Source organism: Aegilops tauschii, unplaced genomic scaffold, assembly GCF_002575655.3.
Source record: "Aegilops tauschii subsp. strangulata cultivar AL8/78 unplaced genomic scaffold, Aet v6.0 ptg000442l_obj, whole genome shotgun sequence".
Taxonomy (NCBI): Eukaryota; Viridiplantae; Streptophyta; class Magnoliopsida; order Poales; family Poaceae; genus Aegilops; species Aegilops tauschii.
The window spans coordinates 24,319-96,407 of record NW_027332683.1 but is presented as its reverse complement, the minus strand read 5'-3'; the positions used below and the strand labels follow the sequence as shown (position 1 = coordinate 96,407).

Genomic DNA, 72,089 nt, shown 5'->3' with positions numbered 1-72,089 from the left:
GTCATATTGGAACTAATGGGGCATGTCCTATATGTCGTCAAGATGCGGAAGATTCCGCCACCTACTGTTTGATTGTTGCAATGCCAAGCACCTCTGGGAACGCCTAGGCATTGTGGGAATGATTGAGGAAGCAAAGTTGATTGATCGCTCAGGGTTAGTTATATTGGAACATCTACTCCTTGCACCAGATTTACCCTTGTCACTGAAACCAAATATTACTGTCAAACAAAGCTCTTATGGTGGCCAGCTGGTACTTATGGTGGATAAGACGTGAACTCACTCATGATAGTGTAGGAGATATGCCCTAGAGGCAGTAATAACAGTTATTTTGTATCTCCAAAGTTTGTAATGAATGTTTAGCTTCCATGCCATAACTGCAATGATTCCCGAGTCTGCAATATCCACGAGGCTCGGAGGGAAACTCATGTGCACGTGTGGTATACTAAACGGTAAAATGTATTCCTAGTCTTGCCTCTAAGACTGGCTCATGTATTGCATGATGATCCTGTTTTCCTGATCATGGGCATGTCTATGCTGGCAATTCTGAGGGCGCGATGTTGGTAGAACACTTGTGTTGAATCGACCCAAATTGATGTTAAGCTATGAGATACCTTCGTCACAAGTTTATGGTTAATATCATTGAGATAGTTAATGTTTGCATAATTCCTTAGACCATGAGAGTATCAAGTTCCTTCGTGCTTGCTTCGTGAACTTTGGGGTTTGTTAAACGTCATCCGTAACTGGGTGGCTATTACGGCAGCTTTCGGGTTCACGGAAAAGTATAGGAAGTAACAAGATAGCTCAAGATTGGGATTTGCTCCTCCGACGATGGAGAGATATACTCGGGCCCTCTCGGTGTAACGGTATCCATCATCGTCTGGCCAGACACATTGTGATTTGATCACTGGGATGCCGGAACACGGAAACGAGAAAAGAGAACAAAACCGGTAACGAGGTAACTTGCATGGTGGACAAATTGTTCGTCCATGGGCATGCAATAAATCTCACCTCGGGTGTTTGTGACATATCGCGAAGCAACAGGAATAGCTCACTGCAACTGGAGGTTCACTCGAATATTCATTCGTGTGGGTATAGGGGTCAATATGGGTGTCCACGGCTCCGATGTTGATCATTGATCGGAAGGGGTTCCAGGTCATGTCTATACTTCACCGAACCTATAGGGTCACACGCTTAAGGGTCATCTATCTGCTGAATACTAGACAGGGAGTCTGAGAGAAAATCACCGAAAAAGTTTCGGACACCGAAAACTTTCGGACAGCGGAATCGTACCGCAGAGAGAGGTCATCGGATAAGTTTCGATGATACCGAAAAGTTGTTTCGGGATACACCATTAAGTCAAATTGGTTTCGGCACTTGCCTGATAATTCTTGGAGGATGCCAGAATCATTCTGGAAGCTTTTTGGAATTTTCTGAGATAAAAACCGGAAATGTTCCGGAGCTGCCGGAGCCACTTCAGATGCGTTTCGCAGATAAAAATCACTAAAACCGGAATTGTTTCGGAACGCGTTGAAAATCATTTTAGTGGGTACTGGAAATGTTCTTAGCCCACATAAATATTTTCAGTTCGATCAGACGCTGAAAAATGTCGTCGTGAATAGTGAAAATCAGCTTTATGGTTACTTTATGGAAAGCCACCTTTTGGGGCTTTGCTCCAAAAGATCTTGGGGATGACATGGATGGATAGGACCCATTTTTTGGGCCCCTCATGGGGGTGTGGCCGGCCACATGGGGTATCCCCCCTTGGGGACCCTTTTGTTCATTGGTTTCACTTCTAGGTCCTTGTGGAAGGACTTCATTCATGTGCATTTTGGGGTTTTGTGTGAAACTACCCTACCCCTTGGGATTTCCTATAAATAGAGGTGGAGGGGCAGCCCTCCACACTCATCCCTTGCTCTCATACACATGCCATGCATTATCTGGCTTCTTCTCTCCCTCCCACGAAAAGAGTTTCGTAGAGCCGTAAGCCTGTCTGGGTTCCGGCAGGAACTAGTTCTGGACGGCGAAGCCCTGCCGGATAGCTGACACCGTATGTGTGCAACCCCGTAGAGAGATTGTAGTTTCGATCTTTTGCCCGAGGGGCTGTTCGAGTGTCCTCCCGAAGGGCTGTCCGAGTCTCCGTCCGAGTTTCGAGGGTCCTCCCGAAGGGCTGTCCGCGACATTGTCCGGGGGACTGTCCGACCGCCTCCCGAAGGGCTGTCAGGAGAGGGAGTACATCCTCGCGGTTGGGAGGTTGTAAATCCTAGCTGCGGGGATCTGCACCGACGATCTACACCGACTCTTCTTCCGCTGCGCTTCGAGTCGGTACGGATCAGATCAAACCTTGTATGCAGTCTCCATAGTGGTCCTGGGCGTGCTCGCTATACCGAAAATTTTCGTTTTCTGTCGCGTTCCCTTACAGTGGCATCAAGAGCCGTGCTATGCGTAGATGCAGGTTATGATCTAGAATACATGGAGATGTATGGGTATTGCATAATATAATTTTGGAGTAGATGAGATCTATTGCTGAAAATTATTTATGCGGGTGACAGATGAAATCTGTTACCCGACGTTCTTGCTGCTTCCCTAGAATTTGCGTTTGCTCAATCTCGAGACAGCATGGTGGAATTTGACAAAGTTCTGGCAATCCGTGATCCTGATTGATCATGGAAGTGCTATCAGTTCTTTGGGTTCTGCCATAGTCAAAAGAAAGATGAAATTCGCAGATGAAAGGGCATTGCAGATATGATCTGCACGGGGGTCATGCGTATGACGAAGTTTAGTATGGGGCTCGAGATTTAATTATCTCGTGTTTCATACACCCCGAGATGTTAATCTAGCAACTTGAATAATCATACTTGATGATAAAACGTTGGCAGCTGCGGTTTAAGTCAAAACCTTAGAAGCCACGTAAAATAAAATTTTGCATAAACCGATTAGAGGCGTCTAACTTGGTTTTGCAGGATGTGCATGTGATGTGGTATAGCAATGCTCATATTCTATTTGATTATGTATGAGATGACTATATGATGTAACTAACATGACCTGCGTGTCATGATTCTGCATGATGGCTGGAGCCATATGATTGCACTTTAATGACCTGCGTGTCAACCTTAAGTAATGCACTTATTTTATTAGCTATAGAGATAGCAATATTATCTGGTGCATCGACAAGGTGGTGGCAATCTTCGCGAAGGTGAACACCGACGCAAATGCCGAAGACGAAGAATTGAAAGACTTCTCCGTCAGAAAGAGGCTATACCATATCATGCTATTATGAATTGCCTGAGATGTTTATCCCTCTTGATGCACCCTTCTTGATTGCGCGGTAGTCGCTTTTATTAGGGTGATCTCTCACTTCAAATATCAAGTAGTTAGTGTTCTCCCAAGTGCAGCACCGTCACAACATCTATCCTTTCGGGGTGCGCCATGGATGCATGGGTACGAACGATTGGAGAAATGTAAGGCGGGTGAGGTTAGACCTCGCAGCAAGATCACTTGGTTGTCTTGACGTTCATGGCAGGATCGTCCTGAGCTCGGAACACACGCATCGAAAGATGAACAAGAGTCACATAGAGATGTGATCGGCAAGTTGGCCTACCAATTGAAATCCTTGTCATGAGATGATGATTCTATGACGTTGAATTGATATTTGGATCTTGAATCACTCAAAATCAATTTTGAGAGATATTGATTTGAGTGAGAGCACACTTTAGAATAAAAATGTTTATTCACTAGTGCAAATTTCATTATAAACAAAAGTCTAAGTGAAACTTGTGTTTTCCGTTGTAGATCAAATGGCTCGCAACACCGCGTTCAACTTAGGCCCGATGTTAGAGAAAGAGAAGTTAGCTACGACTGGAAACAACTATGCGGACTGGGTCCGTAACCTGAGGATTGTCCTCAGGAGCGCTAAGAAATTGTACGTGCTTGAAACTGCTCTTCCAGCTAAACCGGCGGCAGATGCACCGGTAGATGAACAAAATGTCTGGGCCACTAAGGATGATGATCACAACTTAGTGCAGTGCCTCATGCTAGCTTGCATGACTCCAGGGCTTCAAAAACGTTTTGAATTCCATAAAGCCCGTGATATGATCCGGGAATTGGATGCTCTGTACAAAGAAACCGCAAAGTCTGAGCGATATGATATCATGAAGGCTTTGATGGATTGCAAGATGGCTGAGGGTAGTTCAGTTGGTGAACACGTGGTCAAAATGATTGGCTATTCTGAAAGGCTTAAAGCCCTAGAATTTCCACTTCCACCTGGCCATATGATGGACATGTTGCTTTCTTCACTCCCCCCGTCTTACGACGGTTTTGTCATGAACTACAACATGACAGGGATGGAGAAGACACCGGAAGAGGTGCTCGCCATGCTGAAAACTACAGAAGGAGGACTGCGGAAAAATCGCAAGCAAGTGTTGCTTGTGAATAAAACCGCCAGTTTCAAAAAGAAGAAAGGCAAGCCAAAGAAGGGCAAGGGCGCCGGTAAGACCGGCTCCCAAAGCAACTCTAAGGGCGGAGCCAAGAATGAAACTGAGTGCTTCTACTGCAAGGGCACAGGACACTGGAAGAGAAACTGCAAGAAGTATCTGGAAGATAAGAAGACCGGGAAAACCGGAAAAGGTATAATTGTTATACAGGTTAATGTCATTGACGTTTTGCTTGCTAGCGAAAATTCTAAGTCTTGGGTATTTGATACCGGATCGGTTGCTCACATTTGCAACTCGATACAGGGGCTTCAGAAGGTGCGCAAGCTGGCAAAGAATGAAGTCGTAATGCGCGTCGGGAATGGCACTGGGATCGCCGCTCAAGCCGTCGGCATTATGCCTCTAAGTCTCCCTTCAGGATTTATCTTAGAACTAAGTAACTGTTATTTTGTTCCACTGTTGTGTAGAAACATTATCTCCGGATCATGTTTAGTACACGATGGGTATTCGTACAAGTCTGAGAACAATGGTTGTTCACTTTATTGTAAGGATATGTTTTATGGATTTGCACCCATTGTTGGGGGCCTTTTCATACTAAATCTTGAATGTGAAAATGATGTCTTTAACGTGAATGCCAAACGCCTTAAGAAGGCTGATACCACCACCACTTACTTGTGGCACTGTCGGCTTGGCCACATCGGAAAGAAACGTATGCAAAGACTCCAGAGAGATGGAGTTTTACCGTCCTTTGATTTTGAATCATTTGACACATGCGAAGCTTGTCTGATGGGGAAAATGACCAAGACGCCGTTCACGGGTCATCCTGAACGGGCGGGTGAATTATTGGAAATAATACATAGTGATGTATGTGGTCCAATGAGCACAGCCGCACGGGGTGGGTATTTCTACTTCGTGACTTTTACTGATGATTTAAGTTGGTATGGCTATATCTACTTAATGAAGCATAAGTCGGAAACCTTTGAAAAGTTCAAAGAATTTCAGAATGAGGTAGAAAATCATCGTAACAAAAAGATTAAGTTTCTGCGGTCTGATCGCGGAGGCGAATATCTTAGTCATGAGTTTGGCCAACATCTGAGTGACCGTGGAATCGTTTCACAGCTTACGCCTCCCGGAACTCCACAGAGAAACGGAGTATCGGAAAGACGTAACCGAACCCTGTTGGACATGGTAAGGTCGATGATGTCTCTTACAGATCTGCCGATATCTTTTTGGGGTCATGCACTAGAAACTGCCGCTCACACACTAAACAGAGCACCGTCTAAGTCTGTTAAGACGACACCACATCAGATGTGGAATGGAAAGAAACCCAGTTTGTCGCATCTTAAAATTTGGGGATGTGAGGTACATGTAAAACGTTTACAACCTTCCAAACTCGATCCCAGATCAGACAAGTGTAACTTTGTAGGTTATCCAAAAGAAACAATTGGGTATTCCTTCTACCTACCCTCTGAGCACAAAGTGTTTGTAGCTAAAAGCGGAGTCTTTCTTGAGAAAGAATTTCTCGCCAAAGAATTAAGTGGGAGGACAGTACAACTTGATGAGATTAGTGAATCTTCGGTGACTGTTGATCTGGCTAAGGAACCGGAAGAAATTCCGCTCATTATCCCTGCAACTGAGCCGGAAGTTGTCGCATATGATGCGGAGACTTCAGACAATGTTGTAACTGAACCGCGCAGATCAGGTAGGGCTATCCAGCCACCTGAATGGTTTCATAATGAAATCTTCATTCTTGAAGACGATGAACCTGCGCACTACAAGGAAGCGATGGCGGGGCCCAGCTCAAAGGAATGGCACAAGGCCATGAAATCCGAAATGGAATCCATGTACGAAAACCAAGTTTGGAACTTGGAAGAACTTCCTGAAGGCGTAAAGCCGATTGGTTGTAAATGGATTTTCAAAAGGAAGACAGACGCGGATGGTAACATTACTATCCACAAAGCTAGACTTGTCGCGAAAGGGTTCACACAAGTTCCAGGAGTGGGCTACGACGAGACTTTCTCGCCGGTAGCTATGCTTAGGTCTGTTCGGATATTACTAGCAATTGCTGCTTATTTCGATTATGAAATATGGCAGATGGATGTCAAAACGGCTTTCCTAAATGGAAACCTCAAAGAGGATGTATACATGATACAGCCAGAAGGTTTTGTCGTTCATAAGGATGCTGGAAAGGTGTGCAAACTTCAGAAAGCCATTTATGGTCTGAAGCAAGCGTCAAGGAGCTGGAACATTCGTTTTGATGAAGTGGTCAAAGAATTTGGCTTCATCAGGAATGACGAAGAATCTTGTGTTTACAAGAAATTTAGTGGGAGCGCAAAAGCATTTCTAATCTTGTATGTGGATGACATATTATTGATTGGAAATGACGTGAATTTTCTTAGCGAAATAAAAGACTCATTGAAGAAAAGTTTTTCAATGAAAGACTTAGGCGAAGCGGCATATGTATTGGGCATCAGAATCTATAGAGATAGATCAAAACGCCTGATAGCGCTTAGCCAAAGCACGTACATTGACAAGGTGTTGAAAAGGTTCAACATGGAGAACTCCAAGAAAGGCCTACTCCCCATGTCACCTGGCACAGTGCTTTGCAAAAATCAGAGTCCTCGGACTCTGGATGAGCGAGTACAAATGAATGATGTTCCATATGCCTCGGCAGTTGGTTCTATTATGTATGCCATGCTATGTACAAGACCAGATGTTTCCTATGCGCTAAGTGTTAGCAGCCGGTACCAAAGTGATCCAGGGTTGGAACACTGGGCCGCAGTCAAGGGTATTCTTAAGTACCTCAGAAGGACCAAGGATTTACTCCTTGTGTACGGAGGTGATGAAGAGCTCATTGTAAGTGGTTACACTGATGCAGGCTTCATGACTGACCCAGATGACTTCAAATCTCAATCAGGCTATGTTTTCATATTGAACGGCGGCGCAGTTGATTGGAAAAGTTCCAAACAAAAGACTGTGGCAGATTCTACGACGGAGGCGGAGTATGTTGCCGCTTCAGAAGCCTCCAAGGAGGCGGTATGGATCAAGCAATTTCTTGAAGACCTTGGTGTGGTTCCAAGTGCTCTGGACCCGGTGGAAATCTATTGTGATAATAGTGGCGCCGTGGCTCAGGCAAGGGAGCCAAGTTCGCACCATAAGACAAGACATATTCAACGCAAATATAAACTCATTCGACATCATGTCGAAGAGGGTTTAGTGAAAGTACGCAAAGTTCACACGGATCTGAACGTGTCAGACCCGATGACAAAGCCTCTACCCCGAGCAAAGCATGAGCAGCACCGGATAGCCATTGGTATTAGGGAAGCCATGTAACTGGATTATGACTCTAGTGCAAGTGGGAGTCTGTAGGAGATATGCCCTAGAGGCAGTAATAACAGTTATTTTGTATCTCCAAAGTTTGTAATGAATGTTTAGCTTCCATGCCATAACTGCAATGATTCCCGAGTCTGCAATATCCACGAGGCTCGGAGGGAAACTCATGTGCACGTGTGGTATACTAAACGGTAAAATGTATTCCTAGTCTTGCCTCTAAGACTGGCTCATGTATTGCATGATGATCCTGTTTTCCTGATCATGGGCATGTGTATGCTGGCAATTCTGAGGGCGCGATGTTGGTAGAACACTTGTGTTGAATCGACCCAAATTGATGTTAAGCTATGAGATACCTTCGTCACAAGTTTATGGTTAATATCATTGAGATAGTTAATGTTTGCATAATTCCTTAGACCATGAGAGTATCAAGTTCCTTCGTGCTTGCTTCGTGAACTTTGGGGTTTGTTAAACGTCATCCGTAACTGGGTGGCTATTACGGCAGCTTTCGGGTTCACGGAAAAGTATAGGAAGTAACAAGATAGCTCAAGATTGGGATTTGCTCCTCCGACGATGGAGAGATATACTCGGGCCCTCTCGGTGTAACGGTATCCATCATCGTCTGGCCAGACACATTGTGATTTGATCACTGGGATGCCGGAACACGGAAACGAGAAAAGAGAACAAAACCGGTAACGAGGTAACTTGCATGGTGGACAAATTGTTCGTCCATGGGCATGCAATAAATCTCACCTCGGGTGTTTGTGACATATCGCGAAGCAACAGGAATAGCTCACTGCAACTGGAGGTTCACTCGAATATTCATTCGTGTGGGTATAGGGGTCAATATGGGTGTCCACGGCTCCGATGTTGATCATTGATCGGAAGGGGTTCCAGGTCATGTCTATACTTCACCGAACCTATAGGGTCACACGCTTAAGGGTCATCTATCTGCTGAATACTAGACAGGGAGTCTGAGAGAAAATCACCGAAAAAGTTTCGGACACCGAAAACTTTCGGACAGCGGAATCGTACCGCAGAGAGAGGTCATCGGATAAGTTTCGATGATACCGAAAAGTTGTTTCGGGATACACCATTAAGTCAAATTGGTTTCGGCACTTGCCTGATAATTCTTGGAGGATGCCAGAATCATTCTGGAAGCTTTTTGGAATTTTCTGAGATAAAAACCGGAAATGTTCCGGAGCTGCCGGAGCCACTTCAGATGCGTTTCGCAGATAAAAATCACTAAAACCGGAATTGTTTCGGAACGCGTTGAAAATCATTTTAGTGGGTACTGGAAATGTTCTTAGCCCACATAAATATTTTCAGTTCGATCAGACGCTGAAAAATGTCGTCGTGAATAGTGAAAATCAGCTTTATGGTTACTTTATGGAAAGCCACCTTTTGGGGCTTTGCTCCAAAAGATCTTGGGGATGACATGGATGGATAGGACCCATTTTTTGGGCCCCTCATGGGGGTGTGGCCGGCCACATGGGGTATCCCCCCTTGGGGACCCTTTTGTTCATTGGTTTCACTTCTAGGTCCTTGTGGAAGGACTTCATTCATGTGCATTTTGGGGTTTTGTGTGAAACTACCCTACCCCTTGGGATTTCCTATAAATAGAGGTGGAGGGGCAGCCCTCCACACTCATCCCTTGCTCTCATACACATGCCATGCATTATCTGGCTTCTTCTCTCCCTCCCACGAAAAGAGTTTCGTAGAGCCGTAAGGCTGTCTGGGTTCCGGCAGGAACTAGTTCTGGACGGCGAAGCCCTGCCGGATAGCTGACACCGTATGTGTGCAACCCCGTAGAGAGATTGTAGTTTCGATCTTTTGCCCGAGGGGCTGTTCGAGTGTCCTCCCGAAGGGCTGTCCGAGTCTCCGTCCGAGTTTCGAGGGTCCTCCCGAAGGGCTGTCCGCGACATTGTCTGGGGGACTGTCCGACCGCCTCCCGAAGGGATGTCAGGAGAGGGAGTACATCCTCGCGGTTGGGAGGTTGTAAATCCTAGCTGCGGGGATCTGCACCGACGATCTACACCGACTCTTCTTCCACTGCGCTTCGAGTCGGTACGGATCAGATCAAACCTTGTATGCAGTCTCCATAGTGGTCCTGGGCGTGCTCGCTATACCGAAAATTTTCGTTTTCTGTCGCGTTCCCCTACAGATAGTAGACCACCACATCCCACGCGGTGGCATATGTCCGTCCTGGCAATTGCTAGTAATTATCATGAAGCTAAATGCAAACAAAATGATAATAGAGAGATGAAGTACGTGGACAAAACCAGACCTCATGTTCATAAAGGTAAATGTTGATGCGGCCTATTTTGCAGATGAAAGTGCAGGAGCTTCGGCAGCTGTAATTAGAGATGATAAAGGGAACTTTTTAGCAGCACAATGCAAATATATACCTCATCTTGCAGATGCAATGATGGCTGAAGCAACGGCGATGCGTGATGGTCTAGTGTTTGCAAACTCCCTAGGGTTTCCTCGTGTGGAGGCGGAATCAGATTCCTTAAACATCATAAACTTTTGTAATGGCAAATCTAGATGGTGGGATGCTGCAACAGCAATTTTCGCGGAATGTGTGGATGTTTCTTCTTTAATAGGGAAGGTTGTCTTCAAGCATTATTTTCGTTCTTCCAATCAAGCGGCGCATCTGCTAGCTAACTTTTCTTATTGTAATAAGACCTCTTTAAACTAGACAGACGAGCCCCGGGGTTGTCTGATCTCTTCGCTTGTGGACGATGTAATGCCTATGTTAAATCAATAAAGCTAGCCATGATGGCTTTCCCTCAAAAAAAGGTATAGACTAGCTGCCTCTAGTACATGTACTATATAGATTTGTATGTATGTGGTTCCTTTTTTCTGTGGCAAAAGGGTTCAAGGCTAGCATTTTTTTAAATATATAGCACATTTATATAAAATTTTCTTGCAATTCTCACTGAAATCCATATTCATTCGGTAGTTTTTCTGTAACAATATAAATGATCTTTCAGTCGCAATACCAGTATTTAGAACTAAATCTGATGGGACTAAATTGCTAACAAATCCATGTTGTATAACTTGACACACATGCAGGTTCTGAAGGCCCAACACTCTCCCTTCCTGTTGCTCCAGGTTAGGTTTCCATGGCGCTTGACCAAGACGAAGAGTTGTGCTGGGACAGCAATGTAGTCAGTTCATGGTCACAGGTCTGCGATTGCTATAATTTAGATTAAGTCCCTCCAATTTATTAATTTGCGTTCAATATATCATGTTAGCTTTATCCCATGGTGAGTTCATATATAAACTCAAGGTTGCAAATTCACAACACATCAGCGAGCTACACAATGTCGCTCTAAATTTCTACATGACATCGAACTTCAAACGGAACGCCTCCGTAGTTGATGATGTGCTCTTAGATTATTAGTTTATTGGAAACGGTGATATGCTCTGCATCCATTAGATTAAGGTTATATGCCAATGTATAGATAGATGTATCAATCCATTTAGACAAAGTTTCTGTTTCTTAGCCTCTATGTGTTTGTAATATTATTATTTTGGAAAAGGATCATTTTATTAAGGCAACAAGCCAACGCAAATAAGAAAACCTGGCCGCTACATGCTACTAACTCTAAACTGAAAAGGTTCTAAATCGAGCGACTTGACTTGAGCTCTATCTTAAAGATTTGATCATAATAGAGTTTGGCAGGTTCCCCCGCAAAGTAAAAAAACAGAGTTTGGCCGGTTAGGTGAGACACGTCATTAGATTTGTTATGAGCATTGCGATATCCTAGGTTACACAGGTAAGCAAATTAATCAAGATTTTCATCTAACATGCAGTAGAAACAGATACATGTAATTGCCAATATCAGTGTGCTGGTGAAGAAACTCAGTCACTGCCAAAGTACTGTTCTCTCATGCTAAAGCTTAAAAAAACTGCATGCACAATTTGTTTGTTTCAGCACAAGTAGTTCAAATTTAATATACCTATCGCATCTCATGGTGTATGATTAACTTGCTTTTTGTTGTTTCTGTTTGCCAAAAATTATTATTCATGGTCGGTTATTGACGTTTTAATACAATCAACCTTTTCAAATATATTTAGATTATATTAGGAAACTGCAGCTATGTGTTTCTGAGGTAGTGCTCCTAACAGACTGCTTTTGCTTCCTTACTTGCTTCCATTTTAACTTCAGATCGTTATTAAGCTGGACCTCCGAGCCATAGAGTCCACATAAGGAAGTGTTGAAATACTTGCAGATCATGCAAGTTAAGAGTGGCTTTAATACTTTTGAGTGGACATAAACTAATTTTAAGATCAATAGTTGATGTTCTCTCTCTTAAGAAAAGACTGACAATTGATGCCAACGAGCCGAATGGTCCAACACACAATAATGATTTTTCTTCTTCTTCGTAAAAGAATTATGTTTTCTAATTATTATATAGGAGGGCACCTCCATTCTCTCTCTGGATTTACTAACCACATGCCACTGGTCAGACTAGCTGCACACAGAGTGTTGCAATCAAAAGTGTTTTGCTACCTAATAGTATTAAAGGTCGTTTCAAAAACAAATTTAAGGTTGATCTGAGTGAAATACAAGCAATTGAAGATAATTTGAAGATCTTGATCCTGCAGCATCAGACTATATTCTGGTTTTTATAGCATGCAACAGACTATGTATAGGAAAGTGTATTTTTTGTGAATCATTTTGTTCTCGCTTCTCTTACCGTACTGTATCAGGTTGTTCATGTTCTGATTCGTCAGGGTTTTGTTCATATGAAAGGAACTTCTGCAAATCATTTTTTCAAATTGGCATGGATATGTATTCTCAAACGCTAATATCAATTTTTAATTTCTGATAGATCCAGCAAGCTGCACTTGATGCTCAAAGGACCTTATAAAGTTCTAACCAAAGATGACAACGTGGATACAGTCAGATTTTAAAGTGTTTTTTTTCAGACACATGTCAAGTTGTGTATTACTTTGTTCTAGAAGAGCGGTGAAACGGTGAGAAATAGTACAAACTGGGGAGAGAGAATCATGCCTTTTCATGTTTCACATTAATCTTTGTGCACGTCCTGGTGTCATTACTAAAAAAAAGGCTTATCCCCAATATCTCTACTAATGGCACACCATGATGGTGGTGCGCCCCTGCTATATAGCAGCGGCGCACCAGAATCAGGTGCGTCATTGCTATGTTTTTACTAATGGCGCACCACAAGAGCAGTGCGCCATTGCTATTTTTTTGGGTCCATCCCCCACCACCAGACATAGCAATGGCGCACCGGACCTAGGTGCGCCACTGCTATGCTACATAGCAGTGGCGCACCTAGGTGCGGTGCGCCATTGCTATGTCTGGTGGGGGTGTGCCTGCGTGTGTGTGAGGTTAGTAATGGCGCACCAGGGAGGATGCGCCATTACTAACGTCTCACACACACAAACACACACAAACACACCCACCCCCCCGGTGGATCGCCTTTTAGGTTTTTAAAAACATAAAAGAAAATGATAAAAGATTCAAAAAAATTAAAAAAATAGATGCCCATGTGTTATGTATTTTAGTTAGGAAAATTAACAAAATGAATTTTGAATTTTTTTGCAAAAGGCCGCCGTGTTTCAGTAAAATGGCCGTAACTTTTGCATACGACCTTCGATGAAAAGTTTTTTATATGAAAAATCATCTACTCAAAAAGTTACATCCGAAATTGACGGGCTTTGCCCGTTATCGATTGTCTAGAATCCTCAAAAACCTAACAGAAAAACGTTACGCTGCTTTTAAATCTCGAGGCAAAAAAATTCGAAAAAATAAAAAAAATTAGTAGTGGCGCACCGTGGGTGTGGTGCGCCATTAGTAATTTTCCCGCCTTCCAAATTCAAAAAAATAAACAAAATTAGTAGTGGCGCACTATGGGTGTGGTGCGCCATTACTAGTTTTGAAATTTCAAAACTAGTAATGGCGCACCACACCCATGGTGCGCCACTACTAAGTCTGTAACGCCACAACCACTATATATATTACCTCTTCTTCCTCTTCCTCCTCCCCTCCATCACTTCTTCCCTTTTCTACCTACCTCTTCTTCCTCCTCCCCTCCTCCATGCCCCTCCCTCCTCCTCACGGCTCTCCGACGACCTCCTCCTCCCTCCTCCTCACGGCTCTCCGGCGACCTCCTCCTCCTCCTCCTCTCCGGTGACCTCCTCCTCCTCCTCACGGTTCTCCGGGGACCTCCTCCTCCTCCTCTCCGGCGACCTCCTCCTCCCTCCCTCCTCCTCACGGTCTCTCCTCCCTCCTCCTCCTCCTCCCTCTCTCCACTCCCCTCCCTCCTCTCCTCCTCTCCTCTCTCCTTCCTCCTCCTCCCTCCTCTCCTCCTCTCCTCTCTCCTTCCTCCTCCTCCCTCCTCTCCTCCCTCCTCTACTTCCAGCCACATGTGGAGCTCCCCGGCACAAAGAACGTACCAGATCCAGAACAAAATTCAAAAAAAATTGCAAAAAAAAAAATTTGTACCAAATCCAGATCCAGATTTCAAAATTTTAGTAGTGGCGCACCTGTTCATCTTACCAGTGGCGCACCTGTTCATCTTACCAGTGGCGCACATGTACGGTTAGTAATGGTGCACCAGGTGCTGCGCCACTACTATCTGGATTACTAATGGCGCACCAGAGGTGCGTCATTACTATTTGTTACTAGTGGCGTGTTAATAGTGGCGCACCTATAGTGCACCATTAATAGCAAAAACAGGTGCGCCACTAATAGCCTTTTTTCTAGTAGTGCATGTTATCATCTTTTTGAACCATATCAATAACCGTATTGTCAAGCATACTGTCAGATATAAGCTTCTACTTTTTCCAAATGATTTTGTAAAGGTAAGATTTTGAAAATATGAGTCTCCATTAGGTCTATTGTTACCAAACTCAGGATATGGCATGCAGCAGTGCCATCAAGTTATGTTCAAGGTGAGAGCTTGATGCAAGTAGCTTCTTCACGTCCACTTTGATGCTTCGGAAAGCAACAATAGTGTACCCTTATCATTGATGTTTATCAGCTTTGGATATAAGAAATGATGTGTAATGCACACAAAGTAAGTTTTGCGATTTTCTTGCCCGTTCACTAGTAGAAAAAGGGCCATTTGTCGCGGTTCGTAAGGCCCATTAGTCCCGGCTGGGGAACCGGGACTAAAGGGTCGATACTAAAGCCCTATACCTTTAGTCCTGGTTTTTACACCAACTGGGACAGATGGGCCTCCACGTGGCCGCTGCGGCGAGCCCAGGCAGGAGGGCCTTTGGTCCCGGTTGGTAGCACCAACCGGGACCAAAAGGCATCCACGCGTCAGCAGCTGACAGGAGCTGAGATTTTTTTTTTTTGAAAGAGGGTGGTTTAGGGGGTTTTGGAGGGTTAATTTAGGGTGTTAGCTAGCTAATAGAAAGCTCTCTTATCTCCGTGCTTGGTCGACGCTGCGTATTATACATATAGAGAGGCCCTTGACATGCTACCTAGTAAGCAAATGAAGGAAACCATTAAGTACAGAAGTTCGTCATGAACATATGCATACCGAGAGAAGTGATATCGACATCTCCTTCTCCGAGAGATTGGGCGAACAACAAGTTTTCGTATATCTATTAAACACTCACATTCAGAATTATTTTACTCACATGTTTACTTCGGAGGTGCAGCATACAAATCCAAATCTTTTACAAAAGGTTCAACGCAAAGTAACTGAGCAGATGAATGATTTCTTGATGGCACCATTCTCAGCGGATGATGTTAAAAAAGCAGTGTTTAGCATTGGGGATTTAAAGGCTCCGGGGACTGACGGACTACATGCAATATTTTTTAAGAAATATTGGCATATCCTAGGAGATGAGATCACTCATGAGGTGCTATTTGCTATTAATTCAAGACAGATTCCGAATGAATGGAATGACACAACTATTGTCATGATACCCAAGATTGACAGTCCAGAACTGGTAACTCACTTCCATCCCATAAACTTGTGTAATGTTCTTTATAAAATCATCTCTAAAATGCTTGCATTTCGGTTGAAAAATATATTGCCTGAGATTATCTCCCCTACCCAAAGTGCATTTGTTCCTGGAAGGATGATCACAGATAATATCCTTATAGCTTATGAATGTGTGCATAAAATAAAGAAGAAGAGGGCTGGTCAGACTGGACTATGTGCGGTTAAATTGGACATGCACAAGGCATATGACAGGGTGGAATGGTCCTTTTTGCATGATATGATGGTGAAGTTGGGTTTTCATGAACAATGGATTGAAATGATAATGGCTTGTGTTGGCTCTGTTAGATACAAAATAAGGTTTAACTCTCAGGAGACAGATGTTTTCACCCCGACTAGGGGTATTAGGCGGGGGGGGGTCCACTCTCCCCCTAGCTTTTTCTCCTTTGTGCAGAAGGTCTTTCTAGTTTATTGCAGTTTGAAGAAGAAGCTGGTGGCATAGAGGGAATTAGAGTGTGTAGAAATGCACCATCAGTATCACACCTTTTATTCGCTGATGATTCTCTGATTCTCATGAAAGCAGACGTTTTAAATGCAGCTTCCTTACAACATGTTCCAGATGCCTACTGTGAAAGCTCGAGACAATTGGTGAGTTTGGCTAAATCTAGTATTTTTTCAGTCCTAATACACCTGCAACTTCTAGGACTGAAATATGTTATAGATGCCTACTGTGAAAGCTCGAGACAATTGGTGAGTTTGGCTAAATCTAGTATTTTTTTCAGTCCTAATACACCTGCAACTTCTAGGACTGAAATATGCCAGGAGTTACACATTGATACTGAGGAATTATCAGATAAGTATCTTGGGCTGCCAGCTATGGTGGGTGCAGATAGGATTGACTGTTTCAGGCATTTTTATGACAGAATAAAAAGAAAAATTGAAGGGATGGATGGAGAAACAATTGTCTACTGGAGGGAAAGAGATATTACTTAAATCTGTAGCCCAGGCCATGCCAGTCTTTGCGATGTCTGTTTTCAGCCTGCCCAAGGGCCTATGCAAGGAGATAACTGATTTCATAGCACAATTTTGGTGGGGGATGATGAGGAACACAAAAGAATGCACTGGTATACATGGTGGAAGCTTTGCTACCCAAAAAGTGAGGGGGGTATGGGGTTCAGAGATCTCTATTCTTTTAATCTTGCCATGCTCTAAAGCAAGTTTGGCGGTTGATCACTAACCCGGATTCCCTATGTGCAAGAGTATTGAAAGCTAAATACTTCCCTAATGAAAGTTTATTACAAGCTACCCTGAAGAGTGGTGCTTCGTTTACGTGGCAAAGCATTATGAAAGGTCTTGAAACATTTAAGTTGGGGTATATCTGGAGGGTTGGTACCGGTGAGAACATTAACATCTGGAGCGACCCCTGGATACCGTCTAGTCCGGACAGGAGAGTTTTATCAAACCGGGGGCAAACACTGATATCACGAGTATATGATCTAATTGACCCTATGACTGGTTTTTGGGACAAGGAACTGATCAGATCTATATTCATATCGGTTGATGTAGACAGGATCTTGCAAATTCCCCTAAACTATGGGGCTTTCGAGGACTTTATCGCATGGCACCCGGATCATAAAGGGTTTTTCTCTGTGAAATCAGCATACAAAGTACAATGGATACGATCTTTCCCGGCACATGCAACGGTGATGGCACGACCTGGAGGCTCAAGAACTCCAGCAGTGTGGAGTACACTATGGAAACAAAAGGTCCCACGTAAAATTCAAATTTTTTGTTGGCGTGCTCTACATGGTATTATTCCGCTAGAGTCCATACTCACGAACTGTCATATTTGAACTAATGGGGCATGTCCTATATGTCATCAAGATGCGGAAGATTCCGCCACCTACTGTTTGATTGTTGCAATGCCAAGCACCTCTGGGAACGCCTAGGCATTGCGGGAATGATTGAGGAAGCAAAGTTGATTGATCGCTCAGGGTCAGTTATATTGGAACATCTACTCCTTGCACCAGATTTACCCTTGTCACTGAAACCAAATATTACTGCCAAACAAGCTCTTATGGTGGGCAACTGGTACTTATGGTGGATAAGACGTGAACTCACTCATGATGGTAGACCACCACATCCCACGCGGTGGCATATGTCCGTCCTGGCAATTGCTAGTAATTATCATGAAGCTAATCGCAAACAAAATGATAATAGAGAGATGAAGTACGTGGACAAAACCAGACCTCATCTTCATAAAGGTAAATGTTGATGCGGCCTATTTTGCAGATGAAAGTGCAGGAGCTTCGGCAGCTGTAATTAGAGATGATAAAGGGAACTTTTTAGCAGCACAATGCAAATATATACCTCATGTTGCAGATGCAATGATGGCTGAAGCAACGGCGATGCGTGATGGTCTAGTGTTTGCAAACTCCCTAGAGTTTCCTCGTGTGGAGGCGGAATCAGATTCCTTAAACGTCATAAACTTTTGTGATGGCCAATCTAGATGGTGGGATGCTGCAACAACAATTTTCGCGGAATGTGTGGATGTTTCTTCTTTAATAGGGAAGGTTGTCTTCAAGCATTGTTTTCGTTCTTCCAATCAAGCGGCGCATGTGCTAGCTAACTTTTCTTATTGTAATAAGACCTCTTTAAACTAGACAGACGAGTTCAGGGTTGTCTGATCTCTTCGCTTGTGGACGATGTAATGCCTATGTTAAATCAATAAAGCTAGCCATGATGTCTTTCCCTCAAAAAAAGGTATAGACTAGTTGCCTCTAGTACATGTACTATATAGATTTGTATGTATGTGGTTCCTTTTTCTATGGCAAAAGGGTTCAAGGCTAGCATTTTTTTAATCTATAGCACATTTATATAAAATTTTCTTGCAATTCTCACTGAAATCCATATTCATTCGGTAGTTTTTCTGTAACAATATAAATGATCTTTCAGTCGCAATACCAGTATTTAGAACTAAATCTGATGGGACTAAATTGCTAACAAATCCATGTTGTATAACTTGACACACATGCAGGTTCTGAAGGCCCAACACTCTCCCTTCCTGTTGCTCCAGGTTAGGTTTCCATGGCGCTTGACCAAGACGAAGAGTTGTGCTGGGACAGCAATGTAGTCAGTTCATGGTCACAGGTCTGCGATTGCTATAATTTAGATTAAGTCCCTCCAATTTATTAATTTGCGTTCAATATATCATGTTAGCTTTATCCCATGGTGAGTTCATATATAAACTCAAGGTTGCAAATTCACAACACATCAGCGAGCAACACAATGTCGCTCTAAATTTCTACATGACATCGATCTTCAAACACAACGCCTCCGTAGTTGATGATGTGCTCTTAGATTATTAGTTTATTGGAAACGGTGATATGCTCTGCATCCATTAGATTAAGGTTATATGCAAATGTATAGATAGATGTATCAATCCATTTAGACAAAGTTTCTGTTTCTTAGCCTCTATGTGCTTGTAATATTATTATTTTGGAAAAGGAACATTTTATTAAGGCAACAAGCCAACGCAAATAAGAAAACCTGGCCGCTACATGCTACTAACTCTAAACTGAAAAGGTTCTAAATCGAGCGACTTGATTGGAGCTCTATCTTAAAGATTTGATCATAATAGAGTTTGGCAGGTTCCCCCACAAAGAAAAAAACAGAGTTTGGCACGTTAGGTGAGACACGTCATTAGATTTGTTATGAGCATTGCGATATCCTAGGTTACACAGGTAAGCAAATTAATCAAGATTTTCATCTAACATGCAGTAGAAACGGATACATGTAATAGTCAATATCAGTGTGCCGGTGAAGAAACTCAGTCACTGCCAAAGTACTGTTCTCTCATGCTAAAGCTTAAAAAAACTGCATGCACAATTTGTTTGTTTCAGCAGAAGAAGTTCAAATTTAATATACCTATCGCATCTCATGGTGTATGATTAACTTGCTTTTTGTTGTTTCTATTTGCCAAAAATTATTATTCATGGTCGGTTATTGACGTTTTAATACAATCAACCTTTTCAAATATATTTAGATTATATTAGGAAACTGCAGCTATGTGTTTGTGAGGTAGACCTCCTAATAGACTGCTTTTGCTTCCTTACTTGCTTCCATTTTAACTTTAGATCGTTATTAAGCTGGACCTCCGAGCCATAGAGTCCATAAGGAAGTGTTGAAATACTTGCAGATCATGCAAGTTAAGAGTGGCTTTAATACTTTTGAGTGGACATAAACTAATTTTAAGAGCAATAGTTGATGTTCTCTCTCTTAAGAAAAGACTGACAATTGATGCCAACGAGCTAAATAGTCCAGCACACAATAATGATTTTTCTTCTTCTTCGTAAAAGAATTATGTTTTCTCATTATTATATAGGAAGGCACCTCCATTCTCTCTCTGGATTTACTAACCACATGCCACTGGTCAGACTAGCTGCACACAGAGTGTTGCAATCAAAAGTGTTCTGCTACCTAATAATATTAAAGGTCGTTTCAAAAACAAATTAAAGGTTGATCTGAGTGAAATACAAGCAATTGAAGATAATTTGAAGATCTTGATCCTGCAGCATCAGACTATATTCTGGTTTTTATAACATGCAACAGACTATGTATAGGAAAGTGTACTTTTTGTGAATCATTTTGTTCTTGCTTCTCTTACTGTACTGTATCAGGTTGTTCATGTTCTGATTCGTCAGGGTTTTGTTCATATGAAAGGAACTTCTGCAAATCATTTTGTCAAATTGGCATGGATATGTATTCTCAAACGCTAACATCAATTTTTAATTTCTGATAGATCCAGCAAGCTGGACTTGATGCTCAAAGGACCTTATAAAGTTCTAACCAAAGATGACAACTTGGATACATTCAGATTTTAAAGTGTTTATTTTAGACACGTGTCAAGTTGTGTATTACTTTGTTCTAGAAGAGCGGTGAAACGGTGAGAAATAGTACAAACTGGGGAGAGAGAATCATGCCTTTTCATGTTTCACATTAATCTTTGTGCACGTCCTGGTGTCATTACTAGAAAAAGGCTTATCCCCAATATCTCTACTAATGGCGCGTCATGATGGTGGTGCGCCACTGCTATATAGCAGCGGCGCACCAGAATCAGGTGCGTCATTGCTATGTTTTTACTAATGGCGCACCACAAGAACAGTGCGCCATTGCTATTTTTTTGGGTCCATCCCCCCACCACCAGACATAGCAATGGCGCACCGCACCTAGGTGCGCCACTGCTATGTAGCATAGCAGTGGCGCACCTAGGTGCGGTGCGCCATTGCTATGTCTGGTGGGGGTGTGCCTGCGTGTGTGTGAAAAGTTACATCCGAAGTTTTTTATATGAAAAATCATCTACTCGGAAAGTTACATCCGAATTTGACGGGCTTTGCCCGTTATCGATTTTCTAGAATCCTCAAAAACCTAACAGAAAAAAAATACGATGCTTTTAAGATCTGGAGGCAATAAAATTCGAAAAAAATAAAAAAATTTAGTAGTGGCGCACCGTGGGTGTGGTGCGCCATTAGTAATTTTCCCGCCTTCCAAATTCAAAAAAATAAACAAAATTAGTAGTGGTGCGCCATTACTAGTTTTGAAATTTCAAAACTAGTAATGGCGCATCACACCCATGGTGCGCCACTACTAAGTCTGTAACGCCACAACCACTATATATATTACCTCTTCTTCCTCTTCCTCCTCCCCTCCATCACTTCTTCCCTTTTCTACCTACCTGTTCTTCCTCCTCCCCTCCTCCATGCCCCTCCCTCCTCCTCACGGCTCTCCGACGACCTCCTCCTCCCTCCTCCTCACGGCTCTCCGGCGACCACCTCCTCCTCCTCCTCTCCGGTGACCTCCTCCTCCTCCTCACGGCTCTCCGGCGACCTCCTCCTCCTCCTCTCCGGCGACCTCCTCCTCCCTCCCTCCTCCTCACGGTCTCTCCTCCCTCGTCCTCCTCCTCCCTCTCTCCTCTCTCCTCCCTCCTCCTCCCTCCTCTCCTCCTCTCCTCTCTCCTTCCTCCTCCTCCCTCCTCTCCTCCCTCTACTTCTAGCCACATGTGGAGCTCCCCGGCACAAAGAACGTACCTGATCCAGAACAAAATTTGAAAAAAATTGCAAAAAAAAATTCGTACCAAATCCAGATCCAGATTTCAAAATTTTAGTAGTGGCGCACCTGTTCATCTTACCAGTGGCGCACCTGTTCATCTTACCAGTGGCGCACATGTATGGTTAGTAATGGCGCACCAGGTGGTGCGCCACTACTATCTGGATTACTAATGGCGCACCAGAGGTGCGTCATTACTATTTGTTACTAGTGGCGTGTTAATAGTGGAGCACCTATAGTGCACCATTAATAGCAAAAACAGGTGCGCCACTAATAGCCTTTTTTCTAGTAGTGCATGTTATCATCTTTTTGAACCATATCAATAACCATATTGTCAAGCATACTGTCAGATATAAGCTTCTACTTTTTCTGAATGATTTTGTAAAGGTGAGATTTTGAAAATATGTGTCTCCATTATGTTTATTGTTACCAAACTCGGGATATGGCATGCAACAGTGCCATCAAGTTATGTTCAAGGTGAGAGCTTGATGCACGTAGCTTCTTCACGTCCACTTTGATGCTTCGGAAAGCAACAATAGTGTACCCTTATCATTGATGTTTATCAGAATTGGATATAAGAAATGATGTGTAATGCACACAAAGTAAGTTTTGCGATTTTCTTGCCCGTTCACTAGTAGAAAAAGGGCCATTTGTCCCGGCTGGGGAACCGGGACTAAAGGGTCGATACTAAAGCCCTATAACTTTAGTCCCGGTTTTTACACCAACTGGGACAGATGGCCCTCCACGTGGCCGCTGCGGCGAGCCCAGGCACGAGGACCTTTGGTCCCGGTTGGTAGCACCAACCGGGACCAAAAGGCATCCATGCGTCAGCAGCTGGCAGGAGCTGAGATTTTTTTTTTGAAAGAGGGTGGTTTTGGGGGTTTTGGAGGGTTAATTTAGGGTGTTAGCTAGCTAATAGAAAGCCCTCTTATCTCCGTGCTTGGTCGACGCTGCGTATTATACGTATGGAGAGGCCCTTTACACGCTAGCTAGTAAGCAAATGAAGGAAACCATTAAGTACAGAAGTTCGTCATGAACATATGCATACCGAGAGAAGTGATATCGACATCTCCTTCTCCGAGAGATTGGGCGAACAACAAGTTTTCGTATATCTATCCGATGCTACTGGCTATATATATACAATATTAAGATCTCTTACAATATAATCCCCTAATTATATATGAACTCAGCTGCAACATGGTATTCTCCGGCTTTATTGATGACGTGGTCAAGAAAGACTCCCGCCAATTCCTCTTGAATTGCTTTCATGCGATCTTCTGGTAGGAGTTCATTCCGCATCCGCCACGTCTAATTTGAAGAAGGTGATTAATACATATATATGAATGAAACTCAACAGAAATGATGGTGTAATAAAATGAAATTGTGAATATTATTGCTTACGCACCTCATATTGGCTTTTAGAGTAGCACCGCTTATTTTTGCAAGTCGCGTTGTAGATGAACTCGCACACGTAGTATCCACAGTAATCATTCCCTTGTTCCTGGCACAAGCACTTTACGAGAAATAGAGGTCAATCAAACTGATAATAAAAGCATTATAAATGGCATTAATGAAAGTAGCTAGAATCAACGGGAGATGCACGGAACTAGCTAGCTAGTAGTACTTACTTTCGGGTATGTAAATTGCAGCTCCCTCGGCAGTCCTGGAGATTGTGCGGTTAATACTTTCCAAACCCTCCGAAACAAAGAAAATAATTACTTGACATCAGGAAATGAACAAAAAGTTGCCGATATGGTGCGATAATGATCGATTGAACTTACTTCTTGAGAATTTTAGTCATGTCCGCATAGGTCTCGAGATCTTTTCGTCTCGGGTCTAAGACGATTACTAGTCCCTGCTCAAGCTCAATCTCCAGGAGAATATAGTGGAAGCTGCGCACGCATGCATAACTCATCAATTACATTACTATAACCTCGAGTAATAAGGGAAACCGAATATGCACAAGACAGTAACACTCACTTGAAGTTGTAACGAAAGAGTATTTTATCTTTGTTTTGATTTATTACCAACGATTTGGGCAAGTTGGCCTCGGTTTCTTTGGCTTAAAATTTAACCATAAATTCATCTATGAGATTTGTGTTAATGAACCCAATATCATACATTTCTGCTTTTCTGCATTCGACGATCTTCAATCTGCATAATATAGTGAGGATAATTATAAATACATGCAATGAAAGAGCTGAGCTATATATAGAGACTTAATGACAGAAGTAGTACTTACAGACAGTAGCAAGTGACCATTAATTTATCGAGGGCCTTCTGATTGAAAAACTAGAAGAACTCCTCAAATGGAATAGACAACAGATCAATTCCAACGAGGTCGTGCTCCTCTTTAACTCTCAGCTTCAAAGTATCCGTCCCCCTAGACTCTCTGCAGGTTTCCATGTACCAATCATGGAATCTTCGCATCATCGTTGTTAGAGATCTTTCATCTTTGACGAGAGGCTTCCCGTAATGGTATTTGTGTTCGTCCACCTCCAAGAAATCATAATGTACATCGTCGGGCAGGTAATCTCCAAGATTGGTATTGGGCAAAATCTCCGGATGATTAGAAACGATATCGCTAACCAACTTGAGCGGGGGGCACGATTGGTTCGCTTGTTCGTCGAGCTGGGCAATTTTTTTCCCAGCTCGTCATTCTGCTAACCTTCGATCACTGATAGTACTTCCCGACCGCTCCGCATCGATATATACCTTTTCAGTAATGCACTCATAGTTGTTTTTCTGTCGAGACGGTGGTGGTTTCTTCAGGGCATCGACAGTGCGCTTTACTTTCACCGGATCTATCTTCTCCTCCGGAGGTGGATGTTTCTTTGCTTTCACCGCTGCAAAGAAGTCCCTCACTTCGGCTTTCACGATCTCCGCGTTTTCCTCCACACTCATCTCGTATGGTAACTTCTCTAGAGGCTTGAGAGATGGACCGAATCTGTATTGCCTCCCGCCTCTAGCTGTACTGCTAGACGCTGGAGCAGACGGAGCGGCTGCGGCTGTCTTCTTTCCTTGCTTACGTGGCAGAGGAGAAGGACTACAACGCGCCGGAGCAGCCGGAGCGGCGGCGGGTCTCTTCCGCCCTTGCTGACGAGGCGGAGAAGGAGGAGGTTGGCTGCTCGGGCGCGCCGGCGCAGGCGGAGAAGGAGGCGGAGTGCCGCCACACGCCGGAGAAGGATGCTGAGTGCCCTGATCACTCGCCAGAGGAGGAGGCGGAGGAGGAGGCGGAGTGCCCTGACTCGCCGGAAGAGGAGGAGGAGGAGGAGGAGGAGGAGGCGGAGGCGTCCAGTTCGGAAGGTTAATGAGCTCCTTCCGCCGTAGGCATGGAGTCTTGAGAGCATAACCCAGCCGAGTCTCCCCTTCACCGGTAGGGTGGTCAAGCTCGAGGTCCTTAAATCCCTCCGTTATTTCGTCCACCGTCACCCTAGCATATCCTTCTGGAATTGGACGGAGTGAAAAGTTGCGTTGGGTTCAGGAGGTCAAACAGAGCCGACAGCCGCCTTGACTTTGAAGTTGTGCCATTGCGTCATAAGGTGGCAATGTTGAGACTCCGTGATAGCATCCACGGGGTAGCTAGTAGGAGCCGTGAAGACAGGCTCCAGCTGAAGCAGCTCGGTGGAAGCCACGCTGCTTCTCCGCTGAGATGGCGGGGTAGCTTCGGCAGGTCGCTTCATGCGAACTGCTTCTCGTTCCTCTAGCCCTTGTACCCTTGCGTGCAGCGCCTGGAGTTGGGTTTGCTCCACTTTCTTCCTCCTCTCCTGACATTTGTAACCGCCTACGTCCGGAAACCCAGCCTTCCACGGAACGGAGCCTGGCGTGCCTCATGTCCGTCCAGGGTGCTCCTGATTCCCGAGGGCCATTGTGAGCTCGTCGTTCTCTCTGTCTGGAACGAACGTCCCTTGTTGTGCTGCATCAATATACTGCTGAAGCTTCTTGACGGGTATCTCAAGTTGGTCGTTCGTCCAAACGCACTTCCCTCATACAGGGTCCAAGGTTCCGCCAACCCCAAAGAACCAAGTCCGGCAACGGTCTGGCCAGTTCAATGTCTTTGGTTCGACCCCTTTATCAAGCAGGTCATTTTGTGCCTTGGCCCACAACAGCCGGGCTTTGAGGTAGCCACCTGACCCCGTGCGATGGTGAAGCTCCTTCTTCGCAGCATTTTTCTTGTTTGTCGCTGACATCTTCTTACTCTTCTCCGATGTCTTGTGGGCCACAAATGCGGGCCAGTGATCTCTGATCTTCTCATACCGGCCGGTGAATTCTGATGTCTTTTCTTGGTCGACAAACGATGTTTTCAGCTCATTCTTCCACCTCCTGAATAGATCTAACATCTTCTTAAGAGCATGAGACTTGATCAATTGCTCTTTAACTGGCTTCTCCGGATCCTCCTCTGGCGGTAGGGTGAAATTTGCCTTCAACGCGGTCCAAGGATCATGTTTCTGCATATCATTGACATAAGACACCTCAGGGTCTTCCTTCTTAGGCTTAAACCATTGGTGGATGCTGATCGGGATCTTGTCCCTAACAAGAACCCCGCACTGAGCAGAAAAGGCTTCCTTGGTCCGGATGGGTTCAATCGATTGGCCATCGCGTGCGATTGCTGTGATCGTGAACCTTTCATCCAAGCGCAACTTTTTCTTCGGGCCTCGTTTCTTTACCGAAGTTGTGCTTGATCCGGAGGGCTAGAAAAAAGAAGAAACACGAGAGTTAATATGTGTACATACCAAAACAATGAATGCATCAATTAGCTAGTCAGCACAGGCTTAATTAATATATATACCTGGTCGGACTATGTTCGGTCACCGGAGCCGTCATCACGGTCTCCTTCTTGCACCGGCATTCGGTTACCGGAGCCATCATAATCATGTCTTTCCTCCTCCATTGTTCGATCACCGTAGCCTGCTTCTTCACCCTGTCCTTCCAGACCATTATTGCCGTTAAGATACGACAAGACATCAGTTCCGCCTAAGATTATGTCCCCCAATACCTCTTCTGCTGCCTCGTATCGTCCGTGCTCCATTGTTTCTGCAAATATTACAACATGGCAATTATTATACAAACATGACAGCAGGTGGATATATTAGTGGCAAACGTAGACCTAGCTACCTAATCACAACAAGGAATCATATTAGTGGCCTCGACGCTTCTCTAGGGTTTGGGGTGGCCTCGGCAACGCTTCAAGGGTTCGGGGTGGCCTCGACGACAACGCTCTTTTAACTTGGTAAATTTGGGTGGCCTCGGCAGCGCTTCTAGGGTTTGGATCAACTTGTGCACATTGTGACCCTCTACGCACCCTATTTCCCGACCCTCGACCCTCGAACCCTAGGCCCCTCGACGACCCTCGAACCCTCGACCCTAGTTCCCGACCCTCGCCCCTCGAACCCTCGGCGACCCCCCCCCCCCTCATGTCGAAGTTATCGGGGAGGGGGTATATCGACCCCCCCCCCCTCCTCATGTAAGAAGAGGAAAAAAGATCGAAGAAGAAAAGAGGAGAAGAAGAAAGGAATAGAGGGAAGATCGAAGAAAAAAAAGAAGAAAAAAAGAGGAGAAGAAGAAAAAATAGAATTCTATTTTTTTTCTTCTCCTCTATTCCTTTCTTCTTCTTCTCTTTTTTTCTTCTTTTTTTCTCTTCTTATTTATTTCTCTTATTCTTCCTCTCCTCTTCGTCTCCTTCTTCTTCTCCTTCTTCCTCTTCTTATTTTCTAAAAATGTAACTTTTGCATATATAAAACTTTTCTAAAAATGTAACTTTTGCATATATAAAACTTTTTCTTCTTCTAACTTTTTCATACATAGATAAAACTTTTCTAAAAATCTAACTTTTGCATATATGAACATATATACACAGAGAACATACATACATATATATATTTCTATAAAAATGCAAAAAACAAATCATCATATATATGAACAAAAAATCTGAAAAAAAACAGGACATATAATCATATATACACACATACATATAAACACACATATACATATAATCTGAAAAAAAAAACATCATATATATGAAAAAAAACAGAGAGGAAGGCCGGCAGTCGGACCGTACGTGGCGGCGGCGTGTGGTCGGGGCAGGCCGGGGGCGTGGGGCAGCGTCGGGGCAGGGAAACGGGCGCGGCCGGGGCGGCGCGTCGGGACAGGGGCGCACGGACCGGGGGCGGCGCGTCGGGGCAGGGCAAGGGCGCGGGGCGGCGCGTCGGGGCAGGGCAAGGGCCCGGGGCGACAGCGACGAGGAGCGGGCGGCGAAGACGACGGCGACCGCGGGGCGGCGACGGCGAGCACGGGCAGCCTGGCGGCGTCGATGAGTTGGGCGTCATCAGGGGGTAAATGGTCGATGAAACTGAAAAATTTACAAGTCCTGCTTATATACACAGCGCATTGGTCCTGGTTCATGGCACAAACTGGGACGAATACCCCCCCCTTTGGTCCCGATTCGTGCCACCAACCGGGACCAAAGGTCTCTTTTCAGCAGCCCAAAGGGCGGGAAGCGAAGGCCTTTGGTCCCGGTTGGTGGCACCAACCGGGACTAAAGGGGGGCATTGGTCCCGGTTGGTGCCATGAACCGGTACCAATGCACCCCTTCAGTCCCGGTTGGTGCCACCAACCGGGACCAAAGGCCTTGTGCTGCCAATCGCGGCCAAAAGTTTAGTCCCACCTCGCTAGCTGAGAGAGCTCGAGAGTGGTTTATAAGCGCTGCTGCGCCCACCCTCTCGAGCTCCTCTCAACTACAGGCTTTCCGGCCTACCTGTCACTTTGTGCATGTGGGCCTACTGGGCCTATTGCGGGCCTGAATCCTGGCCCATGGTTGGGTTTCTAGTGGTATTCAGGCCGTGGTGGCCCAGTAGGTGGCACTTTTTTGTGTTCTTTGTTGTTTTATTTATTTTATTTTGTTTCTACTTACAACAAAACACTTACTATTGCTATTTTATTTTATTTTGTTTTGTTTCTACTTATTTATTAAAGTTTATTTTGTTTATACTTATTTATTTTATTTTGTTTCTACTTATTTATTTTATTTTATTTCTACTTATTTATTTTATTTTGTTTTTATTTATAATGTTCTGAACGGAAAATACTTTGATACTTTTTGCCACATCATCCATTTTCAACCCTTTCTGACTTTATTTGTTATTTTTCATGCATTTACTGTTTTTTTGAGCTATAAGACCCTGAAATTCAAAAGCATTTCAAATGATCTCTGAAAAGGTTGAAAGTTGGCATGGTATCATCATTTCACCCACATAGCATGTGCTAAAAAGTTGAGAGGGTTACAGCAAAAACTAGATGCACTTCGTGTATAAAACGGACAATCTCTTTCTAAGTATCAGGGTTTCATACGGAAACTCATATGTTACAAAGGGATTTCATTTTTTTGAACTTATTTGAATTCCAGACTTTTTATGTGTTCAAAAGGCACCATTCAAAGCCACATCATCAATTTGCAACCCTTTCTGACTTCATTTGTTATTTTTCATGCATTTACTGATTTTTTTTGAGCTATAAGACCCTGAAATTCAAAAGCATTTCAAATGAACTCTGAAAAGGTTGAAAGTTGGCATGGTATCATCATTTCACCCACATAGCATGTGCAAAAAAGTTGAGAGGGTTACGGCAAAAACTAGATGCACTTCGTGTACAAAACGGACAATCTCTTTCGAAGTATCAGGGTTTCATACGGAAACTCATCTGTTACAAAGGGATTTCATTTTCTTTTGAACTTATTTGAACTCTAGACTTTTTGTGTGTTCAAAATGCACCATTCAAAGCCACATCATCAATTTTCAACCCTTTCTGACTTCATTTGTTATTTTTCATGCATTTATTGATTTTTTTTGCGCTATAAGACCCTGAAATTCAAAAGCATTTCTAATGAACTCTGAAAAGGTTGAAAGTTGGCATGATATCATCATTTCACCCACATAGCATGTGCTAAAAAGTTGAGAGGTTTAGGGCATGGACAACACATAAAACCATTCTGCTTGTTTGCCTCAGCCACTTCGAGAAAATTATGCAGGCCCTTAATGTACTCGGAGGTGTGTCTGTCATCGTACATCCATTGCCGGTTCATCTGCGTGCATTATATATAATTACGTGTGTCAAAAACCATTACAGATTCACATGGATAGATAAGTGACCAAATTAATAGAAGTTCATCATCACATTAAAACAAAGTACATACATAGTTCAAATTGAACAACATATAGTTGTCCAGAGCATCTAGTTAAACCATACATTGAAACTATGTAAAACCTTTCAATGCAACAACAAATGCGATCATAATCACAACCAAGGTAACAATTGATCCAACGGTATAATGATACCAAGCCTCGGTATGAATGGCATATTTTCTAATCTTTCTAATCTTCAACTGCATTGCATCCATCTTGATCTTGTGATTATCGACGACATCCGCAACATGCAACTCCAATATCATCTTTCCTCCTCAATTTTTTTATTTTTTCCTTCAAGTAATTGTTTTCTTCTTCAACTAAATTTAACCTCTCGACAATAGGGTCGGTTGGAATTTCCGGTTCAACTACCTCCTAGATAAATAAAATATATGTCAACATGATGGGCATAATTGTCATAAACAATAAATGAACCAAATAGTTATAAAAGATAATATATATATATATATACCACATCTGAATCATAGCCAGGACGAGGGCCGACGGGGGCAGATACCAAAACCATCGCACCATATAATAACAAGCAATAATAAAAGTAAAAAAATTAGACAAGTATCTATTTAAAGTAAGAATTTTTTTTCTTTCCCAAGAAGATAAGAACAAGAGGCTCACCACGGCGGTGCCGGCGACGAGATCGGCGCGGGCGATCGACGGCAGTAAAGACGGGGACGGGACGTGACGGACCGCTAAATCTAGACAAATCTCGGGGAAAATAGAGCTTAGAGGTCGAGCTTCGAGAGGAGAAAGCTTAACTAGTGTGGCTCGGGCATTTTATCGAACACCTCATGTGCATAGGAGGTGAGCTAGAGCACCACAAAGCTCTCCCCTCGCCGGCCAGAAAAAACAGAGCACTGTGGAGTGCTCTGCTCGCAGGCGAGGGGTATATATAGGCAAATCATTGGTCCCGGTTCATAGCTGGAACCGGGACTAAAGGACCCCCTTACGTCCCGGTTCTAGGCACGAACCGGGACCAATGTCTGTGGGCCAGGAACGAGGTCCATTGGTCTCGGTTCGTGCCTAGAACCGGGACAAATGGGTCCACACGAACCGGGACAAATGCCTCCCGAGGCTCGGCCGGCCCCGTGGGCGCACGAACCGGGACGTATGCCCCATAGGTCCCGGTTCGTGACAGAACCGGGATTAATGGGCTGGCCAGGCCCCAGCCAAAGCCCTGTTTTCTACTAGTGGTTGCAACGCACGGGCATTTATACTAGTATTATCAGAGAGATCAAGCAAAGTATGGAGGAACGTGACTCTTCTATTACTCGTATATGTCGTAGTGGCAATAGTGTTAGTCATTCCATGGCAAACTTTGGTAGGGCTAATGGTCGAACTATGGGTTGGCTAGGGTCCGGCTCTGTTGCTCTACGAGATTGTACTCCATAATTTTTTAGTAATAAAGAGTATTTTGCAAAAAAAGAAAAACTCGTCTCAACCAGTTTCCAAGAAAAAACAGAATAACTGGATTCGATCGAGTCCTTATCTTGCACGCATCAGATTCGTATCCGTTTTGAACAACATAATCATTAGTTTTTCTTATTGCACAAGGCATCGATAATTAAGTAGTCGATGCTCTTCATTATATATATGTGTAGAAGCGAATACGGTATTACGGCCGAAGCAAATCAAGTTGGACCGGCGGCGTTTTGCATTGCCTCTCAAACTCACGAGCCGGCTTCGTTTCCGTCGTCGATTTCGCCGACTTCGGTCACTTCAGCCATAGTTAACAACAAGATGCATTCCACCACCTTCCCCGCAGTAAAACGAAGATGCATGTCTCCTTCCCAGCTGCCTCCGGCAACCCGGTGCACCACATCGCGCGACGTGTGCTCCGGCGCATATTCCTGGCCAGCCTGGGAGTCGCTGCATGCAGATTTGGTTTGCCTGGTCGCGTCGGCCTTGCTGGCCAGAGGAGATCTACTGGACTACGTCCGCTTCCGTGCCGTCTGCGCGCACTGGCGATCGGCCACGCTCTCTCCACGCGGCCGCGGGGTTGTTGATCCGTGCTTCCATCCACGCCGCTGGATGATGTTCCCAGAGGACCGTGGCCTTTACCCTGGACATCCGGAGCTGGGTGGCTACATCCGCTTCTTTAACCTAGACTCAGGTGCCTTTGTCCGCGTCTGTCTGCCATTGTTCAGGAACCACTGTATTCTTGATTCTGTCTGTGGCCTCCTCCTCCTCCAGAGGGACAAGGACGCAGCCATCCGTCTTCTACACCCTTTCACCCGTGACATTGTTGAGCTTCCACGGCTCACCACTCTCGCCACACAAATGCCCGGGGGAACAAATTGGTCGCTCCAGCGGATGAGATTCATCTCTACGTGTGCTTCGTTTGTTGCAGGAGTCGTCACTGTCTTGCTTACCTTTAATATGTTTGATGGTGTGGCTGTGGCTACCTCCCTAGACATGCAATGGACAATGCTCAGTTGGGAATGCCCAGCGTGGTCAGATCCGGTTTCATTACACGGCAAGCTATACGTGGTTGATATTCCAGAAATCGATGTGACGGGTTCACCATTGATTTTCGAGCTGGACGCAGCGTACCACCATCGAGCCACACCAAAGCTGATCTTCACATGCCCCAGAGAGAAGCGCCTCTACTCGTGCTATCTGGTAGAGCATGGCTCGGAGATCTTAGTGGTTTGCCATGACGACGATTTCCTATCCCATATTACTGTCTATAGACTTGCCGATCTTGTCTTGGGGAAATTTATCCCGGTAACAGACATCGGAGAAAACACTATATTCATGGGACAAAGGAATATCTGTGTATCTTCCAAGGCATTTCCTACCGTCGAGGCCAATACTATTGTCTACTACCGTCCGATCAAGAACCGTTTTGCACAGTACCATATCAGTAACCGCACCTGGTCACGGGCATTAGATCGGAGCAGCCTAAATGGCCGTGCACAAGGCCCCCGTAGCCCTATGTGTCATATCTTAACTTGCTGCTCTCCCGCGAATTGGTACGTACATATGTGGGTTTTTTTTGGTGCATGATAATAGCAACCATATTGTTATTTATAATACACTTGGTTAACCATGGTTGTCTTTTTTTCTCTGTGCTTGTAGGAACAAAGGACTAGATTACCCATCTACAGGTTGTAGACGACCAGAGTGGGAGGTGAAACAAGAGTTTCGAACTGGGGTACAAACGTCATCAATCTTATTCTACTTGATACTATATAATAGTTTTTTAACCCTGAAAATGCAGAACAATTGTTCTACGGCAATTTTCCGTCATATGAAAGAAGAACAATTGAACTGGGATTTACAATAGGATGTACTACTACGCCATGCAATGTTTTTTGATTCGGATTTAGGGTCTTCTGCTTTTGTATTCTACACAACCAAATTAACTCTAATTAAGCTTGTAAAATGATGGACAAAATCAGTGCTGGAGAATATCAGTGCGTAGCTATTTTCCCTATGATGACGTTGTTCTGCTTTTTATGGTGTTATATAATGTTGATTATATGTTAGCATTGCTGGTATCACCCAATTATGTCTTCTTTTGTGCTTAATTATATATTTATTTCTCTTTCAGGCATAAATTAATGACATCTGTATGGGAAGCTAGCAATGGAGGACTTATGGCACCATGCTTCATGGCAACTGGATCATGTCTAGATCTTGCTATTGCAGTATATCAAAATTGTCGGGCCAGCCCATTAGCATATGTTGATTTACAAAGAGATTAAACGTTATAACTTAATGCATGATTCATGGTTCGGGCATGACAAACATTAATGGAAAGAAATTTCATTCTTCTAATCCTACATGATTTATCACCTTCCACGGTGGAGTAAGGTAGTATTAAAAGCCAGTGGAATTAGCTCTCGCTAGGGTACCTTCCCTGCCCCCCTCCGCTGCCGCAGGCCGGCCTAGCCCCCCCTCCCGCGCGCTGGCCGCTGGCCGCCGGTCACTCGAACCCAGCCCCACCCCTCTCCCCCCTCCCAGATCCGCCATTGTGCCGCCTCCCCGGGAGGTGGCCGGGGCGACGCGTGCCCCCTTCTCTCTCTCGGTGGTCCACCCCCAACTCCCTGCTGAAATTTGGGATGAGCTTTAGGCCCATATAGCAATTTCTGAAAAAATCTCTTAAGGGCCCATGTGGGTTTATTGGCACTAGGTGTAATGGGAAGTTTAGTCCCACCCCGGAAGTTGGAGAGGAGTTGGACCTCCTTATAAGGGTTTCCCTTCTACATGCTATTGGAGCTTGAGAAGAGAAGAGGCCCTCACACACTCCTCCGCCGCCAGCCTTGTCACGACGCGCCGCGGGTTGCGGGAATGAGCCGAGCCGAGCTCACACCTACGTGCTTATTTTTGCAAGTCAAAGAGTTTTCTGACAGCTGGGCCACGATCTGAGACGTCGGATCATGAACTGTCACGGACTCGAACGCCTACATAAGTGTGCGGTGTCTCCTAACCCTAGCCGCCATGAACAGATCACATCTGCTCCACGCGCACGACAGTCGCCGTTCCTTTGATGTTGTTGCCGCCGGTGACTCCATCCCGTCCACCGCGTACACGGTCGACGGGAGAGCAGGTCTCCAAAACCCCGCCTCCCGGATCCTATACGGGAGAGAGACGAATAGGTTTTTGGGAAGCAACTACGCAACTGCTCGCATCCGTTCGTCTGCTTCCTCTTCGTCCGCATCGCCTTCACCACCCTCAGTCCGACGCCGACCGTCTCGCCGTTGAGAAGCTCGAGGCCGACAAGAAGGCCGCCGAGGACGCAGCTGCTACCACCGCCGTTGCGGCCTCTGCATGGCCTACTGGAGGGTATAACTCGTTTATCCCGCTCCTACTGTTTTCTGTTTTAGCCATGCTAGCGTTATACGTAGATCTGTCTGCAATTAGCGTAGTATTCCCTCCGTTCCCAAATATAAGTCTTTCTAGAAATTTCAACAAATGACTACATACGGAGCAAAATGAGTAAACCTACACTTTAAAATATGTCTATATCATCTGTATGTTGTTGTCCATTTGAAATGTCTAAAAAGACTTATATTTAGGAATCGAGGGAGTATGTGCTTGCATGATTGAATATCGATATATGTGATTATTTCTGTCAATGCCAAGGTAGTGATTTACTCATGGATTATATTAATCGAAAAATTGCCTATTTACTCAACACTCCCCCCCCCCCCCCCCGCCACCCCCGGCGCTGGCCCAGGTGTTGTCGGCGGCGGCGGGACTTCCTGTCCCTGCGCGCGCATTTTCCCTTTCTGGGGCAGGGGACGGCGGCGATCGGGGCCCTGCGGGATCCATCTGGGTCCTAGTAGGCCGGCCCCCGGCGCGGCTTCGTCGCCTTCTGCACGGTGGGGAGGAGGAGGAGCTCGGACCGGGGGCGGCGACACCGACGGCGTGCCTGGCGGGAGCTTTACGGGAAGTGAGTGCTCAGCTGGGCCTATGGGACCATGGGCCTGGTATGCTCCTACTATTGCGTCCGATCGGCTACCGTCATTGACAGTGGAGGCTGAGCCCTCCCGCGTGCCGACGGTGCTGCTGCCGCTAGTCCCGATTCCTCTTCCTCGTTGTGCAGACCTCACTTCGTGGTGCCATGGTAAGACAGCGTGGAAGCTTCAAGACCATGTTGGCGCAGGGTGGGGGTCGGTTGGTGGCGGGCTCCGGAGCGCCCAAGGTGAAGGTTGGGATCGGGAGAAATCCCTACCGGCCACTCCGACGCCGACGCGGTGGCGCCTGAGAGTGCCGCCAGACCTTCCTGGAGGGCGTCGGGGGCCACCCTTCCTCTCCCCTGGCCGCATACCGGGGGAAACCCTTGGTAGCAGCGTCGTCGTCATCGCGTCCCTTCTCGGAGGTGTTAATTGGTACCGGCGCTTCGGAGTCTAGGAGCTCGGTGGGAGATTTCCACTGGACGCAGTGGTCGCGAGGCTTCTTCGTTATTGTCGATCCGCCGTTGTCAGCATTTGTTTCTTTTGTATTTTCCTTTTGGGTTCTTTTGGGCGTATTTGTGCTACTTTCGTCCAGCACCTATCGTTGGTTGTATCGGTTGATTGCTTTATAATACAAAGCGGGGAACCCTTTTTTGTCAGTAGGTAGTACTAGTACTTCTAATATTAGGGTCCTCCATGATTGGCAGTTTATGAATGTTATCTTAATTGTGTAGTACCGGCACTCGATGAAGGGTTTTATGTCACGCTAATTGTGTTCAGCCAAATGGATGGTGGCTTGCTTTGGGCTAACCCATATGTACGTGTGATTAGTTATAAGTGTTCTAAAAGAAGTGCGATTAGTAACGAGCACTAGACTATGACGTGTCAGTTTTTTCGTTATTGCAATTGACCTGGAAAGGTGGGTTGAGGAGGATGAATCCCTTGCGTTGTCTTGCCCGTACGTCTTCCTCTTTGGCCAGTGAATTATGAGATGTCCTAATTTCTGGTTTAACTGCTCTTTCTCTGCGTAAGCTTTTAGAGTCAAGAGACTCCTTGGCCAGTCTGAACCCTGTTCAGTTCAATAAGGATACAGTCAGGTTGCAAAATATCTGAGTTCTGCAGTTCACAAGATCGATAAAAGCATGTTAGCCAAGAGTACTCAAGGATTTCTCAATACTACAAGTCTAAATATACAATATTGGAAGTACTAGTAGATATCCCTGTATCACGTAGTAGCTCAGCAGTTGCACATTTGCTTGGCAGTGCAGATCAAAGGATGGAGAAACAAGCCTATTTTCTACTCCCTCTGTCCCATAAAGTCTAGTGTCAAAAACACGTCTTACATTATAAAACGGAGGGAGTACAATTTTGTAGGGACTGTCTAATCTTCAGTAGACTGTTTTCCATTTAGGTTAAAGTCAATTATTTTTTTGTCATATGGTGGGTTGACATGTGTCTTGTTCTCAGTCATGTTGTCGCGGGAAAAGTCGACTGACTTCACCTATGCTCAGATCTATAATACCTAAATAGTTCATCCCCATTATCTTATTTCTTTTAACATGCAAGCTATCCATATCAACAACCCAGGCACATCAACTTTTCCTTATAGACTTACAGATTGGACCCACCATTGGTTAACTAGCTATGGTCAAGCCACGTCATCTATCATCTGCTGATGCCATCATGTTTTTGCACCGAGAAACTATGTCCCAAACGGTGCACTGAGTGCCGTGTGACTCTCGATCTTCTGGTTGAACGCTTAGTTAGGATTAAATATGTCTTCGTTCGCATCGACTGTATCCGAAGAGATATGATTGCTCACCTTTATTTACCATCGTTGGCATCTCAAAATCATTAATCTGAACGTGGCCAGCGCCTCCAGGTCACACCATCATCCACCTTGAAACCAATACGGAGGGGGGAGGGTAGGGAGAGGCGGAACAGAGATAGAACGGCAGCGTGCGGGCTGTGTGAGGTCTGCATCTCGGACCTCCCCAACATGCCGCGGCTGCAGATCCTGCAGATTGCCGCTCAAATCAGCTATCCACTGTTGGCGCCGCCGCCTTGCAGCGCCGGTCTTCTTCTACCTCGAGCTCTCTCACACAAGAGAACACACACACACACACACACTTCTTTCATGGTTTCTCACAGGAACTTATACACACGCACTAACCCGGCCGCTATGCCCGGCCACTAACAGCACGCACACATTGGCCAGCCGCCACACTCGGCGCTGCTAACCCCACTAACTAATTCCTACATGCATGCATGTCCAGCCATCCACTCAACTGCAACGACCTTTTCTCTAGGCCACTAACTAACTCCACGACTAGGCTAATCCTGCATGCACTAACCAACACTACTAGCTTTCCATGTAAACGTGATCACGTCTCTACGTTGGTACACAGCCGCAGCTTTTAGTGTCACATGTCAACTACATGCATGCATGATCTAATCAGCACTAATAACAAGATTAGTTCCAACATCCACACCGGCACGCTGTGCTCACTGCTCACGGTGGCACGAGGTTTGGGACGAGTGGCGGCTCGTGTCCTCCTCACTCAGCCTCCGAGTCCGGTCAGGCGGGTAGCTAGGAGACGGGAGACTAGATCGCGTACTCACGGTGACTCGATCCAGCCAATCACGTCAAGGTGCTACTCAGCCTGGGCGGAGATGCACTCGGTTAGAACCAGACCTTGCCGTCCAACGTGCGGGACATGGCCACCTACCTATTGTCAACTTGATTTTCAACCTCGACGGGTCCCTTACCGGCTGCGGCTGCACACAACACGGGGTGTTTGTTCTGCGACAACCCACCGTGCCTGTTCGCGCCCAGAGACACAAGCACTCTATTGACCGTTTCTGCTCCGGTGCCCCCCCCCCCCAATGAACGCTCGGAGCGTGAAACACAAGGATGGCTGAGATCTGTCAAAAACGATTCGTGAAGAGGGGCACGATCGTCTTTTTTATGTCCGCGTAGAGCGCGCGTTGTCGGTGTCAAAACCGGCAGATCTCGGATAGGGGGTCCCGAACTGTGCGTCTAAGGTGATGGTAACAGGAGGCGGGGGACGATGTTTACCCAGGTTCGGGCCCTCTCTATGGAGGTAATACCTTACTTCCTGCTTGATTGATCTTGATGAATATGAGTATTACAAAAGTTGATCTACCACGAGATCGTAATGGCTAAATTCCTAGAAGTCTAGCCTATATGATTATGATTGCCTCTACGGACTAAACCCTCCAGTTTATATAGACACCGGAGGGGACTAGGATTGTACAAAGTCGGTTACAGAGAAAGGAATATTCATATCGGTACGCCAAGCTTGCCTTCCACGCCAAGGAGAGTCCCATCCGGACACGGGACAGAACCTTCTGTCTTGTATCTTCACGGCCCATCAGTCCGGCCCACGTAACATAGTCCGGACGCCCGAGGACCCCCCCAATCCAGGACTCCCTCAGTAGCCCCTGAACCAGGCTTCAATGACGATGTGTTCGGCGCGCAGATTGTCTTCGGCATTGAAAGGCGGGTTCCTTCTCCAAATACTCCAAAATAGCCTTCCGAACACAGGAAGCGTGTCCGACTCTGCAAAACAAATACCACACACAACCGCAGAGAGTATAATATTTCACGAGTCCAATCTGCTGACAACTTTTAATAGCGTGACATCACGTCACCACCCGGTTATTATTTCGAACCGTTTTTTAGCCTGCCGCCCCATATTTCGAGATGCGGTTTCATTGGCACGTCTTGTCAAAGCAGAGATTGTGTCCCCTTATTGCGGGTTTTTCATCAATACGGGCGTGGGTAACCCAACCGTTCTGTTGGCATGATTCCTCAGGAATAGGCAGGTTTTAAGGCCTAGGAGGAGGCATTTGATATTCATCGCCTTTATAAAGGGGCTAAGACACGTCTTTCTCCTTTACGCCAACCCTTTCCTCAACCTTTCCAACCTCGAGTTCCAGCACCCAAGGTTCAATTTAATTGCTTCGCGTTTCCCAGTCATGTCCGGACCCGGTCCTCAAGGCCGATGGATGGCTTCCTCTGTCACAGAGGAGGATATTGTGAAGCTCCGGGCGGCAAGGTACCTGACCGCGGAAATCCCCCACAGGCTTCCTGCTCAAGGGCAGGTTATTCCTACTCCCAGATCCGGCGAGAGGGTCGTATTCATCTCCCACTTCCTCCGAGGGCTAGGGTTCGCTCTTCATCCCTTCGTTCGAGGGCTCATGTCTATTACGGGCTAGATTTTCACGATCTATCTCCGGACTCCTTTCTTCATGTCTCGGCGTTCATCATTATGTGTGAGGCCTTCCTCCGTATTCCCCCACACTTCGGCTTGTGGCTCAAGACCTTTAATGTGACGCCGAAGGTAGTCGACAGGAAAAAAGCGGAGTGCGGTGGCGCTACAGTGAGCAAACTCACCAATACTCCTTGGCCAAAAGGCTCCTTCACAGAAACTTCCAACCTATGACAGCGGGAGTGGTTTTATATCACTGAACCCCGTGGTACCAAGTGTGCAGCTACACCTGCGTTCCGATCCGGCCCTCCGTTATGGCTTGCATCATGGATTAATAAGGGGCTGGACTGGGGATCAATTGATGAAGTGCGGACGCTGCAAAGCCGCATCCGGAGCCTCATTGAAAAGGACACCGGCCTTATCAACGTAATCCAAGTAATGCTAGTCCGCCGGGTCCTATCGTGCCAGCGACGGCCTCTCCGCATGTGGGAGCTCAATCCGGAAGGACCACGAACCCTTCAGCACTTCTTTGGCACGATGCTCAGAGGAATGTGGAAATTATTCTTCGGGACACGAAAACAGTGGCCGGATACTACAGAAGACCTTGGCCTTGACTGCAACCATCCGGATACCTTAATAAGCACTCAACTCCTGAACACAGCTTAGTTAAATATCTCATAACAATATACTGAGAAAACCATATTCGGCCAGGGCTGGATAAAGAAGGCGGAGAGAATTAGGTGTTCGGCCCCTCTTCCCGAAGACTCAGCTGATCCGGTGTTAACAAGGATGCTGGTTCCGGCACCATATCAAGTGTCGGCGAAGGAAGACAACGAGGAGAGCAAGAAGGCCCAAGGTGGCCCTCATTCTGGAGGCACGCCAGACACCATGTCCGGGGAGATTAGAACTCCCCCTTCTGAAGACAAAAGGGAAGGAGAAACTGGCATCCCTTCTCCCCGTGGGAAGAAGAGGACCGCCTCCGAATAATTGAAGATAAAGGCTTCTAAGCGAGGGAAGATATCCCTGTCAGGCGGTTCCGATTCGGGAGACGACGTTGTCACGCGGTTCCTCCGTAAGGATAAGCCCTTAGCCGAATCGTAAGTGAACAAGGGTGTCTTAAACATATCTCGTTCTTTCCTGGTTGCAAGGGTAACATTTAAAATATATGTTTGCATTCCGGCATGCAGCCTTCCTCCACAGTCCTCCTCCTCGGGGGATCTTCTTCCGGAGATGATGGAAAGCGAGACGCCTCCGCAGACCTCCCCGTCCAATGAGGCAGACGACTCCGAGGTGTCGTCCCGGAGGATCTCTCCCGATCAACAAGTGGTGCGAAGGACAATGAAGACTAGGCCCGAAGGTGATACTTCGGCCGTCCAGGGTCCGGGGTGTGCGGCCCCTACGGGGACCAACAATAAAGGCCCTAGACTATCCGGTTTACAGCCGGGGACGACTCTAGGGGTGAATAAGCATATCCCTTCGAAGGGTGTCCGTACTCCCGCAGCCGTTCCCAGGAATTCAGAGGCGCCGGATACATTGATGGGTATGTTGCAACATGCGTCTGTCTCGGAGGAACATCGTACCTTAATGGGTATGGTAGTTGAGAGGGTTCTGTCCGCGAGAAGCGGATTGAATGAAGCCTTCATGGGCCTGCTAAGAGGCCTCGAGGTATGCAATGTAATATTTTCAATTGTGTTATAAATGCAAAATGCGCCTGTGTATAGATAGTAGCCCCTGAGACTCTGGTTGGCGTCCAAAGGGAGGCGGTCAGAGGATCAAGAAAGATATGCCCAGGAAATAATCTGACTAATTGGAACACGGGCTGTTACATCCCTGGCGACTGCCCAAGCTACAGAGGTTGCAGATCTAAAGCAGAAACTTGATGTGGCGGATGATGACATCGCGTTGATTAACAGGCGGCTCGACGAGGCGCAAGGTATGTCTTTGGGGCAGTCAGTATATGCAAGTACTATAATATGAGCATGACGCTGGGAATTGTATACTGAGATATGCATAACTGCAGATAGTGCCGCCGCAGTTGAGACCCTTCGGGCTGAGCTTGCCCGGGCCAAGGAGCAAGCCAGGTTGAGTAATGCGGCTGCCGAAAGGGCAGCTGCTGAATTAAAAGCCGAACAGGCTGCTCAGCGCCAGTGCGAGGTGAGAATATCTACTATGGCACTTGAGCTAAAGGATGCCACCAGCCGATGCGAATTTCTCAAGGAAGATAACAAAACCAGAACGGCCGATCTTGACAAGGCCTTACAAGAGGCGAGGGAAGCACGGTCCGAGTCCAGAGCGGCTCGGGAGGAGATCCGGCAAGCTGGGGAGATCGCGGCCGGTAAGCCTTTTTTATTACAAACTAAATTCGGCGATCCGAAGTATGCCCCGCTTAATCAAATGTGGATTTCTCCAGACGCATTTTTTGACTTGCTGAAGAGTGTCTCCGATGCGACCCAGTTTTTCCAAGCGCAAGAAGGACATGAGACAGAAAAGCTTTTCTGGTCACAATTCAGCATGCCAAAGCATCTGCTGTTGCTGAACGAACAGATGGCCCAGTGGGCCGAGCTCCACAAGATATCCGGATCTACCATGAAGGACGTCGTGGTCCGGCTGTGGCCGACTGAGCCAATTCCGAATAATTATTTCGGTTTGGTGCAGCGACTTGTTGATGTGGTGCCGCGTATCGATGCCGTTAAGCAGTCAATGTGCATAGAAGGTGCACGGATGGCCTTTGCCCGCGTCAAGACGTACTGGGCGAAGATGAAGGCCACTGATATTGCAACGAAAAGTCCACCCAAGGGCAAGGACCATCACACGCCAGAGCATTATTTTGAGGATGTCCTAGAGGGTGCCCGCTTTATAGAGGGTCGGTGCTCGAAAGATATTATGTTTGAGTGAAATGTACCAAATTGTAAAAACAATATTATGATATATTAGGGCTATGTTTTTATACTTTTGCCTCAAAGTTTTTGGTGCCTCATGTGCGGCCGTTTTTTATATAATCTGAAAGTTTACCAGTTGTCGGCTTCGGCCCCCTCGCGTATAATGCGGGGGTGTTCGGAAAAGAACTTGATCACTCTTGACCCAACGTCTTGGTCCATTAAGGAGGTGTCAATGCGGCGAACCAAGCAATCAGACTATAGGGCTTTAATACTTTCACTTAGCCATAGGAGTTTGACGGTGGGTCTATGATATAGCCCCTGGTATGTACGCGGTTATCCGAATAATGTGCGTTTACATACGTGACCAGAAGAATGGTCCTTCCTGTAATACGGAAGGAATCGCGAAGATTCCGAAGAGTCAGCGAGTGGTTGACCAGCTCTCGCCTCATCATGACAGTCAGTTTTCGGCTTTCTCTACTGAGGTGCTCATCCGGACAAACCAGGACACAATCGCAGTAGTTCTCCCTTTACTACCCTAGCTGATAGAGCGGAACGTAAGATAGTAAGCACAGGAGCCGGGCAACCCAACTATTGACCAAAGACATGATTCGGAGCTGATGCATATAAGGCCAAAACTCGTGATGCCGAAGTATGATATAAAGCTGTTCGGACTTGACGGCAACTCATATATTGCCATATCGAGCCCCTGGCAATATATGCCAAGGTGCGTGCGTGAAATAACCACAGAAGCAAAATTCAGTTCTTTGAGAAAAGTGAATACTGAATGCGGGTTATGTTGATTGGCATCTGAACGATACGTCCAGTGCGATCTTAAAGATTATAACGCTACCACCAAGGCTATTTGACATGCCGGGGATCGAAGGCTGAGAAAAAGGGCACTCTACAGGTTTGGAAGAAAGAGTGCGGTCTACAAAAAGCATTTGGTCCTCCTGCCGCACGTCTACGCTGCCTTGCCTTGGTTAAAGGACTTCTCAGCAAGAATAGTCACCTGTGGTAAAAGATAAAAAACAGTTAGAAAAAGGAAAGAGACTAGTAGAGTGCAGACCGCATTGTAGGTTTGTCCGTATTGTGCTTCCGCTGGTGACCAGGGTATTTTAAGTGCATAATTATGTATGCGCGGTACAAAGTTCGCGGCTATATGGGGCGGACGATGGAGGCCGAACTGCTAATCCAGCTCTGAGGTTGATCGGTCCTGTTTAATGGAGACCGGCGGCTTGACGGCCGACGAAATGCGCGGCTTGATAAGGCCACTTTGTACTTCGGCCGCAATAGCCGTAGTATGCTCCTATGTACGGAGGGAGCATTCCGTATTCCCGTTTATCATGATGATGCGGCGTGTACCGGGCATCTTAAGCTGGCGATAGGCGTAATGTGGGACTGCATTAAAACGAGCAAAAGCGGTACGCCCGAGTAGTGCATGGCAGCTACTGCGGAGCGGGACAATATCGAAGGTCAAGCCTTCGCTTCGAAAGTTGTTTGGTGACCCGAAAACGACTTCCAATGTAATTGAGCCCGTGCAGTGGGCTTCTACGCCGGATATTGTTCCCTTGAAGGTAGTTGTGGTGGACTTCATTCTTGAAGGATCAATGCCCATTTTGCGGACAGTGTCTTGGTAGAGTAGATTAAGGCTACTGCCGCTGTCCATAAGGACTTTCGTGAGATGGAACCCATCGACAATTGGATCGAGGATGAGAGCTGCCGGACCTTCATGACGGATACTGGCTGGGTGGTCCTTGCGATCAAAAGTGATTGGGCGGGCTGCCCATCGGCTTGATTTTGGGGCGACTGGCTCTATGGCGCAGGCGTCCCGTAGCACGCGCTTGCAGTCCACTGTAGGGATGTTCATCACGTATACCATGTTCACTGTTTTTACTTCGGGGGGGAATTGCTTCTGACCCTCGGTGTTTGGTTGGCGAGTCTCTTCGTCATCACTGTCACTGGGCGGCCCCTTCGCCTTTTGTTTGGCATTAAGCTTGCTGACTTGTTTAAAGACCCAACAGCTTCTGTTGGTGTGATTGGCTGGTTTAACGGGGGTGCCATGGATCTGGCAGGGCCGATCCAGTATCTTGTCTAAATTGGATGGTCCGTCTCTGTTTTCCTTGAATGGCCTTTTCCGTTGACCGGGGTTGGAACCACTGAATCCGGCGTTAACCGCCGTGTCCTGCGTTCCTTCATTATTGTTACAATGTTTATGTTTATTGCGTCATGGCTTACCGTTGCCGTCTCGGACTTCGGAAGTGCCCGGATCAATGGTGTTGTTGCTTCTACGGGCGAGCCAGCTGTCTTCTCCCGCGCAAAAGCGGGTCATTAGAGCGGTGAGGACAGCCATGGATTTTGGTTTTTCTTGACCGAGGTGGCGGGCAAGCCATTCATCCCGGACGCTATGTTTAAAGGTCGCGACGGCTTCGGCGTCCGGACATTCTACAATTTGGTTCTTTTTAACTAAGAACCTAGTCCAGAGTTTCCTGGCCGACTCCCCGGGCTGCTGGATGATGTGACTTAGGTCATCGGCGTCCGGAGGCCGGACATATGTACCTTGGAAGTTATTGCGGAAGGCGTCTTCCGAGTCTTCCCAGCTGCCAATGGAGTCCTCTGGGAGGCTGTTTAGCCAGTGCCGTGCTGATCCCTTTAGTTTTAGTGGGAGGTATTTGATGGCGTGGAGGTCATCACCGCGGGTCATGTGGATATGGGAAGGAAATCTTCAATCCATAGTGCGGGATATGTTGTTCCATCGTATGATTCGATATTCATGGGTTTAAACCCTTACGGGAACTCGTGTTCCATTACATCATCAGTGAAGCAAAGGGGGTGTGCGGCACCTCTGTATCGGACCAAGTCGTAACATAGCTCGGATGGAGTTCGTCTGCGGTATTCGGCCCAGTGGTGGTTGTGTTTGTGAAGTCCGGCTAGATGGCCGTCGTCGCGCGTCGGGGCGCCCCCCCCCCCCCCCCCGTGATCCGTAGATCGATCTGGTCTGACCTGCTCTGTTGTCCAGGTCCTGCTGCAGGTCGTATGTATGACCCCGGGCTGTTGTGTCTCTGCCCTTACGGCAAGGTGGTACGGGCTGGTGTTCGTCTTGAGTTGCCGCTTTGTCCCGTCCACGTGGTGGTCGGTCAGCCGCATTACGCGCTGATGGTACGGGCTCCAGAGCCTCGTCATCGAATTGGGGTAACAATTTGTGCTTCAGGTAACTTTTGGTTGGGCGCTCGAGGCCGTATTCCTCGGCTTCCAGGACATTAGTCCATCTGTCATTGAGCATATCTTGGTCATCTTGAAGCTGCTGTTGTTTCTTCTTCAGGCTCCTTGCAGTGGCTATTGGCCGGCGCTTAAAGCGCTCCTGCTTGAGAGGTTCCTGAGGCATGATGAAATCCTCGTCGCCGAGGCTCACCTCATCCTCGGAGAGCGGAAGATAATTGTTGTCCTCCGAGTCTTTGTTTACGGCCTGTTCATTAGGGCTGAATCGCCCATCTTCCCGTTTACCCTGTTCGGAAGTTGGCTCAATGGGGTCTTCATTGTCTTCGGCATCGTCTGGAGTATTATTTTCTCCTGTGCCGGTATTGCTGTTTTTTCCGCAGCGTGATTTAGAGCGGTGTTGCGGACGTCGACGTTTTGATTGTGTCTCAGGAGGTATATCCTCGACTGGATTTTTCTCATTATCGTCGCCACCCTCTTTGGGTGTATCCATCATGTATATGTCGTACGAAGAAGTGGCCGGCCAGCGTCCGGCGGGCGGCGGGTTTTGGGCCTGCTCTTCTCCGGCATCGAAGCCGTAATCGTGCATGTCAGTTAAGCCTTCAACAGTGGCTATGAAGTGGGTGGAGGGTGGGATGTAAAATTCCCCGCCCATAGCCCCTAGTCCGGGCTGGGCGTGGTTCGGACGCTGCTCCTCTGTAATAACGAGGGATCGCATTAGGTCCAGTGCCTCACTTAAGGGCAAAGTTTGGCCAGGGAAAAGAGAGTTTGTGGGGCACGGCGGGAAGAAAACTCCTGGGTTGAGCTCACACGATATCGACTCCGAAGGTTCGGAGCCGGTGTCCGGATAAGAGTCCGGCTCTCCCGTGCCGGGCTCAACGGCCGCTGACAGTCCGGCGGGCTCAGGGATCCCGCCTTCGGGCCCGATGATGCGCTCCGGATTTAAGGCCAGAGCGGAGGTTGGGGTCGTGAATCTTTGGGAGATCAAGTCTCCTCGGATATCCGCGACGTAGTCCAGATTCCTAGAACTAATCTGGTGACCTGGGATGCAACTGTCGATCTAGTCTAGATGGCCAAGCGAGTTGGCCCGCAGTGCGAAGCCGCCGAATACGAAGATCCGACCGGGGAGAAAGACCTCCCTCAGGGCAACATCGTTGTAGATGATTGACGGAGCCATCGAACCTCTCGAAGACGACGCAGCGGAACTCCCAATGAAAGCACCAATGTCGGTGTCAAAACCGGCGGATCTCGGGTAGGGGATCCCGAACTGTGTGCCTAAGGTTGATGGTAACAGGAGGCGGGGGACACGATGTTTACCCAGGTTCGGGACCTCTCTATGGAGGTAATACCCTACTTCCTGCTTGATTGATCTTGATGAATATGAGTATTACAAGAGTTAATTTACCACGAGATTGTAATGGCTAAAACCCTAGAAGTCTAGCCTGTATGATTATGATTGCCTCTTCGGACTAAACCCTCTGGTTTATATAGACACCGGAGGGGACTAGGGTTGTACAAAGTCGGTTACTGAGAAAGGAATCTTCATATCGGGACGCCAAGGAGAGTCCCATCCGGACACGGGAGAGAACCTTCTGTCTTGTATCTTCACGGCCCATCAGTCCGGCCCACGTAACATAGTCCGGACGCTCGAGGACCCCCCAATCCAGGACTCCCTCACTCGTAGAGCCCTGTACGAGCCCTCATCGGCCCAATTACTTTTGTACGCTGAGGGTATACATGTATTGTACGTGGGCGTTTCGTTTTCCCTTGTCACGTTCCCCTTGTCACGTGCGGCGGTCGTGGGCTAGCCATGGGCCACGCCACGCATGAAAACTTCCAAAAAAGTCCCATCCTATAAGAGGGGGGGACCACCACCGGCCGCATCCCCCCACCATTTCCCCCCAAATCGGCTCACTCCCTCCTTCCTTGGCGCATCGTCTCCCCCTCGTCTCCATCGCCCCGCCACCGCGCCTACTCGCTCAACCCCACCGCCTCCCTCTCTCCGGCGGGTTCTCTTAGGCTTCGATGGAGCAAGGTCGTGGCGCTGCCGCCACTGCGCACGGAGTTGTGGTCGAGGCCGCGAACACCGCGGCAGATGCCGTCCAAGAAGTGGTCGCCGTCGGCGGTGCGGGAGATGTTGCACCCGCAGTCGGTGGATTGGTCGCTGCGGCGGCGGATCTGGTGGAGCAGGGGGTGGTGGGCTCGGACTCCGTCGTGCCGGACCTGGTGGTGACGGCGTCTGGTGGCGCACTGGATGTAGGTGCGGAGGCGAGCGACAAGCAGGTGGTGGATGTGGTAATGCTTCTCGTTCCCCTCCTTTCATAGTTGTAGTTGATAAGCAGAAGATTTAGTAGATAGGGTTTTTATAGTAGATTTGTGATTGAATGCGGCACCCCGTTCTGCTTGTTAGGGTTTTTTGATTGAATAGGGAACCCCATTTCAGAGTTAGGGTTTTTTGTAGTTGATTCGTGCTTGAATGCTACAGAGATCATAATGAGAGTTAGGTTTTTTATATTAGAATCTGGATTGCCGCATGTGCTCAGATTTTGTTCTGTCCTGTATATGTTGTTAGATTTGTTGTGCATATTCCCTCAGTGGGCCACGACAGGGGCTGAGCAGCCACCCAGTGTATCTATTAAAGTTGTTATTGTACAAATGAGGTTAAAATCCTACTTTCTTCATTTGAAGTCTATCAATTAATTGTTGAAATGAACACGGTACGTTTAACTAGTGCGCAATTTCAAAATAGTTAGGAGCTTCACTTCATTATCCATAAACTAAAATTGTAGGTAGGTTTATTTTTGATCTGTAGGATTGTTGTACTTATAAAGTCAACCATAAGTAGGTTTGCTAGACATGCAACTATGCCAGATGACCAACTCATATTAAATTCTTGTTGCATAACTCCATGCATGAATGCCATATGAAATAGTTTCACACCTAGCACCAAAAATTGCACAAAGATTTCCTTTCCTAAAGCTCATGGCATTACAATATACCATCTAATATAAGGTTCAGAGAATAGGGCAGCTGATGCACCACTATGTACATTACATGCATGAGCAGATGAACTAAATGCAATTACTTGTTGTCAACCACAATGGCTCACTGATTGGCAGAATGTACTACCTCCATTGGCAGAGAGCTGAGCACTCACAAGATTAGTGTTGGTGCCCAGTCTGGCATTATAGTTTGAAGGACCACAGTCAGCATGACCTAAAATTTTAGTTTGACCAAGCTATCATTGTAGAATGCTTGACCTTTGGGTACAGTTTAATTTTAGGTCAAAGTATCATTTTAGATTATTAGAAGCACATTGCAGATTGCTTGACCTTTGCATACTGTGTTATGTAGTTAGTAGTATAATTGAATTACTTATATTGCAGAAAGAGGAAGCTGCTGGCACCAAGAGGAAGCTGGCCATTGCTGGGTCCAACAACCCATCTGATTCTGACGACGTCGAGGAGGTGACCCCAAGTTGTTTTTTGTCTGTTTATTAATCTGTGTGAGATGTTGTTTGTTGATGATGCCCTATATGAATGCCTCTAAATTGGAATGTTATGTAGTTTATTCATTGATATCATAAAGTTGTGTTGTTTGGTCATTAATTAGCTCTAAATGGCATATTTGTGGTCTTTGTTCATGAAACCATATCTGAATGCATATAAATGGAAATATTGTGTTTTTTGTCCATTAAATTATTCTAAAATGGAAAGTTTTGTTATACTTCCAATTAATTCCTCTAAAAGTTGTGTTGTTTGTGCATTAATTAGCTGTAAATGAGTTATGTGTGGTGTTTTTTCATGAAACCATATATGAATGCATATAAGTTTGCTATTCTGTTGTTTGTCCATTAAATTCTTCTAAATGGAACTATTATGTTGTTTGTGCATTAATTAGTTGTAAATGGGCTATTATGTTTGTTTGTTCATTAAATTCCAGTAAATGGCAATTATCTGATGTTTGTTAATTACATTACTCTAAATGGGAAGTATGTATTTATGCAAATCATTTGTATGTGCAGTACAACTCTGGAGATGAGGTGGAAGAGTGGAACCAAAAGTCCTTCATTTAGCATGAAGCCAAGAAGATCAGTGAGAAGGGGAAGGCGGCGTACTACAAGTGGGGCAAGTTCAGGTGCCCATACTACACCACTAAGCCAATTCCCAAGGATGGGCTGTATGAGCACCTTATGTTGGATGCATGCGGTTTAGCGACGAGTGTGGGAGCGACGTGAAGATCAGGGCAGAGCATGCAGCCCTCCTGAAGGCCATGGGTCCCATCTAGTCACCCTCTGTGAAGCTGGTAGTGGTACTAATCATCAGTATAGTTGATGATGTTTTACTTTTGCACTAGTATGGTTGTGAACTATGAATCTGGAAGGTGGAAGTGGTTGTGAACTGTTTGAAGGTTGTAGTATGGCAGACTCTTAAGTAATCTAGTATGTCTCTGAAGTATATCAACTGTCTAGATGCAGATCAGCTATGCTTTGTTGCAGTGTTTATATTCTGATGCTGCAATGATCACAGTAGGTGCTTCAATGTTGCTTGACTGACGAGACATGCTGCATACAGTGGCCATGTGCTTGGTAATGGAGTGTGTGAAGAACAACAATGGAATGAAGATTTAAGGGATTTTTGTAATAAAAGCGTGAAATCCAAGAAAGAAATTATCCTATTTATTTGAATTTGTTAACTGAAACTGATTTATAAGAAAAAGAACGAGTAAATGTTAGAAAGAAAAAGTAGTGTTTGCAAAATATAACGTTTGAATTAGCATGGAATTTTTTTGTCGATGTTTTCATCTGTCGCATCTATTTGTCTTACCATTACAAATGTTTTTTATAAAGAAGTACACAAGCCTTATCTACATAGGATAGAAAGTGAAATACATGGACTTGAGGTTTTCATAAGTTAGCATGATTGAATCTTCCATTACAAATATATTATAAAAATTAGAAAATGTTGAAAATCATTTTTGTCAATGTTCTTAAGTTAGCATGATTGAATATTCCATTTCAAATATATTTTTAAAATTATAAAATGTTGAAAATCTTTTTTTGTCAATGTTCATAAGTTAGCATGATTGAAACTTCCATTTTAAATATATTATAAGAATTAGAAAAATTTGAAAATCTTTTTTGTCAATGTTCATAAGTTAGCAAGATTGAATCTTCCATTTCAAATATATTTTAAAAAGTGGAAATTTTGGAGGTGGTCGAAAAAATCACCGCCTTCCGGAGGGACCATTTGGTCTAACTTAAGGCAGTTTTTGAAAAAAGGTGATTTTTTGCACCACCTCCAAATCACCCAAATTTTCTTTTACATGGTGACCCACATGTGCCAAACATGGCTATGAAAGAAAATTTGGAAAAAAACATTTTACAATGCCCCCTTGAGGTATAGACCGATGTTTTGATCGTTACAGTTTCATTGCTACTGCTTTCTTCATGACTTATACATGTTCCTCTTACTATGAGATTATGCAACTCCCGAATACCGGAGGAACACTTTGTGTGCTACCAAACGTCACAACGTAACTGGGTGATTATAAAGATGCTCTACAGGTGTCTCCGAAGGTGTTTGTTGAGTTGGCATAGATCAAGATTAGGATTTGTCACTCCGTGTATCGGAGAGGTATCTCTGGGCCCTCTCAATAATGCTCATCACTATAAGCCTTACAAGCGATGTAACTAATGAGTTAGTTGCGGGATGAAGCATTACGAAATGAGTAAAGAGACTTGCCGAAAACGAGATTGAACTAGGTATGATGATACCGACGATCGAATCTCGGGCAAGTAACATACCGATGACAAAGGAAATAGCGTATGTTGTTATGCAGTTTGACCGATAAAGATCTTCGTAGAATATGTAGGAACCAATATGAGCATCCAGGTTCTGCTATTGGTTATTGACCAGAGATATGTCTCGGTCATGTCTACATAGTTCTCGAACCCGTAGGGTCCGCACGCTTAACGTTCGATGATGCAATAACTATGGACCCGAAGGTCTGTGGTAAACTACTCACGCTTCGTCGGAGAGGTAATGGTGTTGATGTAGAAGCCCTCTATGATCGAATCCCCCTCTGGCAGGACGTCGGAAAAGGCCCCAAGATGGGATCTCACGGGTACAAAAGGTTACGGCGGTGGAAAAGTGGTTCCGTGGCTCCCCCTGATGTTTTTAGGGTATAAGAGTATATATATGCGAAGGAACTAGGTCAGGGGAGCTACGAGGGGCCCACGAGTGTGGGGGCGCCTACCCCCCTGGGCGTGCCCTCCTGCCTCGTTGCGTCTCCGACTTCATCTCGAAGTCTTCTGGTTTGCTTTCGGTCCAAGAAAGATCATCGCGAAGGTTTCATTCCATTTGGACTTCGTTTGGTATTCTTTTTCTACAAAACTCTAAATAGGCAAAAAAAACAAAAATTGGCACTAGACCCTCGGTTAATAGGTTAGTCCCAAAAATAATATAAAATAGCGTATTAATGCTCATTAAACATCCAAAACAGATAATATAATAGCATGGAACAATCAAAAATTATAGATACGTTGGAGACGTATCAAGCATCCCCAAACTTAATTCCTGCTCGTCCTCAAGTAGGTAAATGATAAAAACAGAATTTTCGATGTAGAATGCTACCTAACATATTTATCCATATAATTTTGAGGTAATATCACCTGCAGTCATACAACTTACGCTCAATGTTCAGTTTGGTGCTAAAACTTTAAAAATACGAATTTGTGGTCATCTAACTTGCGTCCTTGTGCACATACGGTCACTTTGCTTGTATTCAGACGTATCCTGCGCTGATGTGGCATGCCAGCGTGGTTATGCCCACTGTCAATGATTGGGAACAGCTTGAACGAGGCGCGCATGTTTTTATTTTATAGAAACACCCCCCGTTCTATATTTAATTAAGCAGCAGCCCCTCAATAACACATGTGTGTACAACTTAATCGCAAAGAGAATAATAAAAAGGATTTGAGGGGATTTGAACTCTAGACATCGTATACACACATGCACTAGCTACATACTCGTGACTATAAAGAGATGTGCCTTCTTTAATATAGACGCAGATTCTTTTTAGATTCCATTTTTCCCCACGTTCAGCCAGGAAACCGGTTCCAAAAAATCTCACCTTTTTGGCCAAAAAATTTCAAATGAAATTCAAATTTAAAAAATCGCAAGTTCAATTCATTGTCGTTCTGATATTGTATGCATACGAGAGATATATATTTGACATGGTTTCTGTCATTTAAATTAAAAAATTCAGGCAATAACATATTTTTCCGGGGACCACAAAAATTTCTGGTAACCGATCTGTTATCAGAAATTCGGTCCAGGAGAAAAAACCTGAATACGAGTAGTTTTAATTTCCAAATATAAAATTTATTGTTTATCTTTTAGACAATTATAGGTACTTGGTGTAGTGGTTAGCTCCTGCGGTTTCACACTTGAGGTCGACGAATGGAATCCATCGGGCCCCTTTTTTCCCCGCGGAATTATCCATGCGCCCAAGTTACAAATTTTTTGTTGACTCACTGATGGGTGGGCCCTGTGTAGATTAGTCTAGTTACCTGGTTAGCCTAACCTGTTGTTAGTATCACACTGATTAGTGGCCCCACCCCTAAATTACCAGTTAGACATGTGTGTCTATTTATCTGATTAACCTGGACAAACTTGACATGTTTTTCTTTTTGAGAATAACTTGACGTTCTTTTGTGTGCAATCAAATAGATTTTAGTTGTGCATGTACAACATCAAGCAGCACTCGTGGGATGGATGTATTGTTTAATTAACAGGATGTTGGTTCGAACCCAATCTACCCCATCCTTTTTTCATTATATTTGACGTCTTTTGTCGTCATTAAATAAATTACATAGGGATTTTCTGAAATGAAAAACGGCGTGCTAGGGTCACCGAGCACCTTGTGCACTCCTAGTCACTGACAGGTGGGCCTCCGTCAAGCTGGCGCGCCATGTGGGCAGGCCATACGGCTAGATACGAGCGAAGTGACCGTATTTGCACGATAACGCAAGTTGGATAACCATAAATTCGTATTTTCAAAGTTTTAGCATCAAACTGAACATTGAGCGCAAGTTCTATAACTCTCGGTGATATTACATCTATAATTTTATTTATTGTGGCATGAACGTTTAGATCCGAAAGATTCAAGACAAAAGTTTAATACTGACATCTATATCTATACCTACTAATAAAAGAAATAGGTATTCTTGGTCCGTCATGGCGTTTTGCAGAAACCCCCTGAGTTTTTATTGTAATGAAACCGTGGTACTGATATAAGTTAAAAAAACGATTCGTTTACATTTTATAATAACGCCTTTGACTTTTAAAATAATCAACGTGCGGTCTTTAATAATAAAAAGAGGTGCACGCTGGGACTCGAACCCATGACCTCTCGCAGTGTCTCGGTACATGCCATAGTTAGTCCGACTCAGTATCAAAATAACACCCAAAAAATATACTCAATGAAAGAGTCCGAATCTTACTTAGATACATACAGGAGTCTGAATCCTACTTAGATACATACACCACGTTCACGTCCAGGGCCACATCATACCGGGCCGTGTATACGTACATGCCATAGTCAGTCCGACTCAGTACCAAAATAACACCCAAAAAATATACTCAATGAAAGAGTCTGAATCCTACTTAGATACATACAGGAGGCCGAAACCTACTTGGAGTCAGGTATCGCTGGTGCTACAAATACACCTGTACCTCCACGTGATTCTTACACAATCTCAAGTCTTCAATTCAATTAAATAGAATCAGTTTCACACGTCGCCTTCTAGATACCTTTGGTTCAATTAAGCTGCTAAGCTCCCAAGTCAGATTAACATCAGGTATTTTCGTTGCGTATTTTCATATACGACATCCTTCAACATCTCTTTCTTTTTGCGAATTCTTCAACATCTTTAGGAACACCGGTACCTGCCATGAAATGAATAAGTTTATCATTAGCAATTTGAAATTTCCGAACAAATAGTACACCAAACCGTACTTTGAGCAACAAATTTACAAGATTTTATATATGATACACTGAATCATATTTAAACATCATTGTTGACAAGGAAAAAATAGATGCAATTATTTGACTAGATTGCACACTGAACTAACATATACAAGTTTAATCAATTTTCCATTTCTAATATTTCTTACACTTCCAAAACTCTCATGCAGGCAAGCATTTTGATCACATTCTCCAGAGATGGATGCTAAGGAAAGAAGAAGGAAACTAGACAGAGAGCGCTATGCACAAATGGCCGATGAAAAAAGAGAGGAAAAACCCAAAAAACGCCGTGAAGGCTATCAACAAAAGAAAGAAAAAATATGCGCACAACAAAGGCAGATATATGCAAAAATGCAGCCGGAACAAAAGAAAGCTAGAATAGAACATATCAATGAATTGAAACGCAACACAGCAAGCAAAGACTCCATTGCACTGGAGAACCCTGCATATATCGCAACTGAAAAAGAAGTTGGTACTTCTACCTTTCCTGATTACAGAAAGCATGTCACACCACGAGAAAGGCAAACATTGCTACACCGTCGTAACAAAGAATTCACGACAAGACAGAGGCATGTATCATCGAAACAAGATGTATCTATGACGGAAACCGGCGATGCCAACACAGAACCTCTACAGCAACCAGAAGAAATGATTTACGGTAATACTAAATTTTACACAATACTCGCGTTCAAAATAAATATACAAATGTTTGTACAACAAACCATCTTTTATGGACAGACATCCCCTCATCAATGTTTCCAAGCATCAAAGAAGCAGATACACCAAGTGACGATCACAATAAGGTGGCGTTGTGGCCAGACATCCCGTCTTCAATGTTTCCAGCAATCAAGGAAGTAGATGCACAAATACAAACATTATACAATGATGTTCACGGTAAGGTTATAAAATTTCCTATATATTTTTATGCAATACAAAAATTACATATAAATAATTACTACACAGGCAAGGATGAGATCATATGTGAGCATGATGCTACCATGAAAGAAGTAGATACACCAACACAATCAATCAATAATGACGATCAAGGTAAGGTCATCAATTCCATATATGTTCTTATGAAATCCAAAGAAATATATTATACAATAAAAAATTGCAACACAGGTAATAATGAAGTCATATTTGAAGAGGACATAAACGAGGACGAATACATGTTCTCTGGTCAAGGTATGCTCAATAGAATTTAAATATATTTTAATCATTATATAGCTTCTGTACTAACTTTTATGCTACAAACCAAACTAGAATGGGACAGAGAAGTGGAAATTGAAATCAAAGAAGGCGAGGAAATGCACAACCCTGATCCTTATGATTTCGTCTATAGCAACATACCCAAAAAAACACGTGCTCAAAACAGAAGAAAATTGCAGATTCTGCCATGCAAGAAAATTCAAGTATGAAACTAAGAAATTATGCTGCAGAAAAGGACAGATAAGACTAGCCAATGCAGATACACCACCTGAACTCATGAGACTTTGGACAAGCAACGACTCTGACGCAAGACATTTTCGGAACAATATAAGATTTTTCAATGGCCACTTCTCGTTTACTACTCTATACTGCCATCTTGACAGAGACACAACTGACATGCGAACAACTGGTGGTATTTACACCTTTCGAGCACATGGTCAGATCTATCACAACATACACTCATTTGGTAATAGTAGATCAGATCCAAAGCATCTAGAGCTATACTTCTACGACGATGATCCAAGCTCAGAGCATCGGTACCGCCATTGCCGCGAGGAAATGTACGAGCAAGACAAGCATGTGATCGGGATAATAACCGACATCCTACGGGATAACCCATACTCTCAACAGTTTAGGAGTTTGGGACGAGCCCAAAACCTTGAGGACTACAGACTCGTCTTAAACCTGGACCAAAGATTGGACCAGAGAACATACAATGCGCCAATAAATTCAGAGGTAGCTGCAGTGTGGATTGAAGGAAATGAAAGAAGAGACACTTATGACAGGAATGTAATACTACATGGAAACAACAACGAAAAAGAGCACATTCGATCATATTACGGGTGCTCTGATCCGTTGTCGTACCCTCTATTCTTTCCAAGAGCTGAACTGGGTTGGCATAGGAAAATCCCAAAGAGGGATACAGAAGCGGAAGATATTGGTGCTGATGATATCAGTAATGATGATGACCCAGGTAAAATTTTCATATACTATTATATTCAAAATTCAATTTAACTAACTTTTGATGTCACAATATTTGCACAGATTCTGCCAACGGCCTGTGGGTAACCATGAAAGAATACTACTGCTATAAATTCCATACACGACCAAGCATATTCAACCCAATATTGCACGGCGGACGGCTTTTTCAGCAGTTTGCTGTAGATACATACATAAAGATTGAAAACTCCAGACTGGGTTACATGTGGCATCATCAAAACAAAATAAGGGCGGATCTATACCAAGGCCTTCTAGACAGCATTCAAGCCGGAGAACAGAATGGAGATGCAATTGGAAAACGGAGAGTACTTGCGTCATCATTTATTGGAGGGCCATGAGATAAAATTCGTCGGTATCAAGATGCTATGGCTTTAGTTAGAAAATATGGAAAACCAGATGTATTCCTCACAATGACCTGCAACCCCAACTGGGAAGAGATCACACGTGAACTACAGTTTGGACAAACACCACAAGATCGCCCAGACATTGTCGTTCGTGTTTTCAAGGCGAAGCTAGAAGAAATGAAGAAGCAACTATTTGAGAAGGCCATTCTTGGAAAGGTTAAGGCATATACATATGTCGTAGAGTTCCAAAAGCGGGGATTAGCACATGCTCACTTTTTGCTCATCATGACTGGAAAATACAAATACACATGTCCGGAACAGTATGACAGAATCATCTCCGCTGAGCTCCCTAACAAGCACAAGTACCCAGAGTTATACAAAATGGTAATCAAACATATGATGCATGGTCCTTGCGGTGCATTGAATAAATTTTGTCCATGCACAAAGAATCGTCCGTCATGCAAGAACAATTATCCAAGGCCATTTAATGAAACTACAATTCAAGGTAAGGACTCTTACCCACTGTATAGGAGACGCAATGATGGTCGGACTGAAACGGTATGAAAATGCCAACTGGATAATAGGTGGGTAGTTCCTTACAACCCATATCTTTTGCGGATGTTCAACTGCCACATAAATGTTGAGATATGCTCGAGCATTAAAGTTGTTAAGTACTTGTTCAAGTACATCTATAAGGGACATGACCGAGCATCTGTACCTGTAACTGACAAAGTAGACGAAGTCGAAATTGACGAGATTAAACAGTACAGAGACGCGCGGTGGGTGACACCTCCGGAAGCACTCTGGAGAATATATGGCTTCGAATTAAGCAAAATACACCCACCAGTCTTGCAACTGCAGCTACATCTTCCAAATATGCACATGGTTTCATACCATGGCATGGAAAAAATAAAGAATATTATCGACCGTGATGGCACAGAAAGATCAATGTTGACCGCGTACTTTGAAGCAAACAGCTTACATGAGAAAGCACGAGGCATACTATACAGAGACTTTCAGGAATATTATACTTGGCAAAGACAAGGGAAGTTTTGGCAAGAGAGGAAACGAGCCGCTGTCTTCCAGGTTGGCAGGATGGTCTCGGCACACCCGGCTGAAGGAGAACAATATTATCTTCGAGTACTCCTAAACCACGTGACAGGCGCCACCAGCTACGAAGACCTACGAACAGTCCATGGACAAGTAATGCCAACCTTCTGTGAAGCTGCAGAAAAACGGGGGCTCATTGAGGCAGACAACACACTAGATGACTGCATGACAGAAGCAGAGTTGTTTCGAATGCCATCATCACTACGAAGGCTATTCGCGGCAATCTTGGTTTTCTGTGAACCCAGCGATGTACGTGGCCTATGGAACAAACACCTTGACGCAATGTCAGAAGACTACAGCAGAAACTGCAAATGCAAGCACACAGTCGAACAGATGGTGCTGAGAAATATCAGGGACATGTGGCACTCAATGGGAAAAGACATAGAATCGTTTCCTCTTCCAGAGATCGACAAACGACATGAGACAACTGGCGACATACCTAGGGAGATCGTTGAGGAGACCTCCATCGAGGTGGACCCTGAGGACGTATCGTTGCATAAAAACCTAAACATCGAGCAGAGGAAGGCCTACGACGAAATCCTAGCCATGGTTGACCGCCAAAGAGGAGGTATATTCTTTGTCGATGGGCCAGGAGGCACAGGAAAAACTTTTCTTTATAGGGCGCTCTTGGCCACAATACGCGGACAAGGCAAGATTGCCGTGGCGACGGCCACTTCCGGTGTTGCTGCTTCCGTAATGCCTGGAGGGAGGACCGCATACTCGAGGTTTAAGATTCCACTAAAAATAGATGATGGAGCTATTTGTAGCTTCACAAAATAGAGTGGGACAGCAAAGCTACTCCAAGCAGCATCACTAATAATCTGGGATGAAGCATCTATGACAAAGAGACAAACGGTGGAGGCGCTAGACAAAAGCATGCGGGACATAATGGATAGACCAGATCTTCCATTTGGTGGAAAAACGATCGTATTTGGGGGAGATTTTAGACAAGTGCTACCTGTTGTCCAAAAGGGAACAAGAGCCCAGATAGTAGATGCATCACTACGCGGGTCGGAGCTCTGGAATTGCATGCGTCAATTGAAGCTTGTGCGCAACATGAGGGCTCAAAACGACCCATGGTTCGCAGAATACCTACTACGCATTGGAAATGGAACCGAGGAGACAAATGATGATGGTGAAATACTTCTACCTACAAGTATATGTGTGCCAAATAAGACGGATGATACCGCCTTGGATAGACTTATTGACAGTATCTACCAAACGGGGAATGCTTACCTAAAAGATCCAGAGTACATCACCTCAAGAGCAATTTTATCCACAAGGAATGACTGCGTAGACAAGATCAACCTAAAAATGATTGATCGCTTCCAAGGGGAGGAGATGGTGTACCACAGCTTCGATTCAGTAGAAGACGACCCACATAACTACTATCCACCAGAATTCCTAAACACCCTAACCCCAAATGGACTGCCTCCACATATGCTGAAGCTCAAAAAAAATTGTCCAATCATACTACTCAGGAACATTGACCCTGCTAATGGGCTCTGCAACGGCACCAGACTGGTCGTACGTGGATTTCAGAAAAATGCAATTGATGCAAAGATTGTGGTAGGGCAGCACTTTGGAATGCGAGTTTTCTTGCCTCGGATACCATTATGCTCATCTGACGACGACATGTTCCCGTTCAGTTTTAAGAGAAAACAGTTTCCAGTCAGACTTAGTTTTGCAATGACAATAAACAAATCACAAGGCCAGTGTCTACCTGCCTGAACCTGTTTTCTCACATGGTCAACTATATGTCGCGCTTTCTAGAGCAACCGCGACATCTAACATAAAGGTACTAACAGGTACACACGATGTGAACAAGGAGACAAACAATAGAAAAAATAAAGGTGACACGTGCACAAAGGAGAAGAAGAAAAGGAAGAATAAGATCAGTACAAGCGATACATACACAAAGAATATTGTTTACACAGAAGTCTTGACCAAATAGGTAATGCAATATTTCAACTTTGTGTTTATAAATTCAGTTTCAACTTAGTACGTTCATTCATGACCAATTTAATAATTTATATTACACATTGGATCTCTAATTTTCTAACCTTAAAATTACTTCTTGTATTCTTCAGAACAATCAAGCTGTCAACTTCGGAGTTAGAATTCAGGACTACTTGATCGTCTTGAAGGAGGATGTCTTCATGTTCTGAACCACTAACTCATTCATGGATATTTATTTATATAATATGGCCAATAACTCATTAATTTTTATTTAAATATTTGATCACTTTGATGATCTCTATTATGGTTGTACAATCTATGTATGCAAATTTACCAACGATGAGTAGCTAAGGTGAAATTGAGACTTACCGGTCAAAATAGAGACATATTTCTCGCCTTGGAGCTGATGTTGTTGCACTGATTTTTCTAAACATCTTTCGAGAGAAACTCCTTCTCTAGAAAGGATCCATTCTTAGCAACGAATGTCTTGCCTTCGGATCTGTGATAGAAGGTGTACCCAACAGTCTCCTTTGGGTATCCTATGAAGACACATTTCTCTGATTTGGGTTCGAGCTTATCAGGTTGAAGCTTTTTCACATAAGCATCGCAGCCCCAAACTTTAAGAAACGACAACTTTGGTTTCTTCAAACCATAATTCATCAGGTGTCTCTAAAGCATAACCCCAAAACGATAGCGGTAAATGAGTAAGAGACATCATAGATCGCACCATATCTAGTAAAGTACGATTACGACGTTCGGACACACCATTATGTTGTGGTGTTCCGGGTGGCGTGAGTTGCGAAACTATTCCGCATTGTTTGAAATGAAGACCAAACTCGTAACTCAAATATTCTCCTCCACGATCAGATCGTAGAAACTTTATTTTCTTGTTACGATGATTTTCCACTTCACTCTGAAATTCTTTGAACTTTTCAAATGTTTCAGACTTATGTTTCATCAAGTAGATATACCCATATCTGCTCAAATCATCTGTGAAGGTGAGAAAATAACGATACCCACTGCGAGCCTCAATATTCATCGAGCCACATACATCAGTATGTATGATTTCTAATAAATCTGTTGCTCGCTCCATTGTTCCGAAGGACAGAGTTTTAGTCATCTTGCCCATGAGGCATGGTTCGCAAGTACCAAGTGATTTATAATCAAGTGATTCCAAAAGTCCATCAGAATGGAGTTTCTTCATGCGCTTTACACCAATATGACCGAAAGGCAGTGCCACAAATAAGTTGCATTATCATTATCAACTCTGCATCTTTTGGCTTCAATGTTATGAATATGTGTATCACAACCACTACAGGAAATATGTCAACTTGTGACCCTCACTATTGGCCGCTGAAAGGTCATAGTTTTTCATTTGCGACCTTTTGTGACCAAAAACAGAAGGTCAAAAGCTGGCGGTCGTAAACTGAAATTAGTGACCTTCTTTGTGATATGTAAAAGGTCGTTGGTTCCATGACCAAATTTTTTGTCACTAGCAACCTCCTCAGGCCACGTAGGCATCCAACGTGGCAAGCTGATGTGGCACAAGAATCAGCCCGGTCCAATTCGGTTTTCTACATGGGCCTAGCCCAACAATTCGGCCTTTTTAATATAAATTTTTTCTCTTAATTTTCGCTAGCTACATGGGCCTGGCCCAACAATATGGCCTTTTATATTCTAATGCAACCTTTTATAGTCTACTGCTTTTCTATTTTCAGCCATTTTATTTTGCAATGGGTCCCACTTGTCATGCTTAGCTCAAAATTGGTCCCGCACATTATAACTTGGACCCACTTGTCAGGTTTCCATTTCACGGGTATTCAAATCACATACACAATCATTGTTTCGAACAGACTAGAGAGCAAATGAAACTGGTCCAAAATAATACTACATCAATCTATTACAATCGTTACAGTATATTACAACCCAGATATGCCTACTACTGCCTATACAATTACAACACATAATATGCTACCCTTTGCTGATATGCTTCACAGCTTCGGACATGGATTCGCACTTCACCTATGCAAAAATAAGAATAAACATATAAGAATAAGAATAGGTACAGAACATCAAACAGTAGCCAATGAGGGATCCAATAACTTATAATCAAGAATTGACAGCAAATGCCATGTACATAAATAGTATGACTAACACTAACCAGTATGCGTTCATGGAGTGACTAAAATGTTCTCACTAGCTAGGATTTTTTTGGTATATAATATACTGACATGTGCAACTCTCTAAATTGATCATAGAAATGAAAAGTGTAAGAACAAGTTTCAGAATCCAGGCATGTCAAATTTTAAGCACCAGCAAAATAGATCTAACAAACCAGACCATGATAATCATGCATCAGGATTTATGGTTCTAGAAAAACAGTAAAGAGATGGACATACACGCATCAAGCATACCAGCTACTACAATAAGAGGTCCAGATGCTCCAGGAACTGCACTTCGGCAATCGTGCAGTAGCTAGGGATTGAGGAGGATGAGCTTGTTGTATCCATTGTACCTGGGTCATATTTAGGTACACAATTAGCTAATATGTCAACATTTAGTTACCATGAACATAAAACAACGAACCCGGATAAGAATTAGCAGTGTAGTACAGAATGTATCACTATAGCTTTGGGAAATAGTTAAGTCTTGTGGGTATCTAGTTTACTTGCATATGGCCAACACTAACCAGTATGAGTTCGTTCAATAACTAAAAAGTACTCAGTAGCTGACAATGTATAGTTTACACATATAAACCGAAGATTCAGCAAAGGCATGTTGATAAAACAGTGAAAACAATGGTATCTTGTATACTGCCATGCATGAGCACTTCTTAATATTTATATTCATCATCACAACAACCTATAACCACCTATGCTCACTGTTCAAATCTATGCATAGTTCAAAAGCTTGATTTTGAAACATCAAATGTATCAGAATAATCATATGAATCATCATTTTCTCAGCCCATCTACCAAGTGCAATACTTCATCATTCTAGGTAAATTAAGATGTTAAATGACTAAAACTAGTAGTATGCTACAATCATATGGTACTGGTTAAAAAATGTGACCAGAGGACTACACTTGAACACATCACTTGCAATGCCTACTGGAAGGAGCAAGTGTATAGAAGAAAACAAACATTGGACAGGCTGGCCATCAGTCTTAAAAACCTCAATTTTGTATTCATCAAAGAGAATCTCAGGAATATGTTGTTGTAGCATCATCTGACCAGCCAATCGATCATTAACACACGTGCACACACAGAGCAGAGAACGATTTGAAATCAAGTGCAAGAATTGCTGCAACACATAAAACTAGCATGTTACGGTTTGTGGGTGATGGGGAAAATGCATGTGAAGTGCATAAATCACAGAGGGGTGTGTACAATACACACCATCTTTGACAGCAAGCAAAACAGACAGGAATAGAGCATGTCAACTACTGTAAAGCACAATCACTAGCATGGTGGTGAGAGAAGTTTCCAGACGCCAACCATTCTTCTTGCAGGTGCTGGACGCCCCCGCCTTGTAGCGTGAGTGGAGGTAGCACGCAATCTGCACCAACAAAGCACCAAAAACAACATCAATCCCCTGCGTCACAGTCTCACGGACAGCCAAACCCTCTTAATCCTAAAAACAAAAAAGACGTCAGCACCACCGAGGAGGAGGACGCACCGAGATGAAGGTGAACTTCTGGGGCGGCGTGCCGACGCCGATCTCCCTGAAGTACTATCCATTCATGTAGTTCTTGAGCGACACGATGTCGCCCTCCTCCTTAGAGCAGAGGGTGCCGGCTACACCGCCGCCGAGGAGGAGGTCCTGTTGTGCCTCCTCGCCACCGGAGAGGCGCGTGGCGACATGGCTGTACTGGTTGATGGGGCGCTTCTTGAGCGCGTTCCGCACCAGGCCCTCGGCCTCGGACGTTGGGAGGAGGGTTTGCAGCAGCATGGCCGCGAGGAGCGCCAGGTCGACGCCTCTGCAGGTACCCATAGTCGCGATCTGCAGAAAATCGCAGGGCTTAACCGAACCGTAAGAGGAATTTCGTAAAGTGGAGGTAAATCCTAGTGGGGAAAGTAGCAGAGCATGTTGCGGGTCCATGAGAAGAGAAGTAGCAGAGAGGGAGGGGAGAGCTCACCAGAAACCGAAGAGGATCCCGCCGACCGAGCTCACGGTCTCTCTGCAGGAAGATGGGCACGAGGAGACGGCGAGGAGATGGGGACGAGGAGACGGGGCGAGGAGGTGGAGACGGCGAGGAGATGGGGACGAGGAGATGGGGCGAGGAGGTGGAGACGACGAGGAGGTGGATACGGCGAGATGGGGTGAGGAGGTGGAGACGGCGAGGGTCGGGCGGAGGCGAGGAGATGGGATCTGGGGGATCGAGAGGGGACGGGGACAGAGTGGGTGGGGGTGGCGGCGGGGTCGAGGGAAGGGTGGGTGGGTGGGTGAGTTAGGGTTTTTGTTCTTGGGAGAAGCTCCACCGTTGGATGGGTGCGCGATGGATGGCTCAGATTGCGTTAAATTTGGTGATCCGCGTGAAGGCGGTTCCTCGCGTCTCATTGGTCCGACCACTCTGAATTTTTTTAAAACATAACAATGGGCGTAGTTTGTCAAAATGATCTCATATTTTGCATAAGTGTGCATCTTGTAATGACAAACAATGTTGCCCAATAGAGATTTCATTTTCTTTTCACAAAAAATTCATTTACCATTTTTCGAGTGCATAAAAAGGTTTTTTATGAAGAACCTACCAAATACTTACCATTTTTCGAATGCATAGTTTGTTTAAATGCTACAATATTGTGCACAATGGTGCATCTTGAAATGGCAAACAATGTTGTCTAAGGAAGTTTTCATTTTCTTTGGACGGAAATTTCATTTTCCATTTTTCGAGTGCCCAAAATGAGTTTTTTTGTGAAGAACCTACCAAATAATTGTTGCAAAATTGGACCAAATCATTTTTCCAAAACACTAGGCCATATTTAATGCACAGTTGACCAAATGGTTGGGTGTCAAAAGTTTTGATCCACCTCTAGTGAAAACGATAAATTTCCGCCGTTTCAGCTGGAAGCGGGTCAAATTTCAACTACGGCTGCCTCATAGTTTTCTATTTATTTTTCTAAAAATCATTTCTAGGTAAATAAGTATCTATTTAATCAGAGAAACAGCAAAAAAAATCCAAGATTCAACCACTAGCTAGGAACGGTCATTCCCGCTGTTTTGACCGCATTTTGAAACGGGCATACAAAATTCAAACAAAATCAAAAAATTGGAAAACCTTCGCATTGTGTCATTATATGTGACCAAGTTACCAGGAAAAATAACAAGCTTGTAATACGGCAATTCTTTTAAAAAAGTGTTCTCAGAAATGAGCTATCATCTCTGAAGATTCATGGCTTTCAAGCCAAATGATCAATCTTATGGCCACATTCATGGCATAGTTTGTTCAAATGATCTCATATTGTGCACAAGGGTGGATATTGGAATGGCAAACAATGTTGCCTAAGGGAGTTTTCATTTTCTTTGGATGAAAAAGCAATTTTCCATTTTTCGAGTGCCCAAAATGAGTTTTTTTGTGAAGAACCTACCATATATTTGTTGCAAAATTGGATCAAATCAATTTTATAAAATACTATGCCATGTTTAATGCACAATTGACAAAATGTTTGGGTGCCAAAAGTTTTTATCCATCTCTGGTGAAAAAGACAAATTTCTGCTGATTCACTAGGAAGCGGGACAAATTTGAACTGCAGCTGCCTCATAATTTGCTCTTTATTTTTTCAAAAAATCATTTCTAGGTAGAAAAGTATCTATTTAATCAGAAATACATGGTTTGGTAGCGATACGTTGAGGTTTGGATGGTGGCCCAGGGCCCCAACTCCAAAGCGCGTAGACTCACATGCCCGCCGCGTGGTCACCGCGTGACCGTGGTGTTGCCACGCGTTCCGGGTGGCCTAGGCATGTCTAGTGGGTTGGGCACTCCCCTGATAGGTGTCAGGAAGAAGAAGGCAATAGAAGAATCTCACGAGGAGGCTGAACCGGGCTCAAACATGAATTAGCACCCAAGTGTTTGATTAGTGGTACGGGAAATGCACATGGCCAATGGGCCTGAGTTTTGGACGAGGATGATCATCTACTAAGGACACTATCTTGGAAAATTTGCAGCTCAAATGGAGGAGCCTAGGTGTCACTTGCTTTGCAACGTACCACACTGGACAGAAATATGAATGTTGAAGCCACACTCACATGTATTGTTAGATGGGGCTCAAATTTTGTGGAGAGCTATGATTTTGGAATATAGAAGATGTGGCAAAAATTCAGCTCATTAGGATATGCCTAGCCAGTACTTCCTTCACAACAGTTTGAGCTGAAAAAAAACTTTGGAAATTTGCCAAGGAAGATTTACCATTCAAATGGAGTTGAATATTGTCATGAGGCAATGATGTGGATAGTAAAGAATGCCCAATTGTTTTGGGAATTTTGGGAATGACAGAAATATAGGTTGCTTCACAACCTAGGGCAAAAATTGACACATGGACATGACACATAGGCAAAACTGATAAGGTGGCGCCTTGTCATAGCAATAAGTACCAATGCATCCACGTTCACAACCTCATGACCATTTATATTGGTCGTAATCAGGTAGAAATAAGGTCATTGGCGCCTCTTGTCTGCTTTGTGACCATTTGGTGTAAGCAATTTTAGGGTTTGAGCCCTTCCAAGCGAAATGGCCATGAATTTATGACCAATTCAGCTGGGGTCACTAAGAGAAGGTCATAAGTTGACATATTTCTTGTAGTGTACTATCGAGATTCAACAAAAATAGACCACTCTTCAAGGGTGCATGACCATAAAAGATATTACTCATATAAATAGAACAACCATTATTCTCTGATTTAAATGAATAACCGTCTCGCATCAAACAAGATCCAGATATAATGTTCATGCTCAACGCTGGCACCAAATAACAATTATTCAGGTCTAAAACTAATCCCGAAGGTAAATGTAGAGGTAGCGTGTCGACCGCAATCACATCGACTTTGGAACCATTTCCCACGCGCATCATCACCTCGTCCTTAGCCAATCTTTGCTTAATCCGTAGTCCCTGTTTCGAGTTGCAAATATTAGCAACAGAACTAGTATCAAATACCCAGGTGCTACTGCAAGAATTAGTAAGGTACACATATACCTTTGTTCACCTTGCCATCCTTCTTATCCGCCAAGTACTTGGGGCAGTTCCGCTTCCAGTGACCAGTCCCTTTGCAGTAGAAGCACTCAGTCTCAGGCTTAGGTCCAGACTTGGGCTTCTTCACTTGAGCAGCAACTTGCTTACCATTCTTCTTGAAGTTCCCCTTCTTCCCTTTACCCTTTTTCTTGAAACTGGTGGTCTTGTTGACCATCAATAGTTGATGCTCCTTCTTGATTTCTACCTCCGCAGCCTTTAGCATCGCGAAGAGCTCGGGAATTGTCTTGTTCATCCCTTGCATATTATAGTTCATCACGAAGCTCTTGTAGCTTGGTGGTAGTGATTGAAGAATTCTGTCAATGACACTATCATAAGGAAGATTAACTCCCAGCTGAATCAAGTGGTTGTTATACCCCAGACATTTTGAGTATATGTTCACTGACAGAACTATTCTCCTCCATCTTGCAGCTATAGAACTTATTGGAGACTTCATATCTCTCAATCCGGGCATTTGCTTGAAATATTAACTTCAACTCCTGGAACATCTCATATGCTCCATGATGTTCAAAACATCGTTGAAGTCCCGGTTCTAAGCCGTAAAGCATGGCACACTGAACTATCGAGTAGTCATCAGCTTTGCTCTGCCAGACGTTCACAACGTCCGGCGTTGCTCCTGCAGCGGGTCTTGCACCTAGCGGTGCTTCCAGGACGTAATTCTTCTATGCAGCAATGAGGATAATCCTCAAGTTACGGACCCAGTCCGTATAATTGCTACCATCATCTTTCAACTTAGCTTTCTCAAGGAACGCATTAAAATTCAAAGGAACAGTAGCACGGGCCATTGATCTACAACAACATAGACATGCAAAATACTATCAGGTACTAAGTTCATGATAAATTAAAGTTCAATTAATCATATTACTTAAGAACTCCCACTTAGATAGACATCCCTCTCCTACCTCTTGAGCACTGTGTTGGTTTTCCTTTGAAGAGGAAAGGGTGATGCAGTAAAGTAGCGTAAGTATTTCCCTCTTTTTGAGAACCAAGGTATCAATCCAGTAGGAGACCACGCGTGAGTCCCACGCACCTACACAAACAAATAAGAACCTTGCAACCAATGCGATAAAGGGGTTGTCAATCCCTTCACGGTCACTTACGAGAGTGAGATCTGATAGATATGATAAGATATTTTTGGTGTTTTTATGGTAAAGAGTGAAAGTAAAGATTGCAAAAATAAACGGTGCTAGAAATAACTAAGTGTTGGAAGATTAATATGATGGAAAATAGACCCGGGGGCCATAGGTTTCACTAGTGGCTTCTCTCAAAATAGCATAAGTATTACGGTGGGTAAATGAATTACTGTCGAGCAATTGATAGAATTGAGCATAGTTATGAGAATATCTAGGTATGATCATGTATATAGGCATCACGTCCGTGACAAGTAGACCAAAACGATTCTGCATCTACTACTATTACTCCACACATCGATCGCTATCCAGCATGCATCTAGAGTATTAAGTTCATACGAACAGAGTAATGCTTTAAGTAAGATGACATGATGTAGAGGGATAAACTCATGCAATATGATATAAACCCTATCTTTTTATCCTCGATGGCAACAATACAATACGTGTCGTTTCCCTTTCTGTCACTGGGATCGAGCACCGCAAGATTGAACCCAAAGCTAAGCACTTCTCCCATTGCAAGAATGATCAATCTAGTAGGCCAAACCAAACTGATAATTCGAAGAGACTTGCAAAGATAACCAATCATACATAAAAGAATTCAGAGGAGATTCAAATATTGTTCATAGATAAACTTGATCATAAACCCACAATTCATCGGATCTCGACAAATACACCACAAAAGAAGATTACATCGAATAGATCTCCAAGAAGATTGAGGAGAACTTTGTATTGAGATCCAAAGAGAGAGAAGAAGCCATCTAGCTAATAACTATGGACTCGAAGATCTGAGGTAAACTACTCACACATCATCGGAGAGGCTATGGTGTTGATGTAGAAGCCCTCCGTGATCAATGCCCCCTCCGGCGGAGCGCCGGAAAAGGCCCCAAGATGGGATCTCACGGGTACAGAAGGTTGCGGCGGTGGAAATAGGGTTTTAGCTCCGTATATGATGTTTCCAGGGTACATGGGTATATATAGGAGGAAGAAGTACGTCGGTGGAGCAACGAGGGGCCCACGAGGGTGGAGGGCGCGCCTGGGGGGGTAGGCGTGCCCCCCTGCCTCGTGCCTTCCTCGTTGATTACTTTACGTAGACTCCAAGTCCTCTGGATCACGTTTGTTCCGAAAATCATGTTCCCGAAGGTTTCATTCCGTTTGGACTCCGTTTGATATCCTTTTCCTTTGAAACACTGAAATAGGCAAAAAAATAGCAATTTGGGCTGGGCCTCCGGTTAATAGGTTAGTCCCAAAAATAATATAAAAGTGTATAATAAAGCCCAATTCTAAAATAGAATATAATATAGCATTGAACAATCAAAAATTATAGATACGTTGGAGACGTATCAAGCATCCCCAAGCTTAATTCCTGCTCGTCCTCGAGTAGGTAAATGATAAAAACAGAATTTTTGATGTGGAATGCTACTTGGCATAATTCTCAATGTAACCCTCTTAATTGTGGTATGAATATTCAAATCCGGAAGATTCAAGATAAAAGTTTAATATTGACATAAAAGTAATAATACTTCAAGCATACTAACTAAGCAATTATGTCTTCTCAAAATAACATGGCCAAAGAGAGTTCATCCCTACAAAATCATATAGTTTGGTCATGCTCCATTTTCGTCACACAAGAATGCTCTCATCATGCACAACCCCGATGACAAGCCAAGCAATTGTTTCATACTTTAGTAATCTCAAACTTTTTCAACTTTCACGCAATACATGAGCGTGAGCCATGGATATAGCACTATGGGTGGAATAGAATATAATGATGGGGGTTATGTGAAGAAGAAAAAAAGGAGAAAGTCTCACATCAACGCGGCTAATCAACGGGCTATGGAGATGCCCATCAATTGATGTTAATGTGAGGAGTAGGGATTGCCATGTGACAGATGCACTAGAGCTATAAATGTATGAAAGCTCAACAAAAGAAACTAAGTGGGTGTGCATCCAACTTGCTTGCTCACGAAGACCTAGGGCATTTGAGGAAGCCCATTGTTGGAATATACAAGCCAAGTTCTATAACGAAATATTCCCACTAGTATATGAAAGTGACAAAACAAGAGACTATCTATCATGAAGATCATGGTGCTACTTTGAAGCACAAGTATGGAAAAAGATAGTAGCATTGCCCCTTTTTTTGGGCCTTTTTTTTGGCCTTTCTCTTTTTTGGGACAATGCTCTATTAATGATGATCATCACACTTCTATTTATTTACAACTCAATGATTACAACTCGAAACTAGAACAAAGTATGACTCTATATGAATGCCTCCGGCGGTGTACCAGGATGAGCAATGAATCAAGAGTGACATGTATGAAATAATATGCATGGTGGCTTTGCCACAAATACGATGTCGACTACATGATCATGCAAGGCAATATGACAATAATGAACGTGTCATGATAAACGGAACGGTGGAAAGTTGCATGGCAATATATCTCGGAATGGCTATGGAAATGCCATAATAGGTAGGTATGGTGGCTGTTTTGAGGAAGATATAAGGAGGTTTATGTGTGATAGAGCGTATCGTATCACGGGGTTTGGATGCACCGGCGAAGTTTGCACCAACTCTCAAGGTGAGAAAGGGCAATGCACGGTACCGAAGAGGCTAGCAATGATGGAAGGTTGAGAGTGCGTATAATCCATGGACTCAACATTAGTCATAAAGAACTCACATACTTATTGCAAAAATCTACAAGTCATCAAAAACCAGGCACTACGCGCATGCTCCTAGGGGGATAGATTGGTAGGAAAAGACCATCGCTCGTCCCCGACCGCCACTCATAAGGAGGACAATCAAAGAACACCTCATGTTTCAAATTTGTTACATAGGGTTTACCATACGTGCATGCTACGAGATTTGCAAACTTCAACACAAGTATTTCTCAAATTCACAACTACTCAACTATCACAACTTTAATATCACTACCTCCATATCTCAAAAAAATTATCAAGCATCAAACTTCTCATAGTATTCAACACACTCATAAGAAAGTTTTTACTAATCTTGAATACCTAGCATATTAGGACTAATTTCACAATTAAAGCAAATTACCATGCTGTTTTGTAGGACTCTCAAAATAATATAAGTGAAGCATGAGAGAATAATAGTTTCTATAAAACAAATCCACCACCATTCTCTAAAAGGTATAAGTGAAGCACTAGAGCAAAAACTATATAGCTCAAAAGATATAAGTGAAGCACATAGAGTATTCTAATAAATTCCGAAGCATGTGTGTCTCTCTCAAAAGGTGTGTCCAGCAAGGATGATTGTGGTAAAATAAAAATCAAAGACTCAAATCATACAAGACGCTCCAAGCAAAACCCATATCATGTGGTGA

General features: G+C 44.4%; 2 protein-coding genes, 1 long non-coding RNA gene and 1 other non-coding gene across 4 annotated transcripts; 2 read left to right on the top strand and 2 right to left on the bottom strand.

The window, feature by feature from the left end:
- The first annotated feature begins 28,514 nt into the window (after positions 1-28,514).
- Positions 28,515-33,087, top strand: LOC120963197 (uncharacterized). The gene is made up of 2 exons (XM_073506175.1): positions 28,515-32,858; positions 33,074-33,087. The coding sequence occupies exons 1-2, from the start codon at positions 31,568-31,570 to the stop codon at positions 33,085-33,087; spliced, it is 1,305 nt and encodes a 434-aa protein (XP_073362276.1). The 5' UTR covers positions 28,515-31,567.
- Positions 33,088-54,212: 21,125 nt separating this feature from the next.
- LOC141030625 (uncharacterized) lies at positions 54,213-59,427 on the bottom strand. The gene is made up of 2 exons (XR_012192729.1): positions 55,477-59,427; positions 54,213-54,675 (listed from the first exon to the last, which is right to left on the bottom strand). It is a non-coding gene; the product is annotated as an uncharacterized lncRNA (long non-coding RNA).
- Positions 59,428-59,472: 45 nt separating this feature from the next.
- On the top strand, positions 59,473-60,584 carry LOC141030627 (uncharacterized). The gene is made up of 2 exons (XM_073506174.1): positions 59,473-59,985; positions 60,507-60,584. Exons 1-2 carry the CDS (start codon positions 59,473-59,475, stop codon positions 60,582-60,584), a joined length of 591 nt encoding a protein of 196 aa, XP_073362275.1.
- A 2,945-nt stretch (positions 60,585-63,529) lies between these two features.
- On the bottom strand, positions 63,530-63,609 carry LOC141030629 (small nucleolar RNA SNORD36). The gene has a single exon (XR_012192731.1). It is a non-coding gene; the product is annotated as a small nucleolar RNA SNORD36 (small nucleolar RNA).
- Between the last annotated feature and the right edge of the window lie 8,480 nt (positions 63,610-72,089).

Coding starts and splice junctions, on each gene's coding strand:
- LOC120963197 (XM_073506175.1), top strand. CDS start 31,568: ATGCTCTTCATTATATATATGTGTAGAAGCGAATACGGTATTACGGCC.
- LOC141030627 (XM_073506174.1), top strand. CDS start 59,473: ATGAGGGCTCAAAACGACCCATGGTTCGCAGAATACCTACTACGCATT. Junction 59,986..60,506: donor CAATTGATGCAAAGATTGTG/GTAGGGCAGCAC, acceptor TGTATTCTTCAG/AACAATCAAGCTGTCAACTT.